The sequence below is a fragment of the Panthera uncia genome (assembly GCF_023721935.1).
Source record: "Panthera uncia isolate 11264 chromosome C1 unlocalized genomic scaffold, Puncia_PCG_1.0 HiC_scaffold_3, whole genome shotgun sequence".
Classification (NCBI taxonomy): domain Eukaryota; kingdom Metazoa; phylum Chordata; class Mammalia; order Carnivora; family Felidae; genus Panthera; species Panthera uncia.
Window position 1 is genome coordinate 50401593 of NW_026057584.1, and position 72089 is coordinate 50473681.

Below are 72089 nucleotides of genomic sequence, written 5' to 3' on the forward strand. Positions count from 1 at the left end.
CATGTAAGAATAAACTAAAACAAATTCCTAGATATCAAAATATCCTTTAAAAATAATTGGGAAGTAAAGTATAAATTAATAAAAAACATAAAGATTAAGTGTTCTGACAATACTCACTGATATAAGGGAATTATTCTGGTTGGAAAATGTATTTTGCTAAACACAAACTATTTCAAAAATAGCTTACAGCTTTTGCTAAGTCTGCAATATGCTAGAATTTACTGAACCTTAATTATTGTTACATTTTCAAGTAATAACCTCTGGTATTTAATAGCATCTTCACAAAATATCTGTGTGTAAATGGATCTTGGTATGTAAGCTGTGTAACACCAATGTTGCACACTTCAGGATAGATTTGCTCCAGAAGTTACTGCAAAAATAGAATAATCTGCATTGGATTGATGTACTCTATCAACAAAAACATGTAAGAATGCATTATGGAAAGAAAGCACTTAATGACAGAGGTAGGCATCGTCTGGGCAGAAATAGACATCCTATGAGTCTACTGACTATGAGTGGTGCCTGCCATTTTGCATACACACTTGCCTGCATTCATTTTGTTGTCTTTCATGCTCATCTCTGCATTTCTTCTTTTACTTCCTCTTTTCTTAAAATTTTTTATTTATTTAATGTTTTTAATTACTTTGAGAGAGAGATAGAGCACAAGCAGGGGAGGGCAGAAAGAGAGGGAGACAGAATCGGAAGCAGGCTCCAGGCTCTGAGCCGTCAGCACAGAGCCCCATGTGGAGCTTGACCTCATGAGCCGCGAGATCATGACCTGAGCCGAAGTCGGACGCTCAACCGACTGAGCCACCCAGGTGCCCCTGTTTCCTCTTTTCTATATATTTCAATTTTTTCTTGTCTTTTTATCCTCTCCCGTAATTTATTTTAGGTTCATGGAGGTTTCCATAGCCTTGTTCAAATGGAGGAGAACGAGAGAATCTGGTTCTAATTGTAATTCCTTATATTGACTCACTTTATCTCCAGTGAAACATTGATATGTTTCTCTGATACTAAAGAGGTAAACATACAATGGAAGGGAACCTTAGTACCATTAGCCTGCAGTGTTATCTTTTAGCCGTATGTAGGTGGTAAAAGGAGAATACTGCCCTTGGAGTTGATGATATTAAATGGATTGGGTCAGGAGTCTGAAAGCCCTGGGTTCAAATCTAACTCTATTACTAATCAGCTCTTTGCTATTGGGCTGACCTAAAACTTACTGTGTTTTAATGAGAATTAAATAAGATAATGTATTTCAAGTACTTAGCATTGAGCTTAGCATACAGGAAAAAAAAAAAACTTTTTAGCTTGACATGCAGAAAAAAAAATGTTTTAGGATGTGGAATACACAATTGTTTGGGACTCCATTAATTAAGTTGACTCCACCAAGTGTTACTGGGGGTTACTTTGCCTCCATAAGATTAAAATACCTTTCCAGTTAGTGTGAAAAATCCAGTGCTTTCCCACCAATGACCATGAATACCTGAGAAGCATTTGGTCATGGCTGCCTATGGCTCCAGTCTCCTGCTTCTGCCAAATTATTTGTTAAGGGATTCCCTCACTTTCCCATGAATTTGTCCATGTTCCGTGCCACTTCGATTCTGATATGTCACTCAGAGATTTTCTTCAACTTCCATGTACACTCAAAAATTACTCATAAAAGATATATGTGTCTGCGTAGAAAACCTGAGTTTCAGGGAGAGGGATTTACATTACAGACACATTAACTTACAAATTAAATGTTGAATATTTCTGATTTTGAAAATGCCTTGGCCATTTATGAAAAGTGGGCTTTAGTTAAAATGATGGTGAATAATAATACCTAAACCACCAGGTTGTTATGAGGGTTAAATGAGATAAACCGTAACAGAACACTTAAAACAATGCCTGGCAAGAAGTGGTGAGCTGCTTTTACTCTCTCTCTCACTATTACTGTTATCTGGCCTGCCATCATGTGACTTGGTCCTCCTCTGTCTTTGTCCCTTCTCTTTCTCCTGTCAACCACATTCTTGTTTGTTGTGTTGGCAGCTGCTGCCCTTGAGCTCTGGCATTCATCCAAGGTATTTATGAAAACATTTCCCAAACAGAGACAGTTCCCTTTCTAAGAAGAATTCTGCTGCCAGCTGTTAAGATAAAACTTTTTTTTTTGTGTTTGTTTCTTTACTCTACTACTTACATATTTCAAGCTTATAAATTTATTTAAGAAGGCAAGTTCCAGGGGTGCCTGGTTGGCTCAGTATGCTGAGCATCTGATTCTTGACTTCAGCTCAGGTCATGATCCTAGGGTCATTGTTTCAAGTCCCTAGTGGAGCCTGCTTAAGATTCTCTCCCTCTCATAGCACCTGGGTAGCTCAGTCTGTTGGGCGTCTGACTTCAGCTCAGGTCATGATCTCGAGGTTGGTGGGTTCGAGCCCTGCGTTGGGCTCTGTGCTGAAAGCTCAGAGCCTGGAGCCTGCTTCAGATTCTGTGTCTCCCTCTCTCTCCCCCTCCTCGACTTGCGCTCTGTCTTGCTCTGTCTCTCAAAAATAAATGTTAAAAAGAAAAAAAAGATTCTCTCCCTCTCTCTGTCTCCCTCTGCCCATCTCCCCTCACATGTTCTCTCTCTCTCTTCCTGTCAAAAAAAAAAAAAAGGCAAGTTCCAGTTATATCCCAGATTTAGATCACATTCATCTTCCTGTCCTAAATGATCTATACCTACTAACTACACAGTTTACTTGTTGACCAGAGTGTGTTTCTTATCTTTTTTACAGGAACATATACTCCTTGATGGCAAGGCTGTGTCTAACACATTTTGGTTTGACACAGAGACTTGTATGCAGATGGATGTAATAAATAATAACTGAGTGACTTTCTCCCTTTGCCCACCATCATGGTATGTGCGGTTGACAGCTTTCCTTGTCTTGTCTCCTGTATGACCCTCAGGATCAGGTGATTTCTGGCCAAGAAACAAAAGCAGAGTCATTTTCATTCCTCAGTGAATTCACAGGAAAACTCATGATAAACCATGTACAGCTCCAAGAGGAGACATTGGAGAAAAACCAAGCCATGTCCATCAAGAGTCACACATCTGATGGCTCACATTGATGCTGTTATCAAGGTCACTAGTATTCTCCCCTATCAAGCTGAAAAACTGCCACTATTGGGACTATTGGGCACATTTTATTGGGAAAATAATTTTTTCCTTATACTTCTGCACTAAGAGATTGGTTCAGTAATAAATATGGAAGAATTTTCGTTTGAAAAAAAATAGCTGATTAAATAAATAGACTGTACAATACATATATTTAGTGCCAAAGAAGCAAAGTATTTTTTTTTTTTTTAAAGAATTTTAAAGAGCCAGCAATCTTGTTAAGGTAGTGTGGAAAGTTGTAATGCATTCGCTCCCTCACAGAGGGATGGAAGAGGTGATAATGGTTACACGAGAGACAACCTGTCTGCCCCAGCTGAGCCCACCGGGCAGAGGGGCATTCTGGGAACGCCTCACCACAGCTCGCTGCGTGGCTCCCAGCAACGCAAGTGCTGAAGACACCTGCTGTGGGAGCAGGTGGTGTGGAAGGTTTGCCAGTGGGGGGTGGGGGGGTGGGGGGGGGGGGGGAGGGTGTGTGTGTGTGCGTGCGTGCACGAGTCCGCCTGTGTGGGTGTGCGTGTGGGTGTGCTTATCTGTACAGGATATGCACTGCGCAGCCACAGGGGGCTGGACGTGTGTTGAGGAGGCGGGGTGGGGGGCGGGGCTTCTCATCCTTGTGTCTAGCTGGGCCATTGTCGACAGCTTTGGATGCATTTGGCTTCCTAAATGATCTTAGAGGTATTCCACTAGCCTCGGGCATAATACGGTTTAGGACATTTTGTATGAAAGAGGATGTTTATGTAAGTCTCAGAACTCAAAAATCAATTTTCACCATCTGCAGAACCCACGGTTTGACATCTGTTCTGCCTTTCCTGATGTGGCCTGATAACTGAGCTGGTCCTGTGTTTCACCTCTCTTGGAAGGAAGGAGGAAAATGAACGATATTTATTAGCTTAATAAGCTATAACTTGTTAGTGGCTGTGGAAGACCAACATCTCTGGGCTACGGCAAGGACAGCTTCACTCCCTGAGCCCTTAGCCCTGCCTCTGCTGAGGTCATCGGCTCCGTTATTTACACGAGAGCTAAGACAACTGTTCCCTTTAGAACTGGCTAGAAAAAACTGTGCGAATGAGGGGCAAGTGATTGGTGTGGTGATTAGTCAGACAGAAGTAGAGTTATAAACAGTGCTAATGAAGAGGACAGTCAAAGAAAGAACAAGGAAGGAAGGTAGGGAGAGAGGGAAGAAAAGGAAGAACAGGAAGGAAAGAAGAGAAAGCAGTGGGTTGTGTGGGAGATTCTAGCCTACTAGGGATTTATTCACTGTTCACCACAGAGGGAGTAGGGCCTGGGAATGAAGAGGGTCACTTTCTTCTTATGGCATTGATTCTCCAAGGGAAGTTGTGGAATATTATTTTCTGAAGGTCTTTAGATTTTGGAAACTTTCAGGCTTTATTTCTGAGATCCATGTTTTATCTCTGACAAGACAGTGTGGTTTCTAGTCTCCTGGCTACAGCACACGAAAGATTTTCTCCCAACCCCCCTAACCACTCCCTGCTCAGGTGGTTTGGCCTAATAGAGGCAGCTGTTTGCCCTACTTGCTTCTGAAGCATTGCTAAGAGTGCTTGGATAGCTGTGGAAACAAACCTTTTAGATTTTATTTGAAAAACAACAGGAATACAATAACATAAAAATCATTTATCCAATCTTTTTAATGTCATGGCATAAAGTGGCTAAATTCCCCCTCCCTCTGCTTGCACACATGCACACGCACATGTGCGCACACACACACACACACATACATTTAATCCCATCCTCCTGGGAAAATTTTACCCTCTGTTACGTTTCTGGCTTATCCTTTCCAACTTGTTCCTAAGGAGACACAGTGATATATGCAGATATATGCAAGTATTTCTTGCCACAAAATGGAGTAGCTCTAGGTATATTTTTTTGCAGTTTTTTTCACTTCATACATTTCATACATCATGGATTTGTTTTCAAGTCGCAGTGTGCAAGTCTGCTTCTTTCTTTTCAGTGCTACACAGAGTCCCTTTCACATAGGTACCATCATTTATTGAAGCAGGCCCCTATTAATAGCATTTATATTGTTTCCAACTTTCTGTTATAAGCTATCCAGCAACAAATGTCTTTTTAAAAGCAAGTTTTAATTTTAGAGCATTTATCTATATTTCTGTATTTTATGAATGAGTTTAGTTGTGCAAAGCTATCATTCCTGAAAGCTGATCGAGACAAGAATCATGAAGACCAAAATTCTGCATTTTCTCCTGAAAAATGTGGGATGGAGTAGACAGAGTGAGATAGTGATACCAATAAGTCTGGTATATGTAATTAACTTGCTGTAGCCATATGTCTTGGTCTGCTTAGGGCTATAGAAAAGTAAGGATCTTTTATTATACTCTTATCAGTCTTAAGATCATTTGAACACAGTCCTGCTTCAAGGTAGGATAAAGAAGGAGATAATATGTAAGATTACAATCAGTGTGATATTCTATTCTATTCTAATTTGTTGAATAATTGGAATAATCTAATATAATTATGTAGTAGTATTCTCTAATAATGATATATTGCTTTGTACCTCAAGTCTAAGTCAGTTGAACTTGACTTCTGTAAGCCAGTGTTTCTGAGCCACTTCCCCCAGAGCTTGCCCTGTTTAGAAATCTATTTAAGTTTACTTAATAAAAATTTATCCATCCACTGTGTACTAAGAACCTATTTATAAAAGAAATATACAAAATATATATTTCACAAAATTTCTGCCCTTCAGAATCTTACTGTTGTAAGCAATCAGAAAATTTTCATATTAATGGACACATATGAAAGGTTGAATGAATAAATATAAATGACCATTCTAGAAATTTCATACAACACCATGTGATAAAATGCTAAGTCAAGCAGTGCGTTTAATGAAGAAATGAAGAAATTGAGCCAACTTATCCTTGAAATTTCATTATTAAAATGATTTGTTTAACATTGTCAAAACTACAACTTACAAATTTATACTGTTTTTATGGACATTGTCTTATTTCACCCTCAAAATTGATGTAGAGTGAGAAAGGACTGCTAGGCTCATTTTATGGATGAGGACACTGAGGGTCAGAGAAGTTCATCAACTTACACAAGGTCAAGGTATTAGTATGAGATGGAACCAGGACTAAAACTTAATAAGCCTTGCTAGAGTTTATATTCAGTGGGGTTGTTATAATGAATAACTTCTCAATGTTGCTATTCTTTTCTAGAACAATCAGTAAAGATTCTTCTTCACAGTCACTCATTCATCTACTAGGTGCCTGGTTGTGTTGTAGGCACTAGAACAAAATGGTCAAATTACCATCTTCATTGAGCTTACATTCTAGACAATAAAACAAATACATGTATAATATTGTTTATTACAGGGTGCTAAGAGCTATGGAGAAAAATAAAGCAGTAGAAGAGGAAGGATAAAGAGGGCCACAGGGTTGAGCATTTGCTTTTTTATTTATTTTATTTATTTATTTTTTGAGCATCTGCTTTTTTAAATAGGGTTGTCAGGGAAGTCTTCATTAAGAAGTTAACATTTCAGCTTAGAGAGCTTCAGACAGAGAAATCCACAAATCAGGAGCATTTCCATTCCCAGCATGTTCAAGAACAGCAAGGACATATATGTGGTAGAGTGGAGTGACTATGGTAAGAGTAGTAGGAGATTAAGTCAGAAAAGAAAGGGAAAGGCAGATCCTATAGAGTCAGTTTGGCCACTATCAAGACTTTGATGTCTGCTCTAAGTGAAAATGCAGGCCATGAAAGAGTAGCATGATCTGACTTCTATTTTGAAAGTATCATTCTGACTGTGGGTGTTGAACTTAGACAGTAAGGAGCTGAGAGTGGAAGCAGGGAGATGAGTCATGAGGCTCTGTGAATAATCTAGGCCTGTATGACTGTGCTAACAGTTGAGGTGATGAAAGGTGGTCAGATTCCTTATATATTTTGAAGGTAGAGCCAAAAGAAAGAATGGCCCCAAGGGTTTTGGCCCGAATTAATTGGAAGAATGGAACTGCCATTAACTGAGATTAGAAAGATTGCAAGTGGGACAAGTTTTTAATTTCTTATTATTTTATTTTTTGTGAGCAGTGGAGGTGGCGAAAGACCAGAAGCACGGTTTGGGACGTGATAAATTTGGAATGTGTATTAGCTATCCAAGTGGAAATGTTGAGTAGGAAGTTGAGTAGAGTTCAGGGCCAAACCTGGGCTAAGAGTCATCATTTTCTAGATAGAACAGAAAAAGCTATGAGATTGGATGAGATCACCAAGGGAGTGAATACAGGGAAAAGAAGAGGATCAGAGACTGAGGACTGAGCGCTGAGGCTCTCCAACATTAAGAAATGAGGGAGAGGAGTATTTCAAAGATCATCTTTTAGGTGGACAATATGCCAGGACTCTCCTACACGTCCAAATAGTCTGCCACCACTACCACCACCACCATCATTGTTACTTCCATGACCACATGGCTGTTATATAATGCTGGTTATGTCACTAGACCTGCCATAATAGTGCTTTGCGGAGCAAGTTTCCATGTGACCTCTTTGCATAGCCATGAAAGTGGTGAATTTGCTGAGTGGAGAAATTCCTTAGCTGACTTTTATATGACAAGGGGTACCTCTTATTCTACTACTATAGAATATTGGTCCCAAAAGTGTTTTGCTCTGGATTAACATGCCTTGATCAAAGAAGCTATGTAAGGTAATTCCAGAGAAAAAAAAGAATCTGTTCTCATTTAGGTTACAAATACTAACCACGTACTATGGGAATAGCACACCGCAAAGTATGGTGGAACGTACAAAAGTGTTATGATGTGGTGCTCAACTTTGAGGCGTCACAAATTGTTACATGCCTCTATCACAAGGGGTAGTCTGATTAAGTGATGTGGTTGTGAATAAGTCATGCATGCTTCCAGGGTTTGGGAAGAGTTCATGAAGGCCATGCTTATACAACAGCCTTCCTGGAGCAGAGAGTATATATTGAAAGACAACTCTGTGTTGATTTGGAAAGAGGAGTGGGTAAGGTCTATGTAAGGGGCATGAAAGACCAGGACCAAGGGAGCTGTGGGGTGGTGGTGGTTGGGGAGGGGAGCATGCCCCAAGCAGTGGGAGAATGTCAGGGTCTGGCCACTGTGGGCCAAGTCTCTAAAGGGTTTTGACTAAAACTTCAAAGGGTAAGTCTCAGCTCTCACCATTTACACTGGTTTAAAGAGGCATGGGCTTGGGGAAGCCTGGACATCAGAGTTCTGGGTACCTTCCCATACTGGAGATGGAGGTTGAGCAGCCCCTCTGAACTTCTAGTCCTTCCTAAATCTCAGGACATGAAGGGCACAGGGGTGACTTCCAAGGAATGCTTTCTTTGTTCCCTTCGCCTCCCACAAGTGTTAGATTTAACTTCACTAGGAAAATGTGAAAAAATTTTAAAACATGATCTTTTTGTATCAAAACATTTTTTTTTCAACATTTTTTAATTTATTTTTGGGACAGAGAGAGACAGAGCATGAACGGGGGAGGGGCAGAGAGAGAGGGAGACACAGAATCGGAAACAGGCTCCAGGCTCCGAGCCATCGGCCCGGAGCCTGATGCGGGGCTCGAACTCACGGCCCGCGAGATCGTGACCTGGCTGAAGTCGGACGCTCAACCGACTGCGCCACCCAGGCGCCCCTGTATCAAAACATTTTTAAACAACATAGTAAAGTTGCTATACTAAATGAAAATGACATGTATTCTTTTGTTCATTTTTTCATTCACTCTCTGCTCCCACAATCCACATTCATTGAACATATATAGAAGACATTGTGCTGAGAACAGAAAATGGGTGGAAAGTAATTTTGGCCTTCTGTGGCAGTTCCTGACTATGCTCACAGCATACTATGTTATAGTTGGAATATTTTTGGTAGAAAACAATCATTAGGGTATGTACCCCATCACATGCACTCTTCATAACCTCAAACAGTGGGTTCAGTTTAATTTTGCACCTGTGTGCCTCAAAGGAGAAAGTAATGACCAAGCATTTTGTTAAAAAAGCCAAACTGTTCTTTTTCTTTCAATCACCATGTGCTCACCATGAAGGTTAACAGCCTACAGAAAAACCTAGTGCTAAAGTTATTGAGTTTTATAATTTTATTCCAATAACAAGTGATGGTTTTCACTAAGCAGGAAGGAGGCATGTGGCATTTGGTAGGATAGGTCATTTCAAGACTTCTAGTCAAAGGATTTTTATTTCATTATTAACAACATCAGATTTTCTCTGAATGCATTCTTTTGGAAAGACCATGTTGAACCTCAGAATGTATTTTAAGTGCCTTAATTGCCATAATAAAAAAAGATAAACACTGTGCCTGTTTTCATAAATTTCAATGTTCATTTTATGTTTTTGCTGCCCAACCAAGTCTAAAGGGAAAAAATGAGCACTAGAACGTTTGGTATAGTTCATCTAAAATTTGTTTTGGTGTTTTGCTTTCTTAACAGGGCTATAGTTACCATTTAGGACTGGGCAAATGCAGCAACACTGACCTTGGCAAAAACTTTTTTTTAAGAAATTGGGAACTTTGGAACATTTTCAAAACATTACACTAAGGAATCTTTAATTGGTAGCAGTAAGGTTTTGTTTAAGCTTAGCCATTTGATATTTTATGTTTGTCTGAAAAAACTGCCTAGTGTGTGGCTGCCAAAGAGCATTAAATGCACACAATAAGTTAAATTTGTGATTCAGTATGCCATCTTGAAACAAAATGGCAACCTGGGAGAATTTTCAAGTCAATGTAACATTTTATGGGTTTCTGAAAATATTTAATGTGAGTTATTATAGAGTCTATTTTATTTTTATTGTTTATTTTAAAATGTTTTATCTTTTTTTTTTTTGAGGTTGAGAGAGAGAGGGCCAAGTGAACAAGAGGCAGAGAGAGAGAAGCAGGGCTCACCCAAAGCAGGGCTCACATTTTACCTGAAGCAGGGCATGAGCTCATCTCAGGTGGGCCTCTAGCTCACGAACCATGAGATCATGACCTGAGCCGAAGTTAGATGCTTAATGACTGAGCCACCCATATGCCCCTAGAGTCTTCTGTTTTAGACTGGTGTACTAATCAAACTGTAATGGAAAGTCTAAGTCTAAAGCTTTTCTACTTAGTTTATTTTAAATCAAATGGATTTAAAATTTGTTGGTGGATATTCATAAATTGGAAGAGCTTAAATTGAACATTAAAAATCCTCTTTAGAATAGAATGGAACGCCTTTCTAAAGAGTTGTGTTTTGCTCATGTTTAATCCAATTTCAAAGCCTCCTGTCTTCTTATCAAGCTGTGCTGCACAGATACAGGCCATAGGCAGATCTTGGCTATAGTTGATGGCATTATCACAAGTGTAGACTATCATGGCTTTCCTAGAGGCCCTAATAATGAGACACTGAATCTAATCCTAACCTTATGGTACCTCATTTGTCAAATCAGGGCAATCTAATCAGAGTTGGAAAGAGAGAAAGATGTGTTGATAAATCTCTGATGAAACTCGCTCAGAAGGTTCTTCCCTCTCCCTGCTCCTGCAAGCTGGTTCTGAACCTTAAATGGTTTCTCTGCATGTCTTAATGATCTGTTTTTTCTCTTTCCTCTTTCTTCCCTAAATTATTGTTATCAATAAAACAATTAATATGCACTTCTGATCCAGTAGAGTGATTTAAGTTACATAAATATAATTGAGTTTTCTTATAATTAAAAATAGGGTTAAAAAGCCCCAACAACCAGTAAGTCAAAATTCTATTGTATTCAATCTGGTTTTTTGTTTTTATTTAGTCAAATTTGTTTGTTAATATATAGATTCAAACGTAAGGATGGGTAAATAGTTTCTGTTTTCTAAGTGCTTAAAATAACATTGATCTAAAAATACAATTAAGTATGTAGATATAAGTATATGTGTGTATGTATAGTGACAGAAGGAGATAGAGGAGGGGAGAAGGAGAGGAAGGAAGGGAGAGAAAGGGGAGAGAAAGGGAGAGGGATGAAGAGGTAGAGAGACAGAGAGAGAGAGAGAGACTGAACCTTTGGTTTGGTGAGGAAGTAGCGTTTGAAGGTCACAGGTGAAGTTATGCATCATTCTATGGAATATTTGCAAATGTAAATAATTTCTAGGCCATGTCTGCTCTTGAGTACACAGATACATTTTGAAGTTTTTAATTTCATTTTTCTTTTTTTTTTTTAATATTTATTTATTTTTGAGACAGAGCATGAACGGGGGAGGGTCAGAGAGAGGGAGACACAGAATCTGAAACAGGCTCAGGCTCTGAGCTGTCAGCACAGAGTCCAACGCGGGGCTCGAACTCACGGACCGCAAGATCATGACCTGAGCCGAAGTCGGCTGCTTAACCGACTGAGCCACCCAGGCGCCCCTAATGTCATTTTTCTTCTCTGTTCCTCTGTATTTTCCTCTTTATTAGTTTGAAAGTTACACTTGTAGTGGTTACCTTAGATACTTTGAAGGACAAATTTAACCTAATACAATCTAATGTTAATAATTAGGCAATCAAATAATCCTTCCAAACAATAAAGGATTTTAAAATGCCTTAGCATTGATCGCCACACCTTTCGGAATAACATACTATTGTTATCCAGTAAATAGATACCTATGTGTGGAAATTCTTTAAAAAAAAAAAAAAAAAGAAAATAAATTGGTACAGATCGGTTGAGGTTCAACAGATGTAAATTTTTATGAACAATTTATAAACTAGTTAATAATGGAAGTGTACAAGAATTTTTAGCCCTAAGGCATCCATATTTTGTAACCATTCCATCATGTGAGAACATATTTATGCCCTGACTCGAGTCTTGGCTCACAGGCTCCTGTGAACATACTCAGAATTCATTACTTTTATCAGTGAAGAGTTGCAAATAAAACAAACAGGAGAATCTTGGTGACAGCACATGATAAACCTGGTAGGCTACATGGTAGATGATAAGCAGATTCACACAGAAGCTTCATGGTTTTCATAGATGTTGCCTCAGAAACATATATTAAATGTTTTTTTTTTTTTTTTAACGTTTATTTTTGAGACAGAGAGAGACAGAGCATGAACGGGGGAGGGGCAGAGAGAGAGGGAGACACAGAATCGGAAGCAGGCTCCAGGCTCCGAGCCATCAGCCCAGAGCCCAACGCGGGGCTCGAACTCACGGACCTCGAGATCGTGACCTGAGCCGAAGTCGGACGCTTAACCGACTGAGCCACCCAGGCGCCCCAAGAAACGTATATTATTTAATGGCTTTAGCTACAGTACATATCAGGTTACTGAATAGCACTCATACCTTAAAAAGGTACAACACAATTTTAGCCTTATGGAAACATACAATATGCTAAAAGCACCTTCAGTCCTAGGTTTTCGGGGGGGGGGGGTGGCGTGGTGGGTGGTTATTTAGCACACCATCTGTTCCATCTTATATTTATGTAATGCTTAATCTCCAGGGCATTTTTGTTTATAGATAGGCAAAGAACAGGCAATATGAGAGAAAAATTGGTGGGACGGTCATGGCAAACAAGAGAAAAATGAAAATGGTAAGAATTGAAAGACTGGTAAACAGTATATCATCTGTGACTTATTTATTCTTTGTAATCCTATTTATAAATCAATTATAATATTATTTAAAAAACACTAATATTAATAAAAGTACTACTTTGGCATCAAAACATCTCTTCGGAGTTGTGTCCTTTTTGGTGGTATATCACTGAGGCACCACACACAGGTCCCATTACTGTCCATATTATAGGGGAACTAGATTCCAGTGGCATAAAGTTGTCCCTGAGGCCAATGGAGTGAAATTAGACTTCAAGTAAATCTTGAAGGAGTCCAATAAACGAACCCCTCCCTTATCACTTCAAATTAGGAATCCAGTTGGAAAATAAGTTACAGCAGAGAAACTAATGAATGTTATTACTAACACAGTTGATAGGGGAATGTGGCTTTAGGTGTATGGCTAACAGGGCTTGCTAATTTTTGACTCCAGGATTAATAAGAATTAAATACCCAGTCACAGGAATGCTGGACCCCCTCAGGCTTTCCCTCCAGTGGCTGAGCCCCCTGGGGCCACCTGGAGAAGAGTGGAAGAGCTTCCCAGGAGAAGGGAAAAGCCTGAAGCACCCTTTGCTCAAATTCATAGGTCAGGAGAATGGCTCCTCTGCTCAGGTTCCTCCCATGATTTTCCATCCTGGGGAGACAAGTGGACATCTCCTCCTCTCTGACAAAATATCTTCTTGTTTCCCTACTAGCATTAAGTTTGTCCCCAGCATCCTACCAACCTGTTCCTTTGCTCTTTCCTTTGCTCTCTTTCCCTTCCTGGGATGAAGGGGGTAGTTTCACACTGTATTGATCATGGTTAGCCAACAAACATTTTTTTCTGCATTTTATCCTCATAACTTAGTTCAATTATGTATCACAGTCTTGGAGATATAACATTAACAGTATACCCATTTAAGATGTGAAAATGGGAACATGCATTTTACCTATTTTGAGATCTATATATGAAATGACACAAATCGTAATGATCTATATTCAAGAAAGAAAAATTCTCTTTGTACATTGGTTGAAAACATGGAATGTGTGAATGCTTAAGGAACATTACATTTGCTAAAACTATAGAATGAGTTTATTTATATACAGAACCTAGAAATTTGTTTTCCTAGTAGCAATAACTAGATAGAAGCAATTGATTGGCTATTTGGGTAATTTTTTCTTTTCTAAATCTGCTTGAATTCTGTTTGATGTACAATAGTTTCTTGGTTGCCTTGGTTCCTTTGTTATAATCTAACTATGAATTGAATGTTACAATTTTACAGTTTTCTGTTTGATTCTTCTTAAATACTTCAGGGAAAACCATAGCCGGTTGTTGACCACATTCTTCAAAGAAAAACAAGTTCTAAGCCAAAATACATAGCAGATGTAAAGCGCTGCTAAGTTCCCCACCTAATCCTTCACTAGAAATGATATTTGTAACACTAGGCAGCACACTGAGTTATTGATGCAGTGCTGAGTGACAGAGAGTTCCTTGTGGCCTGTGCAAACCTGGCAATTAGGGTCTTACAGATACTTCTGTTAACATTTTTTTACATCTGGATGAGAAAATGCAATTTCCTGCAAAGAAAAACATGTCCATGGATGATGTGGGGAAAGAAAAAGAAATAGAAAATATGGACCTATAATTTGGTAAAATGAAGCATTAAATGTCACCTGCAGGACAAATAATGTACACACTTAGAGTATTATTATATGCAAAGTGACTAAATAAACACAAACACCAACATGAAAATATGTGTCAGTGAAATGTAAGCAGTTTTTCAAAAGCTGTTTGTATGCATTATCAAAAATGACAAATTGATCATTTTCTATCTGCCCAGTCTTTCTAAACCTTACCTCCCAGGGCCTTTGTCTTCCACGTGAAGTGTAGGACCTGTCTGAAGAAAAGAATGAAATTTGTGGCTTGGTTTGCAAGGTGGAGTCATCTAAACTCTTGGAGGAGAAAGGTATTCTTTCAACAGTAACTTAATTTTTAAGAGAACAATTTCAGGACTTTACCAACTTCTACCCAAAACATTCTTTAGATCTAGTATAACTCTCTTGCCATAACATACTGTTGTAACTTAGTCTTCCCTCAGTTAAGATACAGGGCTGACCATTTATAGTTCTTTCCATTTTGTAGAGAAAAATTTTATCAGAATGCGAGTTTTATTACGGTCCTGACTTTGCTTTGTTTATTGTGCTATTTATTCCACCTAAAACTATCTGGAACTTAGAAGGCCAACAACAAGTGTTCAATAAATGAATGGATGAATTATCTCCTCCAGGATAGCAATATTCTTTAAGGTTTTTCCAGAGATTATATTCCATCACTTCCCCCCTCCCCCCGCCTCAAAAAAAAGAAACATTTCATGTTTCTTCTGAATCCTGTCCAGTTTGGTTCAACTGGGCACAGATTTTTAGACCTTAATAGCTATGTTGTCATTGTGTTAATCACCATCATCATTACTGTAATAAAAAAACATGAAAACATTTATATTGTTTATAACAGTATAAATGGATGTCAATGGACACTTGCCTCCAAGGCCCTCTTGAAGAACTATAAACTGTTTTCATTCAAAGCAGATTATATTATGCTCACAAGTTAAAAACACTTTAGTTTCGAATTTGGTGAGAAAGGAAATCTAAGAAAAGGGATGCTATTTTTTACTGTTGCAAAATATTAAAAAAATTCAAAATGTTTTTGTTTGGCAGTTACTAGTGAAAAGTCAAAATCTGAGCTTCCATCAGAAAAGGAGGTAGATTTACAGAAATTCTGTACTTAGGAAATACCTGGATGGCCTTAACTGATCTTCATGTGTGTTGTTGTTTTCGTAACTTTGCCAGGCTTTTATTTTTGGCAGGACCAAGAGATGGCTAATTTTTTGTCCCTATCTCCCTTTTCACCTCAGATGGAATAATTGAGTGATGTTAACTCTATGTAAGATCTTTCCCTGATTCTCTCTCTGGGAAACTTTCCCAAGTACCACGTTGCCTGTTATAGAACACGTACCTAGGGGGAAGGGAGTGGTTTCCCAGAAGACCTGTGTGCAAAATCCTATCAAATCCTAAACCTCATCAGGTCAAGCAAGGAATTGGAGAGCCTCTCACTTCTCTGTCACTTTAACAATGTACATGATCAGATTGATAGCAAATACTGAGAATCAAAATAACACATTACTTATTATTAACTATAGTTCTTAAATATTTTCTATATAGCCTTAGAATCTTATTTCTTATAAGGATATAAGTAAAAACAAGTTTTTATTTAGAGATAGAAGGTATAATTCTCTCCTAGAATTATTCCAGAGACTATCCTACATCATAATGTTATAATAAGTAGTGGGTATAACCAGATGCTTTTCCTTTGGGCTCAAAACATTATTTGCCATTGTGTTCAATTAATAACATATCAGTCATACACTCAGGGTGGGATTTGAAAATTATAATCTTCCTGTCTTGCCTTATTATTTCTGAGAGATTGCTCAAAGAAGACAGGCTTTACACAACGTTTCCTAAATAAAACCAATCTTGGTGTTAAGGTCTTCACTAATTATCATCAGAATGAACCAGGATATCAAGAGAATCAGTAGAATAGAATTGAGAATCCAGAATGATCCTTTACATTTATGTTCACTTGATTTTTGATAGAGATGTCAAGACAATGAAATGGGGAAGGAATAATCTTTTCTGCAAATTGTGCTGAGACAACTAGATAGGCACATGCAAAAGAATGGAGTTGGACCTCTTCCTCACACTGCACAAAAACTAGCTCAAAATGGATCATAGCTCTAAGCACAACAGCAAAAACTATAAAATTTTTAGAAGAAAGCAGAAGATTAAATCTTTGTGATTTTGGGTTACTCAAAGCCTTCTTAGATATATATAACAATAGAAAGCACAAGGGGGAAAAGAAAAAAAATTGAACTTCATCAATATTGAAACTTTTGTGCTTCAAAGAGAACTGTTAAGCAAATGAAAAGACAAACCATAGAATGAGAAAAGATATTTGTAAATCATCTATCTGATAAGGGACTTGTGTCTAGACTATATAAAGAACTCCTACAACTCAAAACAAAACAAAACAAGCAAAATCATCAAGGACAAACAACCCAGTTAAAAAATGCAAAGAATCTGAATTGAGATTTCCCCAGAGATGATATATAAATAGCAAATAAGCACTTGAAAAGATGCTTACTATGAATAGTCGTTAAGAAAATACACATCGAAATCACAATGAGATGTCATTTCACACTCATGAGGATTGTGATAATAAAAAAGACAGACATTTATAGTAAGTGTTGACAAAGATGTGGGGAAATTGGAACCTTTTACATTGCTGGTAGGAATGCAAAATGGTATAGTGACTTAGAAAAGAGTTTGGCGGTTCCTCAAAAAGTTAAACATAAAGTTATTTATGATCCAGCAATTTAGTTCACTCCTGAGTATATACCCAATAGAAATGAAAACATAGATCCACACAAAAATGTGTACACAAATATTACAGCAGCATTATTCATAATAGCTCAAAAGTGTAAAAAAAAAAAAACAAAACAGATGCCCATCAGCTGATGGATATTTGGATTTTTTTCCCCCTTTTGGCTACAACATAGATGAACCTAAGAACATTATAGGAGGTGGAAGAAGCCAGTCCCAAAGAACTCATATTGCATGATTCCATTTCTATGGACGTGCATATATATGTCTAAAATAGGCAAATCTATAAATACAGAATGTAGATTAGTTGTTATCTAGGGCTGAAGGGATTAAGGGGAAATGAGAAGTGACTGCTAATGGGTATGGTTCCTTTTATGGATTCATGGTGTTACATAACTCTGTGAATGAGCTAAGAACCACTGGATTGTAGGCTTTAAAAGAGTAAAGCTTTTATATTTTATATAAATTATATCTTAACACAACTGTTATTAAAAATAGATACCTGAGGAATGTCATGCAGTTTAGTAGGTAGAGTATTTATATGAAATAAAAGCATACCAAACCGCTCCTCGTGGGTGCTGCCTCTAGGGAAGGAGCAACTTCTCACGTAGAGTGATGCAGTGCTAAGTGGAAATGTTCAGGCTTTGCAGCTGGATTGTCTGAATCGGAATCCTGCTATGACCTCTGATGAAGTCGTAAGTTCTTGGGGAAATGATTCCCTCTGTGGCTCAGCTTCCTCATTCATAAAATGGGAGTAACAATGGTCCTGTGTTATAGAGCTGTTATGATGATTGAATGAGTTAGATGCTTTAATTGTGCCTGGCATATCGTGAATCATAACAGATGCTGTATAAGTGTTTGTTATTATGATATAGTCTACAAGATTCAAACCTCTGGTCTGATGAAATTCCAGCTTTTTCTGCTTCCAACTTAGTGAATAAATACATGAAAAAAGGAGCCCAAGTTTGAGTGAGGAAAATAGATTTCCCAGGGACAAATTTCAGGCAGATAATAACAAAACAAGATACAGAGGAAGAATAAAATAACATCTGCATTTGCCTCCTCATGATCCAGTTCTTTATGAAGGAAAAATGGAAAGGGTGAAAGAGTGTTAGAGGTAGAGTTATTAGCCAGTGATGGGAAGAGTAAAGTAGATGAGGGGCATCTTGAGGGTCAGGGCATCAATTAGAAAGGATCATGGGGGTGCGCCTGGGTGGCTCAGTCGATTGAGTGTCCGACTCTTGATTCTCACTCAGGTCATGATCTCATGGTACATGGGATTGAGCCCCGTGTCAGGCTCTGTGCTGACGGCATGGAGTCTGCTTGGGATTCTCTCTCTCCCTTTCTCTCTGCCCTTCCCCTGCTCATGCTCTCTCTCTCTCTCAAAATAAATAAATAAGCAATAAAAAAAAAAAAAAAAAAAGAGGAAGGATCATGGGGGAAAGACTGAACAAGATGATTAATGTTCTTGGGTTAGCAAGGTCAGTGGGCCAGGATTCTCACATGGGGTAAATTAGTTGATTGGTGATATAGAGATAATAAGTGTAGTCTCAAGAAAGGTTTTGTTAATACTAGGAGGATCCATGTCAAGATTTAGGCCTTTTCCAATGGCTAAATTATTTTGAAATATCTCATTTTGACCCTAGAAATCTTTCAATAGCAATTTCTGATATTCTGATGGACATTTATCCTTCAAACCTGAAGAAACAATTTTAGACTTTAAAAAAATTCATTGGGTCTAGTAATTGATATATTTGCTAATTTGGCAGATTCATGTTCTCATTATTTATATATGCATGGAGGAGAGTGATTCATCTTCCAGGTTAAACATGAGGTATATGACTCACATTTAACAAATCTCAGATGACTGTGAACTGGCCAGGTTATTGTTTCTTACTGTTTTGCAGGATTTCTAATATTGTGGGGATTATTTTAAGGCCATTTTCTAACTTGGCCTTGATGGTCACAGTCAGTTGCTCAGTTATTCAGTCATAACTCAAGCCAAAAGCCCATGTTGGAATGACCTCTGTGCCACTTGACTTCCCTTCTATCACCATCAGAGGGGGAACTGAGGAGTAAATAAAGATTTTAAGTATATACGATGAAAGACGTAGCAAAACATGCAGGTCTATTCTAGAGTAAGATGGTAAAAGGGTATTCTAGAAATCATCTGTAATTAAATCTTGTCAAAGGGAGATTTGAAAGAAATTCAGGTTCATCTGGGTTTCAACTGACATTAGACAGGGGAAGCACTACAGTCTGAGGTCCTCTTGGATGTGTCCCTTACCTCCCCTTCTGGACCCCAAGTCCATTTGGGTTGTTTGGGAGGTTTGGATGATTTTAAGGGATTGTGAAAGCTGAATACCATTATGTTTAGTTGTCATACATATTGTATATAGGCGTTGGTGTTTCCAAATGTAAGGAAAACACACTTCCAACAGAGAAGGATGGTGTAATTGGAAAGAATATTGAACTGAGCCCGTTAACTGCCATTAAGTGACTTCATGGCTTTACCTAAGTTATTTTTCTGAGGTTTGTTTTTTTTTTCTCCCCAAAATAAGATAGGGAAGCCTAGGAGGTTAGGGGGGGAGGAACAGGTGGGTAGGCTAAATTGCTGAGGTTCATTCCATTACTAAGATACTATGGTTGCTTCTGGAACTTCTTTGAAGTGGATCTATTGTTCTTTTGTAGCAGTGGGGGTGGAGTGTTGCTATTTTCCTTTAGGAAAGTTCATTAGGGTCTGAGAGTAGCTGATAGTATTGTCAACTCTCACTGGGGCTCTGAGGTTGACCTTTGAGTAACTAGTAGACAAATCTAGTCCTGTCTTCCTCCCTGGCCTCCCTTCAGAGTATAATTTAGATATTAGGCTGCTTTATTGAAATCATGTTTCTAAGTTCCTTGTAAGAAAAGATAGGCAGGAGATTAAAAAATGAAAGCTTTTTTTTTTTCAATATATGAAGTTTATTGTCAAATTGGTTTCCATAAAAATGAAAGCTTTATGGCATGCAAAGTTTACTAAGGCAAATCAAGGCTTCATATCTAGTTCAAAAGAGTGATTCTCAAAGTGTTGTCCCTGTACAGCAGTATCAGCATTACATGGGAACATATGAGAAATGCAAATTCTCAGGCCCTACCCCCAGAGGACCCACCATACCAGAAATTCTGGATGAGGCCCACACAATCTGTGTTTTCAATAGTCCTGCAGGGGATTTTGCTACAGGTCACAGTTTGAGAGTCACTGCCTTAATGTTGATGTACCTAACAGGTGGGAAGCTTTTCTGGATTGTTTGGAGACTGGACAGGTAATATCTTCTTAAAGTGGAACTTGAGGAATTTCTAGGTGCACAGAACAGCTTGAATGAGGCCATGAAGCAGGAAGGTCTCCCCATTCGAAGCACAAGGATTTGCGTTCTATTCCTGGGTGGCGGGCACAGTCAGTGTCTGATAAGCAGTGTGGACAGGGTTCAGGCTAAGACCTAGGTCCACAGAAAGCCGTGGTCTTTCCCATTCCCAAATCCTTTCTGCTTAGGAAAAAGTGTGATTGTTGGAGTTGGGGAAGGAGCATGGATTCAAGTCCCATCTCTGACTGGCCCTTATCTAGCTGTGAGAACTTTGGGTAAGTCCTTCTTTCCTCTGAGCCTCAGTTTCTTCATCTTTGGAATTAATACCTCTTGTAAGTATCGTATGGTTTATATGCCTCACAGATAGTAGGCACTCAATAAACACTAGTTCTCTTGCTCCCTGGGTACCTAGGGCTGATCCCCAGTTGGTACAGAATGGGACTGGCCTCAGTCATTCTGACTGATGGATGCCCATGCTGTACTAGTTGTTAATTATTGCACACATCAGCCCTGCTTGAAGAAACGTAAGCACGTTTTTTTGGGTGCCTGGGTGGCTGAGTCAGTTGAGTGGTTGACTCTTGATTTCAGCTCAGGTCATGATCCCAGGGTTGTGGGATTGAGCCCACGTTGAGCGTGGAGCCTGCTTAAGATTCTCTCTGTCTGTCTCTCCCTCTTCCCCTCTCCCCTGCTTGTGTGTGATGTCAAAAACACAAAACAAAACAAACAATGTAACCACATTTTCTTAAAGGACAGATGTAGATTGTCTTACAAGCACAAACCTGGAGTAAGTTTAAAGTGTATTTACCAGATGAAAAAGCATATTAATACTTAAATTGTTGACAAAATACATCACAAATTCTTTTTTTTTTTTTTTGAAATTGGTCAAATTTAAATTTTGGAAAGAAGGCTATTTCACAGTGAAAGATCTTTTATTTCTTTTTTTTTCCTGTCCATATTTATTTTTATTTAAAACAATTTTAATGCCAGTATAGTTAACATACAATGTTATATCAGTTTCAGGTGTACAATATAATGATTCAACAATTCTATACAGGAAGATCTTTCCTTGAAATCACCACTGGAACCCTTGTCAGGAAGTTAGATGAAATGCCAATGCCATCATGCATTCTAAGAAGACTGGCCATGCCTAGGTCTGGGGGTACTTCCAAGCAGCTGTTGAGCCCAGAATTGACTCACAGTCCCAAATAGGTGCTGGAGATGGGTGCTATGCTGCCTCTCAGAGAGTCACATGCCACATGGTTACTCTGAACTGCCCTCACCCCCTTAAAAGGCCTGAGATGTGTGTTGGGGAGCCTTTCAAGGTCCTGAAATCTAGGGTTCATAAGATATTTTTCAGTAGGGTATTGGTACACTAATAGTTTGCATTTGCCACCTTCATAACTTTCTCAAACATAAAACCCACTGTAAAAATCTGTGATTTTCATCCTTAGTTCTAGAGAGTGAGTTTTAAAAGATCCCTGTTGCTCTGCCCATCAAAATTTCCTTTAAAAGCTTCAATTCTACAGCCACTTATGTGTTCCCTGCAGATTATTTACCTTAATGCCTTTTCAACAGATGTGGAGAGATATCTAAAACAGGCGGCTATCACACAGCCCTGGTGCACTTTTACATTAGGATCAGGGTCCTAATGGATCAGGGTCAGTACAATGCTTGTTAAATAAAACCTTAAAATAACATAAGAGAAACAAATTACCTATGACCCATTTCCTCTGAGGAATCAGGTTTCAACCTTCCCTTAATTTTCTGTAAATGTGGGCCTTTTGGAAGGCACTCACTTTTAGGGGCATGGCTCATCTACTAGTGGAGACTGTATTCCTTATCTAATTTGTGTTTCCTTCATGATCACATAGCTTGGTTTTCAGACTTCACTCTATTTATTCAAACTGTATTTTATTTCTCTTTTCTTAATTTTTTTTTACATTTTGTTTATTTTTGAGAGATAGACAGAGACAGAGCATGGGTGGGGAGGGGCAGGGAGAGGGAGACGCAGAATCTGAAGCAGGCTCCAGGCTCTGAACCGTCAGCAGAGAGCCCCACGTGGGGCTCAGACTCACGAACCCCTGAGATCATGACCTAAGCCAAAGTTGGACGCTTAACCAACTGAGCCACCCAGGCGCCCCTGTATTTTATTTCTCTTTAAGGCATTTATTTATTATATGTTTTTAGACATTTATGTTTTAATATTTAAAATATTGCATCCCAAATTCCATCAGCTCACATTTCTCAAATGCTTATTTCAAAAGACATAGAGGATGAATTCTCTTCTTGAAGAAAATCATACATACTATTTAGGAAGGCAGGGCACACCCAGATGAAATAACAAAAGAAAACTATTTTAAAGCAATAAATTGACAGGTGCTAAAGAATAATTTGCACAAATGAACAAAGTTCAAGAGGAACTAACTAGAAAAATGAACAAAACCAGGCAGTGTATTCAAAAAGACATGTGGGAGGCAGTGAAATTTATTTTGGGTGTTGATAAAGACAAGTTTGGATTAGAGACTAAAATTGTGAGGGGACATGTTAGACAAAGTGGATAATTAACTTCTGTGAAGGGGAAGGAATGTAAGCTTTTATTTCAGACAGTTGTGGAACCATAAAAACAATTAGCTTGTTTCCTCTTATACTGAAAGACTTATGGCAAACAGGGAAACACATATAGCAAACAATCTGTTGCATCTATGGTTCACTTCCTTGTTCTAATTTATTGAAAATCCCACCTACATTTCAAAATATGGATTCCCCCAAATGTTCTAATATTGACTCTTTCAAATTTGTTTTTTCCCCCCAAATTTTACTTGTTATATCATCTTTCATCTAATTCATTTATACAATTTTGGCTTTGTTTTCTTACATTACATGAAATAATTGTAGACCAGGCAAAGTTTGTACTAAATGACTCCCTATCTACCATCTGTTGTGTTTTCTCCTAAGTGGAACAAACTTGCTTCTGAAGAAATTTACTATAGTCACAAACTGCTCTTTATGGTCATTTTAGAGATAAAATTTCATAAACTCAAGTGAGCACTGATGTTTTGTAAGTGCCATCAGGTCAATGATGGGGAATGGACACCCACAACTCCCTGTGTGCTCTAAAGCGGGGGCATCATTTTTCTGCTTCTTGTTGACTCTGAGAAATGGCTGGATTAAAGCAGTGAAATATTTCAATGATGCAGGGCAAAGGTGACTTCCTGTTTTGTTTTAAGGTTTCTTTCTCTTCTCAATGAAAGCTGTGTTTTCTGACATTCTACAATCCTTTTGCTGGGTTAAAGGGCAGGGTGCAGGGCCTCAATAGGTCATTCCATTTACAATATGCCCTGAGAAGGCAGAGGGGGAGAGGAAGGAAAAGATGTGGCTCATTAGTGACAGAGAAGACCAGGAGGGGATCTGGTTTCTATTTTCTTCTCTAGATTGAGCTAATTTGGATGGGAAGGGTTTTATTGTTATCATCATCATGATTATTATTACCTGTGTGGTATAATTTTCCTGCACATTTCTTTCAAGTGTTAGGTGAAATCCTTGGTGACAAGAGTTGAATAATAAATGCCATTTTATTTTAGTGAGTAAAATCAGAAAACAAAACAAAACAAAAACCAGATACTTCAAAGCAGGTAGTTTTTCACTCTTCACCTTAAGAAGCAAAACTCCAAAGTTCTAATTCTGCAGGGCAAAGAAAAAAATGCTTTTTTAAAAACCCGTTTCTTGCTTCTGGTGGCCTACTTGTATTACGTACAGATTTCTTTCCTTTTTATGAAAGGCTGCCCCCCCCCTCCCCCGCCCACCACTTTGTTATTCATAATGCAGACTTCTGTAGTCCTGAACTCTGGGTTGATAAACCTTCACCACTGCACGCAGGGGTCTGTGTTTTCTGTGACTCGGACATTTAAAGTGACACTGCTGAAGTCCTTCCTCCTGAAGTCTGACTTTGCGCAGAGCTGGTGATGCGCAGAGGTAAAGCGGTAGTTTGCCTGAAGAGCTATCTCCAGGGAGTGAGGGTGCTTGGGTGGGCTCCCAAGTGGGGAACTTGGTACTCCTCCGTCAGGGATTGGGGTGGGCTTTCAGCGAGGGTCTGGGGGTTTTTCTTTGGAGCCAGCGTGGAGATGGGAAAGAGGTGCACGTCTCAAGTCAGCGCTGTGTTGCGTTACGGCATCCTGGCTGCTTCTCGAGGCTTCCCTCCCCTCTGTCTCCAACCCGCAGACCTTGTCTTTCCCCCCACCCCCACCCCCGCTCCCATCCCAGGAAGAGGAGCTGGCATTGGAGGGCTGGGACTGCACCGAGGGGTTGGCGGTGGGGGGTGGGGGCGGGGCTGCCTCTCTGGCCCGGAGGTGGGAAAGTGGAGCGCAGCGGGTCCGAGGCACAGATCTCTCGCGCCGAGGCTCCTCCGGCTGGTCCTTCCTGCCTGCGGCGGTCGCTGCTGCAGCAGCGTCAACTCCCACCAAGACCTGGATCTTTTTGCTCAGCCTACAAGAACTGAAACTCTTACAGCACCCTCCTCCCCCATTAGGAGTCTTTTCCCTCTGGTTTCCCCTCCCCCGCCCCAGCCCCTCCTTCCCTCGTTGGAGAATTTCATGCTTCTGTTAGCACCTTTTCATAATCCAGGGGACGTGACAGTCCAGAGCTCCAACTGCCTCAGCTGAATTCTACTTTTGATTTTATTTCTCCCTCGCTTCCTCTTGTTTTCCTCTAATCTGATTCATCTGCGAATCTGACGCTTCTGCCAGAGGGAGCGAGGAATAAATAGATGCTGCTGCCCCAGAAGGCTTAGACGTCGGGAAAGAACAGCCAGAGAGGCAGGGGCGGCGGCGGCCGGAGGCCGGCGGAGCTCGTGGGACCCCATTGGGGGAATTTGATCCAAGGAAAGAAACTGAGATCGTCGGGGGAGGAGAAGCTCCCAGATCATTGTGTCCACTTCCAGGGGGGAAGAGGGGACCGCGAAGCGGGCCTGTCGGCGTCCTCGGCACTGCTGAACCCTGCCCCGTCCTGCCGGGATCATGGTCTGCGGCGGTCCAGGAGGGATGCTGCTGCTGCGGGCCGGGCTGCTCGCCCTGGCTGCGCTCTGTCTGCTCTGGGTGCCCGGAGCACGAGCTGCAGCCTGCGAGCCCGTGCGCATCCCCCTGTGCAAGTCCCTGCCCTGGAACATGACCAAGATGCCCAACCACCTGCACCACAGCACCCAGGCTAACGCCATCCTGGCCATTGAGCAGTTCGAAGGTCTGCTGGGCACCCAGTGCAGCCCGGATCTGCTCTTCTTCCTCTGTGCCATGTATGCGCCCATCTGCACCATTGACTTCCAGCACGAGCCCATCAAGCCCTGCAAGTCTGTGTGCGAGAGGGCCCGGCAGGGCTGCGAGCCCATCCTCATCAAGTACCGCCACTCGTGGCCCGAGAGTCTGGCCTGCGAGGAGCTGCCTGTTTATGACCGTGGCGTGTGCATCTCTCCCGAGGCCATCGTTACCGCGGACGGAGCGGGTGAGTCCGGCTCTGGCCCAGCCTCCGTCCCGACCTTTAGCTACCCCACTTCTCGGAGTTTTTGTTACTCGCCTTTTACTCTCTAATTCTGCACCCCCCCCCCCCTTTTTTTTTCCTTGGGGTCGCTTCTCTTCATCACTCCTCTCTGGAGCACCACTTCTTTCTTCTCTCTTCCAGACTGATGCACTCCATTCCGATAGGCTATCCGTCTTTCTAAAACTTGCAGTTCATTCCACTCCCCGTCACACTCGTGCTCAACAGTGACCCTGCGCTTTCCATGCTTTCCATGTCTAAGTAACCACATCTTGCATAGTGATGCTCTTTTTTTACTTTCTTAATTTGTTTACAGTCACTGAACTTTCTTGCCGGATTCTCTTGCGTTCTCAATCACGCATTTTCCGTATTTTTCCTGTTGTAGCTGCTTGTCAAGATTGTATGGTGAAAACAGAAAAACTGAAGCACCATTTTCTTCTAATCATTAAAAATGCCTAGATAATTTCAGTAATCTTACTCCAACCCACAGATGTTAGTGATATGTGTTTGCTCAAAGTCCAATTTGAGCAATTACCTTCACCTTAAATTTCTTCGTCCTTTCAATGAGATAAATTGTTCTTCCATTCCAGACTGAAACAGCTGTGAAACATTGCTATGCACTGCTAATTAGCTTCTGTGACTTGCTCCCAGCCACAGAGCTGGCGAAGTGAATTGCTGGGCTCTTTTCACATTCCCACATGCCTTCAAGTCCTTTTGTAAATGACATATGGATGAAAGGAGTTATATTTAAGGTGTGCTATCATCATATGCTCACGTAATGTTACTTTTAATCTCACCCCTTGCCCTACTGTTTGTTATGCCCTGCAAATATGTCTTTAATACCTTATTTCATGCCTTTTGTGCTGTGTGTGCACCAACCACACATTCATTTTCATCTTTCCCTACTGTAAAGCTTGACTGTAGTTCTGCATTTAATGGAATCAACCACAAGTTGTTTTCTCACTAGTATTTGGTCTAATTAGGACAGTCATAACTCTGAAGACCCCAGCTAAACCTGGTTCATTATGGTTCATTTAATTCTCACTTAATAGCACTCCTACCAATTACCCCTCAACTCAAATTTCACCCTTCATAGAATTTCATATTTGTTATGGTCTGTTCTCTTTCATACCTTCCCCAGATGAACTCTGTTATTAAATGTGCTGACTCGATTGCCTCCTCTGTTCACTTCCTGGGTGTCAAATTTTTCCTCCTGCCACTTGACCTGCTCAGCTTAAGCTCAGGCCCATAGTCCATCTCTAGGTAACAGTTCTTGGCTGTCAGAGAATTGATTTGGAAAAATTGTTTTCTGTGCACATTGACATGCTTACCATAAAATGAGTGGAGAGGCAGAGAGTACAAATAGCTGTAAAACCAAAACTGAACAGAAAGATGCCAGAAGCTTTTCCATGGTCCCCTCACTTAATCACTCTTTGAATACACCTATTAAGTCGTCTTGGTTTTAATCAAGAACGAATAACTGGCTGTATAATGTAAGCAGAAAGAAATGTATTTCTTCTTAATCTTTGGGCTCAAAGAACACTCTTGAGTCACAGTCTGCGCAGCTTCTGGAAGAGCTTGGTCAGTTGCTGCCCTGGTTTGCCAGACACTTAGAATCTGTTAAATACTGGTGCTTTGCTCAGGCCAATGACCTGGAATGAGGTGGCTATGGTTCACTCTGAAATGCTTTCCTCCCGTTAAAGGAAAAGACTTGCTCTGAAACCTCTCTTCGAGATGGACCTCAAATGAGAGAGGTTTGGCAAGATGAACAGCTTTCAAACGCTGTGGTCAATATGGATGGGAAGCAGCTTCCTTAAGTGTCCCTGAATTACCTGTCGTTGGGGACCAAATGCAGAACAACTGCCTCATTGAAGCTCTCAAATAGGACATGCATGGAAACAATTTGTCACTAAGTGGGACATGATTTCTGAGCTGCTTTCAAAGGCCATAATAGCTGCTTTGTTGACAGCATCCTTGCTGGAAAAATAGGTAGGGGTAGGCGGCAGTAGGAACCATATTTTTGTGATGGTCTCCCTTTTCCCTCCCTTTACCACAACCTTCAGTGTGAGTCCTTGGCCCTGGCGGCAGGTGGGAGCTTAAGGGGAGGTGGGGATGGGGAATGGAGAGGTGGATTCTAACCCGAAGGGTCCCCTGGCTTCCAAGGCCAGCTTGCTGAAAATTTCATTCCCTATCCTGGGTCAAACTGTTGGACACCTGGAGTTACTTAGTAACTACCATATGTGGCCAGTTTAATTTATGATGCAATATACTGCTTGGTTCAGTGGGATAGGATAGTCCGTGAAGCAGCTTTTTTTCTTCCTCTAGGTATAAACAGAATCACTTATGTTTTATGACTAGAATCCAGCCGAATACAAAAATGAGGTCTCCCTGAATAAAAGAGGCCACCCTTCACATTCCTTCAATGCCAAGAGGATTTGCAAGTCCTACCATTTTCACATGGGTCTCTTCCCTCCTGGCACAGTAGGATTCCACAAGCAAGTTTAGGCCCATTTACGTGTTGAAATGGGGCAGTGCTTCAAACTACTTTTTGCTTTCGAAATACTAGGGGCCAGCATATGTTAAAAAAAAAAAAAAAAGATCCTATCCTGACCCTTACCAACAAATTCACATTAAATGTATTCTTTTTCCACATTGTATATTTACTATGGAGTTGTGGCTTCATGCACAACTGCTTTATCGGAGGATTCATTTCTGCCAGTTAAGACCTCTAGTCCTGTCTTCAGTATTGTATGGCGAGTAAAGAGTGTGGGTAGGAGCCCAGCAGGCCAGGTGTTGAATCTGGACTCTGCTTCCTATCAAGTGTTATTGCAGGGAAATTATATAACCTCTCTGGTTTAAAGTTTTCTGGTCTGTATCATGGCAACAGCACTGCCTACATCCCACAGGCATGGTGAAGATGAAGTTAAAGATCATGGTACCTGGGACATCGTCCCTAACAGATTGGTGCTGCTGCTATTGCTTTTTCGCCATGGGTATCATTGTGGTATCAAAATGATGTTTTCTTTTTTGAAACGGTAGGCTGGTCAATGCAGATACAGCCTAGATCACTTCAGCTCTGGAAAACAAGCTCCATACGGGGACCCACCTGGACAAGCAGATCTTACTTCTGAACACACAAGCTTAATATTTCATTTTACACAAATTAACCTGGACCTCGGGATCAAGAACAAATCCCTTTGGGAGCAACAGGAAGAGAGAATGAGTCTGATGGATGTCTGTTAATTATAAATAGTTGATCTTGGATGTGTAGAGATCAAGAATTTAAGAAAACTTATGTATGATATTTCCCAGCTATTTATTCAGTACCCATGGTTCACCATGCCAAGGGTTTTATAATCAATCCTCAGTCATTGCTGGTTTCTGCGGTAGTGTTAGCTCGTCACCTCAGTTCTGGCTCAACACATTTCGCCAGGCCCTCTCTTGCTGCCTGGACCATGCCAGCTTTCACATGCATGTACTGCTGTTTAGTCATATCTCTGCTCTCTGAGAAACAGGCAGCCTTTTCTTCAGCCCTGCTCTACAAATATTTGAGGGGCCAAATACCGAGAAGGAAAAATTATTTAGTGTGATAGGAGGAAAATGGAATGGAAAGAAGAAATGGAAATTTTAGATTAAGACTGGAGAGAACACAGTTTTAAAGATTTTTAAAAATTTTTTTATTTAGAGAGAGCATGAGCAGGGAAGGGGCAGAGAGAGAGAAAGAGAGAAAGAGTCCCAGGCAGGCTCCATGCTGCCAGCTGCGAGCCTGACATGGGGCTTGAACTCACGAACTGTGAGATTGTGACCTGAGATGAAACCAAGATTCAGACGCTTAACCGCCTGAGCCACCCAGGCACCCCTAAAGATGCTTCATTACATAAAATACTGAAAGGCATTCTGGGTGGGGTAGGGAAGAGACTATCTCAGAGAGTTACGGTATTTCATCACAGCTGACCTAATTATTTGTGGTAATAAAATCTTATGTAGCCCCCAAATCTTAATGATTCATTTTTTAAAATTTCATTCCTACCAGACTTCCAAATAGTTGTTGCTATAAATAGCAAAACTGACTTAAGTTCTATTTGGCCTTTCTCTCTCTGCTAGGTGTATAGAAAGAAGAGACATACAGTTTTGAATAATTAAGAATTGGTTATATTTCTGCAATTGCACAGTTTTAGAGCTCTAGACCCTTAGTTGGTATTCCACCTTTGCCATTAATGTTAGACCTTGAGCAAGTCATTCAAGATTGACATTGTGAATAGAGAAGAATAAGAGAACTATTCATGTGAAGTGATCGATGAATGGCAAAGCACAATGTAAGTGTTTAATAACAATGTGATTGAGGAAAGGATATGTCCTCTCATGGATTGTTAGCAACCAGAATAAGAACTAATAACACTAGCATGTTTCATCTGCTGTTTTAAGTGTGTTATGCATTTCAATTTACTGTAATAACTACCTGGTGGGTACTATTATTCCCATTTTGAAGAAAAGGAAGCTGAGGCATATAAGTGACTTGTGCAAGGTCATAAAGCTATTAAGAGAGAGAAGATTCAAACCAGAAATCATTCTCCAATACACTTGCTGTCTTAAGAAGAAAGAGGTGATTCATAACTTTTGAGAGAATCTGTGTCTTTTGACTGTCAGATTGCAGTTAATGGATCAAGTTTTGTCCATTGTATTTCGAAAGCTCACTTATATATAGCTTAAGAGAATAAAAGACAGCTCTGGACAGGGATTCCAAAAGATAAGAGATAACTACTTCACTACACTTTTGAGATAAGAGTACATTCCAGATTCTCACATCTAATCCCGAGCCCTTCAATCTCATCATGCCACAAAGTGAACTCCTCCTTTCCTTCTCCTCATTTGCCTATTCTTTTTGAGTATTTTTTTATATGGTTACGAGGCACCAGCATACCCATGCTCCAGGCCTGGGAGTCATCCTTGATTCTACCCTATTCTTTACCGCCCCCCGCCCCCCCCCCCCCCACCATTAATGGGTATTAAGTGCTATGGATCTACTCTGAATCCAGTTTCCTTCCCTCCTTCTCTGATGCTGCTCTCTAAGTTTGGGTCTCCACATATGTCACATGGATTATGGCCATGGGGTAATAATCGGCTTGCTTACTTCCGGTATTGTCCCTCCATATTCCAACAGGGTGATCTTTCTGAAATGTCAATCTGTTGCTTAAAATCCTTTGGTGTCTGTCTCTAGCCTTTGTGACTTCATCCCTTCCTACCTCTCTAGCTTCATTTCTCTCTGCTCACAACTTTCTCTATTTTAGCCACACTGGAAGACTTGCAGGTCCCTTGGTGAGTACTGCAATTTCTTTCCATATTTCTTACACATGTGATTTTCTATGTGGAACGCACCCCCCACCCAACCCTCCCCAGCTCCTTTAGGACTCTTCTTCTGGAAACTTCTATGACCCCTACTAGAAATTCTTGGGGCATACAACCTAATAATGCCTGCTATTTTAACTTAGGATGATACTGTTGGAATTCCTAAGTTTAACTTTATGAAAACATTTTTTTTTGGATTATTTATGACCAGACAACTTTTTTCTCTTATAATTCTACCAATTGACTTCTAAGCACTTTTAAAAATGAAGAAACATTTTTCTGTAAGAATGAGAGTAGTAAAACCACTTTCCTAGATTCAACTATATCAAAGGGTTGTTTTTTTTCCAAGAGATTTTTTTTCATTTTTATTTCAACATTTCGACACTAAACAATTATTTTACATGTGGTTTAATATAATTTCTTCATTTACAAAAAGATCATTTTGGTATAGGTCATATATGTATTATTATTGGAATTATTCAGAAATAAAACCATTGATTGGCATGTTACTTTAACACTTGGATACATTTATCATGAATAAAGTCTTTGCATAGAATAAAAGTCATTAAATTAATAGTATATGACTAAGTCAAACCTAATGTTTTAGAATCAAGTATTTGTTGCCTGCCTATTTGATGGTTACTGTCTTTCCTTGTACAGAGCTTTTTAAATACCAGATGATGATTACTAAGCCTGAGAATGTAATTGATTAATAGTAATTTTGAGTACTATTGTCCTAACATGGTATTAACCACTCCTTTTAAAATTTATTCATGATGTATCCTATGAAGAAAAAGGACAGAAGAAGAATGTTATTTTCTGTTAGGATAAACAGAACAAACTTCAATAAGTTATTTAACATAACGTATTAATACAAATCTAAAACTTATATAAAAGTACTGAGTTGAAGTAGCAATAGGAATGGATAGCTAAGTTCAGCAAGTCTCACAGGGTGTTTTGCTGAGGCACTCTTATTCACTAGAGGCAGCTTTTTTATTTTTCCTTTTTTAAAAATATTTATTTATTTTTGAGAGGTGGGTTGGGAGGGACAGAGAGAGACAGAGAGAGAATCCCAAGCAGGCTCTGCACTGTCAGTGCAAAGCCTGACACAGGGCTCAAACTCACAAACTGAGATCATGACCTGAGCCTAAATCAAGAGTCAGACCTTAACTGACTGAGCCACCCAGGCTCCCCTAGAGGCTGCTTTCCTAACCAGAACACTGAAGAACTTTATATAATTACTATTTATCATTCATCGTTACCATTTTCTTGGATTATGGGATCATGAAAAGAGTCCTTGACAATTTCCAATTATTACCACATCTATTAATTGCACTGGTCCCTGCATGGTATGCTTTCTTTCTGCTGAACAACTGTTTACAGGTAACAAAGGGCATGAGAATGTTTTCTGAATGTTTTCTTCAGGCACCAAGAATTTAAATATATGCTAGTAATGTGTGATACATCTATTTATTGAAGAGATGTGTTGGCTTCTTTTAGTCATCAAGACCCAAGTGTTGGGTGAATGCCTAATATGTGCATGGACTTCATGGTGTCAGAAATTGCGTGAGACTCAAAAACTTACCAAATCCTGAAATTTTATGCACAATTGAGGAGAACTCAAAAGAGCATATCCTCTTTCAGTCACACAAAATAGATCTTGTCCTTATTTGACCTATAAGTAATAGCGTGCCAAGCTCATGGCACTAATAAGAATCCACTTCCTTGAGACATGACTGAATTAGATTTAATTAAATTGATGACTGAATTAGATTTTTATATGGGAATTCTCAAAATAATAATGAATAAATTATGATTCTTTATTTTATCACTTTCAGATTTTCCTATGGATTCTAGTAATGGAAACTGTAGAGGAGCCAGTGGTGAGTACATCACTATCTTCCTAGTTTTCATTTGTAGTCAAATTAGTCTTTGTAACCTAGATACTCAAGTCTTATCTGGGGACTTCAGTACACTATGTTTTTGTTTTTAATATTTATTATTTTTGAGAGGGAGGAAAAGAGTGGGGGAGGGAAAGAGAGAGAGGGAGAGAGGGGGATAGAAGATCTGAAGCGGGCTCTGTGCTGACAGCAGAGAGCCCGATGTGGGGCTTGAACTCATGAATTGTGAGATCATGACCTCAGCTGAAGTTGGACACTTAACCGACTGAACCACCCAGGCACCACCCTGTACCCTAAGTTTTAACAGTAAATGTGGGGACCTGGTTGGCTCAGTTGGTTAAACGTCTATCCAGCTCTTGATTTCAGCTCACAGTTTGTGAGATTGAGCCCCACATTGGGCTCTGCACTTACAGCGTGGAGCCTACTTGGAATTTTCTCCCTTCCTCTCTCTGCTCCTCCCCACTTGCCCATGAGTGCTCTCACTCTCTCTCTTTCAAAAATAAATAAATAAAAATAAAACATTTAAAAAGTAAACTTAATTATTTATATCTTATTTTAAAAATGAACATATAATAAAATTGACCTTTTGGCCACTAAAAATTGTGTGGATTTTATGAGTTCTATGAATTTTAATGCATATATAGACTTGTGTAAACACTACCACAGTCGAGACACAGGATAGTTGTATCACCTCAAAAGAAACTTCCTCATACTATCTCTTTCTAATTACAAGCTTCTCCCACCCTTAACCACTGGTGATCACTGATCTATTCTCCACTATAGCTTTGTAGTTTTGAGATGATCATATGAATGGAATGGTAGGGGCGCCTGGGTGGCTCAGTCGGTTAAGTGTCCTACTTCAACTCAGGTCACGATCTTGCGGTCCGTGAGTTCGAGCCCCGCGTGGGGCTCTGGGCTGATGGCTCGGAGCCTGGAACCTGCTTCTGATTCTGTGTCTCCCTCTCTCTCTGCCCCTCCCCCGTTCATGCTCTGTCTCTCTCTGTCTCAAAAATAAATAAATGTTAAAAAAAAAGAAAAAAAAAATAAATGGAATGGTAGAGTATGTAACCTTTTGAGATTGGCTTATTTCACTTATAATGCCTTTGAGATTCATCCAAGTTGTTACTGCATGTAGCAATCGTTGATTCATTTTAATTCCCAAATATTTTATTACTTGAGTCTATTACCATTTGTTTATCCATTCGTGCCTTGAAGGATAATTGAGCTGTTTCAAGCTTTTGTAAGTCATGGGTAGATCTACTATAAACATTTGTGTATAAGTTTTTGTATAAACATAAGTTTTCATTTCTCTAGGGTAAATATCTGGGAATAAACTTACTGGGGTTAGATAGTAAGGGTATGTTTAACTTTGTAAAAAAAAGCTGCCGAACTGTTTCCAAAAATGGCTGTTCGATTTTGCACTAGTGGTGTGTAAGTGTTCCCCTTGCTGTGCATCCTCTCTGGGATGTGGTTTTTTCAGTTTTTTATTTTTTAAATCTTAGCCGTTTTAATAGCTGTGTAGTGATAGCACATACCTATTACAGAAGTGATATATTCTGAATATAAAGAACCATCTTTTGGTTTCATTGATTTTTCTCTATTTATTTGCAACTTTATTGATTTCTGCTCCTCAGTATTTCCTTCCTTTGCTTAAGATTTACTTTGCTGTCTGTTTTTCCCGTAAGGTAGAAGCTTAGGTTATGAGTTGAGACCTTTATTCTTGTCTAGTATAGTAATTTGATGCTAAGAATGGCTTTATTTGCATCTCACAAAGTTTGATAGGTTTTATTTTAATATTCTTTACTTTAAAATAGTTTATAATTTCCCTTGAGACTACATATTTGACTTATGAATTATTTAGGATTGTGCTGTTAAATTTGCTGCTGTTTGGAGATTTTTCTCTTTGCTTTATGTTATTCTAATTCTACTATAGAGAATACACTTTGTATAATTTTGATTCTTTTAAATTTGTTAGGGTTTATTCTATGACCCAGGATATGATTTGGTGAATGCTTTGTTTACACTTGGGGGAAAAAATATATATATATATTCTGCAATTGTTGGGAGGAATGTTCTTTAAATGTCAATTAGATTAGTTAATACTGTTGTTTAGTACTTTTATAGTCTTGCCTGTTTTCTGTCTACTAGATCTATTGATCATTGTGAGATGAATAAATCTCCAAATATCGTAGATGTTTCTATTTCTCTTTCAGTTCTGTTTTTTTCATGTACAGGTATTCTGAAACTGTTATTTGGTGCATTCACAGTATTTTTGTAATTTTTGTTTACTTTGAGAGAGAACAAGAGAGAGAGAGCAGGCGAAGGACAGAGAGAAAGGGAGAGAGATATTCCCAAGCAGGCTCTGCACTGACAATGCAGACATGGAGCTCGAACTCATGAACCAGGAGGTCATGACTTGTGCTGAAATCAAGAGTTGGACACTTGGGGCTCCTGGGTGGCTCAGTTGGTTGGGCGTCTGACTTTGGCTCAGGTCATGATCTCGCGGTCCGTGAGTTCGAGCCCCACATCAGGCTCTGTGCTGAGAGCTCAGAGCCTGGAGCCTGTTTCATATTTTGTGTCTCCCTCTCTCTCTGACCTTCCCCCATTCATGCTCTGTCTCTCTCTGTCTCAAAAATGAATAAACGTTAAAAAAAATTTTTTTTAAAGAGTTGGACACTCAATTGACTTAGCCACCCAACCGCCCCCACAATTAGTGTTTTTATGTCTTATTGGAGAATTGACCCTTCATAATGTAATGTCGCTCTTTATCTCTGGTAGTTTTCTCTGCTTTAAAATCTATTTTCTTTGACATTAATATAGCTACTTCAATTTTTCTTTTTATCAGTATTTACAAGGTGTATCTTTACCCTTTTACTTTTAACATACCTACATTATTATGTTCTAAACAAATTTCTTGTAGACCTAGTATAATTGGGTCATTTTTTGGTTGGAATTGGTTTTTTTGTTCTTTTAACCAATCTTTGTCTTTTGATTGGTGCATTGAGATATTTACATCTAATGTGGTTATTGTTATGTTTTTATTTAGATCTACCATTTTATTATTTGTTTGTTTGTTCCCGCTCTTTTTCATTCCTGTGTTCTATATCCTGATTCATGTTGGATTATTTGAATCTCTCTTCCTCATGCACACATGTGTATGTATCTCTCTGTGTTATACGTTTATCTTGTGAATATATATATATAATGACAGTATATGTAGTTGTATTTTTTCTTTAAGCCATTAAAAATGTTTTAAACAACTCAGGGGGAGAATAGGGGTGCCTAGGTGGCTCAGTTGGTTGAGCGTCCAGCTCTGGATTTCGGCTCAGGTCATGATTGATCCCAGTGTCATGGGATCAAGCCCTGTGTTGAGCTCCACACTGGGTGTGGAGCCTGCTTAAGATTCTCATTCTCTCTCTCTCTCTCTCTCTCTCTCTCTCCCTCCCTCCCTCCCCCTCTGCCCCCCACTCATGTCCTTGTTCTCTCTCTCTCTCAAAATAAAAAAAAAAAAAGAGAGAATAGTCTACTGTGTTTACATAGATGTTTCTATTTCTATTGTTTTTTCCTGATTTCCAGTATTCCTTCTACCTGAAGAACTTCCTTCAACATTTCTTTTAAAGCAGTTCTGGTGGCAATAAATTCTCTCAGTTTTGCTTTATCTGAAAATGTCTAGATTTCACCTTCATTCCTGAAGGGTATTTTCATTGGATATAGAATTCCGGGTTGGCAGTTCATTCAGTGTTTAAAAAAGTTATTCCACTTACTTCTGTGTTTCTCAAGGGAAATTGGTAGTCATTCAAATCATTGTTACCCTGTATATAATGTGTCAGTTTTCTCTGGTTGCTTTCAAGGCTTTTTTCTTGGTGTTTAGTTTTTAGCAGTTGGATTGTGCTATGCCTGGACATTGATTTCTTTGGTTTTAACCTGTTTAGGGTTAATGGAGTTTCTTGAGTCTATAAATTTTTGCCTTGTGTCAAATTTGGGAAGGTTTCAGCAACTATTTCTTCCAAGATTTATTTTTACAGCACATTCTCTTCTATTTCCAAATCTATGATGATGTGAATCTTAGAGCATTTGTTATTGTCCCACAGGTCCCCAAAGATCTGCTCATTTCCCTCTCAATCTTTATAATTTCTCCTGGTCTGTCTTCAAGTTCGGTGACTTGATCATCACTATTCTTCTACTGAGCCCATCTAGTGAATTTTTTATTCCAGTTCCTGCAATTTTCAAAGTTCAAAATTTCCACTTGGTTCTTCATTATATCTTGTATTTCTTTGTTGAGACTTTCTATCCTTCCATTCATTTCAAGGGTGTTCACTATTACTTTTTGGAGAATTTTTGTAAGAACTGCCTTGAGATTATTGTTGGATAATTTTAACATTTGTGTCACCTGATTGTTTTTCCATACAAATTGAGATTTTTCTGGTTCTTCATACGCAGAGTAATTTTTTAATTGCATCCTGGTCATTTTGATTATTTCTGTTCTAAGACTTTGGTTCTCATTTAAAGTTCTATAGAGAATGTTGATATATATTTTTTTAATGTTTGTTTATTTTTTGAGAGAACAGTCAGTGGAGGGGCAGGGAGAATCTTAGGCTCTACACTGTCAGCGCAGAGCCCAAAGTGGGCCTGATCCCACAAACTGTGAGATCATGACCTGAGTTGAAATGAGAATTGGACACAGCCGACTGAGCCACCCAGGTGCCCCGAGAAAGTTGATGTTTTTATTTTAGCACACTGGGTTTAAGCAGCAAATTCTGACTTGTCTTCTGTAGGTTGTGATTTCAGTATCTGTTCCACTGTCAGTCTTTGAAGTGCCTTTCAGATCTATCCCATGTGCATCCTACCCAGGGGCCAGTGTGAGATCAGGGCAATGATCTATCCCACAGTTTAGTTTTCAAAGTCTACAGTATACTGGTCAGTGTCAGATTCATACATACCCAGAGGTGAATCTACCAGCTCATAAACAATTTCATGGAATTTTTTCTAAGTTCCTTTCTGTCTGTGGTCTTCTCAGCACTTTTTAGTTCCTTTGGGGCTCCTCTTTGGTCCTTTGGCCAGAAATCTGGAGCTTTATTTATCCCACTCTGTGATGTACTTCCTGTGACTGACTCCACACCTGAGGCCAGATGGTGGAGGACAAAGCGATGGGGCTTTGCCCCAATCTCTTGACATTACACGTCCAATGAGAAAGGAAGGTTCTCCAACGTCACCAGTTTAGACTCCTGAGGGCCTCCCTTGGTGCAGCTGTGTCAGCACTGCCCCAGGATTGCTTGAATGATGGGATACCAGAGAATGGAGTAGTAGAAGACCCTTTTCTCCCTTCTTGAGTCAGAAGTAGAGGGATTCTCCTAAAGAACTCCATCTGTATCATGCCCACTTATAGGCTATGGGCTGTGTTGCAACTAGGCTGGAGGATACTAGAGCGGGGGAAGTTGATGAACAGTTTGAGAATATCAGTCTTCTTCCCCAATCTTTCTATTATTTACTTTTCAGAATCCTTAAGTAGTTGCTTCATGCATTCTGTAGCTGTGTTCAGTGGGAAAGACATGATAAAATCTAGTTACTTCATCTCATCATAAAATAAGCTTTCAAATGAAGTATGCTATATGTTCAAAAACACAAATCATAAGCATGCAGCTCAGTGACTTGTAACAAAGTAAACACTGTTGTGAAACCATCACACAGATCAAGATTTATACTATTAGCAGCATTCCAGAAGTCTCCTTTTGCCTCTTCCAAATTATTACTTCCACCTTTCTTTCCCAAGGTAACTGCTAGCAGAAATTCCAATACCATACATTAATTTTGTCTAATTTTGATCTTATATACACACACATATATATACATATATATATGTGTGTGTGTGTGTGTATATAGTGTATGGCTTTCTTTGCTACTTATTATGCTGTGCATACCAGTACTTCTGAATTTTCATTGCTGTGTAGAATTCTATCATATGAATATACCACACTTTATCCTAATGTTCCTGGATATTTGGGTTGTTTCTAGTTTTTGTTTCTGTGACTAATGCTACATTTGCTCTTACAAGAACATTTTAACTGCAATTAGTTATAAATACCTTTTCGATTTCACTTTCCTCTAGTAGTTTGCACTGATTTGGGTCTGTGTGTCCTGCTTTGTAAGGTGTCTTATATGTGGAAGTGGAGCATTTATTTTACTGAGTCGTAAATAACTTTGAAACATCAGTTTTCATTAGATTGCAATAGTTTTCACTGTTGATTTCCATTGAATCTTGTCAAAGTGACAAGTGTCTGACCAGAGGCAATGTCTGCCAAATGTGCCCAACAAACAACTTTTAAAAAACGTAAGTGAATGAAAATGATTTATTTAGAATTATTTCATTACCTTCTTGATACAATTGAGAATGTTTTGCAGTGTCATAAAATCAGCTGGAAATTATTGATGTCCAGCAATGTTTCTGTTTTAATGATCACGTCTACTGTTGAATTTGATCAAAACAAACCACAAAGCTCATTTGTATAGTACAACAGGTAAGTCAAAAGTTTTAGTCAAGTGCATACATGTGCTATCAGTCTGTGCAGAAGTTATGGTTATAATAATATAGCACTTAGTGTGTAAATGAAAGATATGACATCAACAACACTATAAATAATATACAAAAATAGGTCAATGTGTAAAAAAAAAAAAAAATGACCTAGAATGAATGTAGTATTCCTGGGCTTCGTGTGTACTGTTCCTCTTTTATAAATGTTTTCCTGTTTCCTGGTATAATGGGAATGATGAAAATAAACAAGCAAAACCAAGCTTATTCTGCTTGTGGAAAGATGCACTGACCTATTCACATGTTCTATAAGGAAAATCAAATTATTCATGGTCAAAATTTTATGCTTTGGAAAAATGTAGCTGCTGAGGTTGGTAAAGGAGAATATAGAGAAGATACAAAAACATTGTAACCCACATAACCCAGCTTTCAAAAGTGTCAAGCTGTTTCTGCCTGGAATTTAGAAAAGAAATTCTTTCACTCTAGTTAATTTATCCTTTGCCTGGAAGCTTAACAATTTTTTTTTTTTTACTTGAGATAATGACTTTGTCTGAACCGCTTCCAGTGTGTGAGTGTGCTCTACTATTGTAAACCCACTGTCCTAATAAGGAGAACATCATGTCTATTTCCCATAACATGGCATATGGGGAAAAACAATTTTAGTTTTATTCCACCGAGTCATTTGGTCTGTCAAATCAACCAGAAAATTGAGTCAGGTATTCAAATGATACAATGAAAAGATCTTTTTTTATTATTAAAATGATTCTGAAAAAGAATTCTCCCAGTTTTCTACTTTGTGGTGGTGACCAATTTGTGAGTTTTTTTTTTGAAGTGTTTTTTTTTTTTTTTTTTTTTTTTAGAGAGAGTGAGCTCGCATGTGAGCAGGGGGGGGGCAGAGGAAGAGGGAGGGAGAGAATCCCAAGGAGGCTTCATGCTCAGTGTGGAGCCCGAAGCTGGGCTGGCTGTCATGACTGTGAGATCATGACCTGAGCCGAAATCAAGAGTCAGATGCTTAAGTGACTGAGCCACCCAGGTGGCGCCACCCAGGCGCACCTTATGAGTTTTTATTTTTGAAAAACAAAAATTTTTCCAGAGAGCAGATATATTTGGTAAATTCTGACACTAATGAATTACATGAGCATAACCCAGTTACTTCTCTGGTTTGTTTCTGATTATAAAGTCAGACTGTATTGACCTTGGAGTTCCCGTGTGACATATTTTTGAATTAGGGAAACATTAGCGGTATCCCCTATTGTAAGCTGGGTACCCTACACAGGTTGACTAATGTCTCTCTGCCCCTATTTCTGAGGTGCTTCAGAGAAACTCTTAAGTTTGAGTGGCTGCTGCTGAGTAACTAGAGATTTCTGACTGCCTGCACCTGCCAGGCCTGCCCCAGAGGGGGCGCCCTCTTTGTGGGATGGCCTGTGCCTGACTGGGGTGGTAGAGATTCATTCTCTCTCTTTCTCCAAACTTCTTTCCTCCCCTTGACTTCCTCCTAATTTGGGGAATTTAGTTTTTTGCTTTGGTGCAAATGTTTGCTGACTATAGCAGCTGAATTAACTTGGGGCAACTTCTGCCATTTATTGAAAAAAAAATTAGGATAGATAAAAAGAATATTTGCAATTCTATAGTTCCTTATAAGTATATGCCTTTTTTTTGTTGTTATTTCGTGGTATTTGACACTTTGACCCATTTTTATTCCTAAGCATTTTCCTCCTTGAACTGTTACCCAAGTCATGCTAGTTCTTCCCCTGTCCCCTAGCCATGGGCATTCCCTGAGACTTTGTGCTTGGCCTCTACTGCTCTCTCCTTATAACGGTTTCTTCCCTTTGGAGTATATCCAGCAACTAGGCTTAATTATCACTCTTGTGACTCCAGTTCTCATCCCTGTCACAGGTACAGCACCATATTTCTCCTTCAATAAACACTTCTACCTAGGTCGCCTATTTGTACTTCAAGTACAACCTAGTTAATAATTAAAGCTATCTTTTTATTACAGATTTCCTTCTTGTAAGTTTTTTAGTATGTGGCACCATTGTTTTCCCAGGTCCCCAGCATTGAAACTTCATAGTCAGTTTATTGGTTCATCCACCCCACCGTTCATTAGAAATGTAATGGCCAGGGGCGCCTGGGTGGCTCAGTCGGTTAAGAGTCTGACTCTTGATTTTGGCTCAGGTCATGATCTCTTGGTTTGTGAGACTGAGCTCCACGTCGGGCTCTGTGCTCTCTCTCTCTCCACTCTTTCAAAATAAACAAATACACTTAAAAAAAAAAAAAAAAAAGAAATGTAATGGCCACCTCCTTGTACCAGGCATACTGCTTGCCCAGGACATGGGGTGAGGGGGGTGAGCAGGGACTGCACCTCCCTTTTCTGTCACCTCTTTTCTATGTGCTTGGGAGGGGTAAATGATGTTCTAAAAGACTATGGAGCCCACTTTATGTTTTTGTTAATTGACCTCTTTATAGTACTTCACTGAACATAACACTTCAGATCTCATGGGAGAAAATGGGCAAATTGCATGGACTGTATTTTGTATATCCTGAATGACTCTTGGATCCATAAATGTTGTGAAGGAAAGTTAATTTAAAAATTTCCAAAGACATAAATCCTAAAGGAATAAACTAAATTTCCTTTTCTTATTAATACAGTGTTAGCCCTCTCAATCTTAAACAGTTCCCTTTTATAAAGCACAAATTACTATGAATAGGGACCTTTATTACAACTTTGAGGTTTGTTTTTTTAAGCTAAACCGAGCAAATGTTATTTTTGCTTTTTAAAGCCTTATTATATTACCTAGGTTCACCAATCAACTGCATTGCATTTTCCACATACTGCTCTTATCCAAAATAAAACCTAATATATTCTTTGCCTTATGCATATGATTGGGAAATAAATATTATTTTAAACATGTAATGAACAGCTGCTAAGTCATGGCACACTTCAGTTTATAGAAATATGAAAGGAAGGTCTCATGAATTTTTATGTTAATGGTACTTCATTGGTGTATAATTTACTTACGGTAAAATGCATAATTAAGTGTATGCCACACTGAATTTTGACAAATGTATATACCTATGTAGCTATCCCCCAGCTCAAAATAAAGAATATTTCCATCATCTCTAAGAATTCCCTTGTGCCCAGTCACCCACCTCACTGTGAGGCAAGCACAGGTGTTATTTTTATTACCATAGATGAGTGTCTGTTCTTCACATCCATGTAAATGGAATCATATAGTACCTACTCTTTTGTGACTGGCTACTTTTGTTTTTGCATAATGTTTTTGATATTTATCCATTTCTGTGCATCATTTCATTCTTTTTTTTGTGGAATAGTGTATCCTTGTGTGAGCATAATACCAATGTGATTTCTAAATTCTATTTTTTTTAAACCCGCCCAACCAAATGTAATAGATATAAAAGTTTCTATCTTTAGGGAAAAATTTAGCACATTTTCATCTTTAAGCTTAAACTTTTAAGTATAAACTTTAAACTTTATCTTTAAATCAACTTGCAGATGATTTTTTGTTAGAAAATTGTCTCTTATTTTATCAGCTGCTCTTGAATTTGCATAAAATATCTTAAGATCTTTTTGGTGTGTTTATATATTACTATTGCTAAGAGCTAACAGTAGGTGAATGATTACTAAGTAATAGTCTCTGTGTCAAATTCCTTAAGTGAATTATTCTTTAAATTCTTAACAATAACCCTGTGAGGTAGGCAGTATTAATTTAGAAATAGGTTTTGCCCGAGGTAACTTTCTCAAGGTCATACCACTAGGAAGAAATGGAGCTGGGATTCAAATCCATATGCCCTTAATCGTGTTGTCATATTCTCTTGCATTCTAATACTTATTAGAATGGTCACATATGTGACCATTTGATGTGTCAAATGTGTATTTGATGTGTATTATCTCATTTAATTCTCCTGGTAACTCTAAAAGATATGTTTAAAAATCACCTTAGGGCATACTTATGGACACATCTTAAAAATATAGATCTGGATCTCTGTAAAGAAGTTATAGTTAATAATATAGATTTTGAAATAGTAAAAATTTATTTTTTATGCTTGTTTTAAAATTTGTGGTTTGCTCCTATGTTTCTTAAAATGGAGAGAAGGGGACAAGTGGGCTTCAAGGGTCAGATGCCAAGATCTAAAACATATAATACATTTGGTACAAATTAAAATCATTTAAATTCTAAACTGATTAGAATGAGCCAATCTTGAAAGAATTACAATGGAAAATGCAATGCAAATAGAATTATATTTTCTTTCATCCCCATGTACTTTTTGACAATAAATCCTGCACACAGACCTAAGACGTCTTTTCCTAGAAAAAGCAGAAAGATACTAATTCCTAGATAGTGGTATTCCAAAGTCATTGGACATGAAAGGTTATAGTGGTTTTGGAATCTGGCAAGAGAAGTTAGTTACAGTCTTATGGCTCTGGATGAGACCCAACGGTAGTCAATTTCAAATAAAGGTCACGGTTAGAGAGTTGTATAACACTTAAGCATTAACTTGAACAGATTGCATTAACTAGGGAAGGTCCACTGAGAATCACATTTCACAATTGTATCAGGTACTTTATAAAACCATTTGACTCTTTAAAAATACTATCATAATTATGTGTTTTCAGTGAGCCTATTTTTATGAATAAAAATTGGAATAAAGAAGGATGTGATTACTTTCCTCCCTGAACTATGTTAATAAGATGCCTTCTTGTTGAGACCACGAGGCTGTTTGTGGCTCGGGCACTGCAGTGCCCTGGGAGACATCTCTGAATTGCAAACCAGATTCTGTGGAGCTTAGGGATGTTAATTTTGCAAACTAATATTTGTATGAGAGTGATAAACTCATGTTTGTACTAGTATAATAAACAGTCGTCAGTTTCATTAGCAGAGAAGTAGGAAATCGTTGATGCTAGGAGAGAGTGCCTGAGAGAACCAAGCAAGAACTTGAGGGAGAGCTGCCAAAGATAGTTTCCTAATGGAGGCCCGTAGATGCTTGTGAGATGTAGGATGATGTGCTGTTCTGCAATTCATGATGTTACATTCAGTTCTAGACATTGAGGAAAGTGAATTGTTAATATAAAAACTTACCCACATTTGAAGAATTCTTTGTCACTTACTTTGTTGCAGCCAGCTCCTTTAACTTTTTCATATATTCCCCCCCCCCCCAGATAAAAACACCAAGGCAGTTCCTTTACAACCTTTTCTTCTCAGTGGTGGAATGTAAGCTAATCAATATCTAACGGTTTTTGTGCAAAGCTCAGTAAATAATAGATTTTATTTTACCACCGTAGAAACCAAAATTTAAAAACCTTATGCAGTTGGAAGCTGAGAGAGGAAGACTCCTAGCAAAATTATTAGCAAATTAAAGTAAAGAAATGATAATGGTATTACTGCCTCTGTAAAAGTCTGAGAAATCAACTGTTGATAGTTAAAAAAAAAAAAAAAAAAGCTGTTGCTAGCTTACTTCGGGTGGCAGGTGCAAAAACATAATAATGCAAGCAGTATATCCCTCTATGGTTTCTTTGTAATTTCCCAGTTCTTGGGGCTTTGGGGGATATATATGTAGATGTGAGTAACTGAACTTGAGAAGAAGAATAATTCTCCAAATTTTTTGATCTAAGATATATTTTTCATGAATACACTTAGGTATGAATATGTTTGGTTTGAGCTAGCATAAATAGGTGAAAGGAAGTTCTTCCATATTTGAGCCTTGTAGATATAAATTTCCATGTCTCTTTATTATTTTTTTGAGCTACTAGTTACTTCAACTAGGCAGATAATTGTTTATAGTGAAAGGGATTGGAAGCATGGCAAGGGTCACATATATGGTATGGTATCGCCACCTCTGAGGCCAGCAGATATAAGTGCACTGTAGATGAATCAAATATATTCCCACCAAGAATGTAACTGCTTCGCTATTAGCTATTAGGAAATGGTCTACCTATGTGCATGTAGTTGTGTATATATAGTTATGTAAATACCTACTTGAAATCTTCCTAAATCACTTTATAATAAAATTTTTAAAAAAATCTCTGGGAATGTTATGGAATCCATTTGTCTATGCTTCAAGCAAAATTATATGGTAACAACATCATTGAATCATATTAGATTCAATGCAGTGATATTTGGTATAGTTTTGCCAAGAATTTTTATTAGAGTATGAGCATATTTCTAAAGAATTCCAAATATGTAGATAATTTATCTACATGCATTACGTTTGAAAAATACCTAGTTTTAAATGATAGAAAAAGTACAAATCCCTTTCTGTATATGGGTGAGGATAGTTTGTAAATCAAAGACTATATCAGTTACTTCTTCAGACATAGTCTCAGCTTAAGAATCTCTCCCTCATGAACTCTTCATAGGAATGTAAATTGGTACAGCCACTGTGAAAAATAGTATGGGGGCTTCTCAAAAAATTAAAAATAAAAGGGTGCCTGTCTGGCTCAGTCAGGATAGCATGCAACTCCTGATCTCAGGAGTGAGATCTCAATGTGAGTTCAAGCCTCACATTGGATGTAGCACTTACTTGAAAAAAGTTAAAAATAGAAACACCAGATGACCCAACATTTCCATTACTGGGTATTTACCCAAAGAAAACAAATACACTAATTTTTATAGATATATACACCCCTTTGTTTGTTGCAGATTTGAAAAGTATGGAACTTCTCATTTCAAATTATGTACTTAGTAAATTTCTTCCAGTGAGTATAAAAATATCATTGAGTTAAATACCAGTTATTCTGCCTATAGATGGGGCTCATGGCCTCTCTTAAGAACTTCACTAAGTTCACTGGGTTGTAATAATACATGCTTATCTCATTGAGTTGCTTTTAGATGCAGGAAATAGTATTTGGAAAAGTGCTATGTAATGTGTAAAGCATATATGAATGCAGGTGGTACCCCACAGGGGTAAACCAGTTGCCTGAGCATAAGCAAGAAATTGCCTTTCAGTAGGCATTGGTTCTGCTTCCATAGGCACTAAATGCCTTTTTTGGGGGATTCAGGGGTCATGATCTCTTCTTGCATGGTAGTGAACAGGGTTTCCTTAGGATTCGGGTGGTTTGTTGAAGAGTAGGAGCTTATGAGCATACTCACATTAAATAAGAGGCTAGGTAAACAGAATAAACATGAATGTAGTTCCAGGAGAAAGAGATCAAACACATAGAATTACTAAGAGCCTCCTCGCCACCAAATTTGGATCTACCTTACCAAAAATGTGAATGAACAAAAGAAAGCTCATGTTGAATTTTTGCTGACAGCTAAAATGTTGTATTTTTCAGAACGCTGCAAGTGTAAGCCTATTAGAGCTACACAGAAGACCTATTTCCGAAACAATTACAACTATGGTAAGGATAACTGCTGTGCTAAGAAAGTAGTGTGTGTGTGTGGGGTGGGGGGAGAGAGAGAGAATTAGAGCAGTTTAAGAATAAGGCTTAAAACCAAACAAAGACAACTTTTAAGCATATAGTCCCCTGTCCCAAACAATTAAAATGTCTGATGGGCAAAATTCTTAACCAATGCTTGATTTTGAATCATATCGGGCAGCATTGCTGGCATCTAGAACCATGTAATTAAGTAAGTACACAGAGCTGCATTTCAAACTAGATTGCTCTCTGAGACGCTGAGGAGGATTTGAGCTTGAATGTTTGGGGCTGCATGGGTTTTCAGTTTTGCTTCCAAGTCAGCTTCACTGGGGTGAACAGAGGAGCACTTTGATGCATAAGGGATGGATGGTTAACAGAGGACAACTTGGTGTCTCCAATCAGTCTGTCTCATGGAACATACTGACAGAGTTGGAAAGTAACACAGAAGTTGTTAGTATTCAATTAAGGAAATGTTTTGTTGTCTAGCTTGACCTAGAAATGTGACATTTTGATAAAATATTAATCTAAGAGCCACCCATCTAAATGTAGCCAACAGACTTAAATGGAGGAAAAAGCCTCCTGTCTTTGTACCAGGTACTGTGCAAAGTGACTTCTATACACTATCTTTTATAGTTTCCTCAACTGCCCCATGAGATGTATTATTATCCTAATTTTATCAGTGATTATTGAATGTAAGTTGTCCTTTCTTAAATTATTTAGAATGTACTTTTGGGTACTGGCATGCTTCAGAGTCACAAATATCAATTACTCTTATATTTAGACAACTCGGAGTTTTCCAGTTGATACAACAAGGGACAAAAAACATTTGCTGTAATCCATAGGCATTTTATTGTGATTTTTTTCCTGGGCATCTATAAGATTAATAAAGGTCATGTGACTATATCTCTGAAGATGATTGTTGATGTGGAGTCAATGAATAAACATGACAATTAAATACATTTTTAGGGGCACCTGGGTGGCTCAGTTGGTTGAGCGTCGACTTTGGCTCAGGTCATGGTCTCACAGCTCATGGATTCGAGCCCTGTGTTGGGCTCTGTGCTGACAGCTCGGAGCCTGGAGCCTGCTTTGGATTCTGTGTCTCCCTCTCTCTCTGCCCCTAACCCACTCACATTCTGTCTCTGTCTCTCTCAAAAATAAACATTAAAATGTTTTTTAAATACATTTTTAAAGGAAACTTTATTAAAATGAGAATTTTATTATCAAATTTACAGGCCTTATTTTAGAGGACATAGAACATATATGGCAAATTTATTTCTGTACTGTTGGGAGTAGGAAGGAGAGAAATTGGTAAGACTCTGTAAGAGTAATCTTTGATATCTATGAAAATATCATGTATTAGAAAGTATAAAATAGAAAATTCTCAGGTAAATAAATCTCTTTGAAATAAATGTACTAATTTTATAAGTTTTCTTCAATGGAATAAATTTTTATTTTTTGCTTACTACTCACCTTAAGAGGAATCTAATTTCTCTTAGCCAATGGTGGCTTGCAAGGTTGAAAGGTTGTTTTTCTGAGAAGTCAAATGCCTGGCTGCTAATTGGAGGATCCATTCTTCTAAAACCCAATGTGAAAAATCACAGGGAAATGGAGGTCTTGATTTTTAGGAGATTAGGTTTTCAAGATTGAAAAATGTTTTATGGACTTTTAAGTATAGTTATAGTAAAAAAATCATAATAAAAATGTTATTTCAAGGGAATTTAGCTTACTTGGTATTTATTTTACTTTTCTTATTATTGACTTTTACTTTATCTTACTTTCTTAGTGCTTCAATGGTTGATGCTGCTGTTTTGATTAAAAGTTAAAAAACTAGTGGTTACAAGTCATGGAAAGAGAAGATTTTTGACACAGTAGCTGAGGGAATAGTATAACGTAAAATGGAATACAGATCACATTTAATGGGAGAGAGATCATTTCTTTTTCATGGCCAAACAATAACCAGGTTGCCCAAAGTTGAAGGATTTCATGTGTCTGCAGCTTAATGTGGAACATCTTTGGGGGAAGGCAGGCACTCAAATGATTAAATAGAAGGAAGAATGCTGAAAAGAAAATGCAATTTAATTTCTGAAATCTGTTGATTTTTGTCATAAGTATCTGCCTGTGTCTAATGAGAAAACAAAGTTGGGGCGGGAGTAAATGATAATTCAGATGACCTGTGCTTCATTCAGATTAATTCAGTAAAAGCTCTTGAGCTTTAACAAAATTACTTGAATAATAAAGTAAGTCTTGTAGAGAGATATTTGTTTTGGAGTGGGTACATGTGCTAAAAATTTCTAATGAAAATAGTAGACACACTGGGTAAATAAATCATTAGTTTGAGAACATTTGCACAGTTTGCTAATCTCTAAGAGTTGATGGATGCTATGAAGCACATTTACATAAACCAGGACACAAAAAAATGCCTGCTAGCTGGGCTTGTCAATTTATCATCTGATTCCCCCAAATGACATTTCAAAAAAGGGCAATCTTACTTTTTGTTAAAATACAGACTAGAGAGAACACTAATAAGGGATTTCTTAACTCACAAGTTTCACCAAGCAGGGACAGCTGGGTAGTTATGTTTGTTTGCTGTAAGTTCTCATACTTTTCTCCAGAAACTGAAATACCTGAGAGGCAAAAATGAGATTTTGTCCTGAAGTTTTTAGAATTTGCAATTTAATTTCTATCATACATATATTGTACTGGTGGAATGTTATTGAATGTTTCCATATAGACTTGGGGCATTGATGAGGGGAATGGTTTATTAGCTAGCTTTATGTTTTCATGGATTACTTTTTTCCATTCCTGTGTAGTCCAAAAGACCCTAAAATACATGGGAAGGAACTCAGATGAAAGTGGTTTGCAGATCTGTTCCTAAGAGGCTTTCAAAAACTGGATTAATTTGGATATATTGTGTCTTCTTCCGTATAACATCCCTAGATATTAAACTAGAGCAGCCGGGGAGCCTGGTCAAAAGCCATTGGCTTCTTACTAATTGATGTTTTTACTTCTTTGTAGGCTTTTCAAACTCCTCTTTCAAAAAAAAAAAAAAAAGGATAACTCATTTATCAGAAGGAGGAATCTAAAAAATTTGGCTCTTCCAAAGGACAGAATACCCAGATTAGACACAGAACTGTGCTTTCTAGATTCTGAGACAAATACTTTGACTTTGCAGCGAAATTGGTTATTTTTAAGGCAGTTCATCTTTATGTTGAGGAGTGAAGCTGGCTCTTGTGAGATAAAGTGGGTGCCAGCATTTCCACTGAGAGAGGTAGATTAATGCGATTGACACATTAGACCATTGTCCATACCACATGAGAGGAAGACATGTTGGAGTGTCTGACTTCAAAGCAGATGGAGGAAAACAAAGTCAAGTGGTAGCAGTTTTTATTCAAAAAGAAAGTGTGGTATACTCACAGGAAAATATAAAAGATAATCTGCTCTGAAATGAAGAAAGGAGCTGATGTCTAAAGAGTCACTGGGGCGCCTGGGTGGCTTGGTCGGTTAAGCGTCCGACTTCAGGCTCAGGTCACGATCTCGCGGTCCGTGAGTTCGAGCCCCGTGTCGGGCTCTGTGCCGACAGCTCAGAGCCTGGAGCCTGTTTCAGATTCTGTGTCTCCCTCTCTCTGTGACACTCCCCCGTTCATGCTCTGTCTCTCTCTGTCTCAAAAATAAATAAACGTTAAAAAAATTTTTTTTAAAGAGTCACTAAGGTAAGGAGGTGGAAAGATGGTGGAAACAGTTGGGGGACACTGTAGAACAGGACTTGAAAGCACTGAAGACCCCAACTCTTTAGAAAATCTATGAATCTGATAGAATACTGACAAGTAAACAAAGCATATTCAAGTACTAGGTCTTTACATATAGTGAAATTAATATAAACTTCTGTTGGTAGCAATCAAAACTACATGCATGCACACATTCCAAATAAAATTTTGGAGGAAAATCACATCAGATTCACTCAACCTTTGATTATCTAAATGGATTTTTCACTATGAAGTACATGCACACATGTACACACACATATACATGTGTATATATGTATACACAAATATATATGTACATACAAATTGGAAGGGGATCAGGGCTGAACATTAAAGGGGGCAGGTGTGTTGTGTAGTGTGTCATTCACTAATGTCTAAGGCAAACATCTGATTGACTTTTCTTCTCCATTCGTTGAGCAGGAAGTGGATATGAATTGACTAGAAAGAAGTCTACCTGTCTTTTTTGAATGGGGCATCTATCATGTATCATATTACCATATTGACTTTATTTTCTTTTATCCAGTCATTCGGGCTAAAGTTAAGGAAGTAAAGACCAAGTGCCATGATGTGACTGTAGTAGTTGAGGTGAAGGAGATTCTAAAAGCTTCTCTGGTAAACATTCCAAGAGAAAACGTTAACCTTTACACCAGCTCTGGCTGCCTGTGTCCTCCACTTAATGTTAATGAGGAGTATATCATCATGGGCTATGAAGATGAGGAACGCTCCAGGTAATTCTTTCCCTAAAGGTTCAGAATAATTGCTATACCTATCATCTCTTTATTTCATTTCTCTAGACGTCTTACTCTGGAGTTCTTACCTGGGGATCTAACTCCTAGGGGATTACCGATAGGTTGTATTTGGGTCCCTCAGTATCATTTACTGGATAGAAAAGTATATGTGTGCAATTTGTGGGTGTGCATTTTTCTGGGGAGAAGGATCATAACATCATTTCTTCTTAAAGGAGTCTATGACTCACAAATTATTAAGAATTTCTATTCTAAAATCTGGCTGTCCTATTGTAGAATAAACAGTAAATCTTTCTTGGCAACGATTCCTTGTATTTTTCAGTAATATCTTTTAATTTTTCAAAAATGGTTGCTTCTTTAAAAAATACAGATTACTGTTGGTGGAAGGTTCTATTGCTGAGAAATGGAAGGATCGACTTGGTAAAAAAGTTAAGGTAAGCCTATATTTTATGTTCAAAGTGATACATAAAGTAGAAAACCAGACATTTGTCATTTAAACAAAATAGCTGCCCTTAACAGCATGAGAATTATTAAAACCTGAGCTGTGTGTGCGTGTGTGTGTGTGTGTGTGTGTGTGTGTGTGTATCTCAAATTCTAACGACTGAGTTTGTCTTTAATGTCAATTTCATTTAAGGAGTGAATTCTCTATAAGTGTATCAGAGATTTAACTACAGTTGCCTAACTTCTCACAATGAGAAGTCTGGCTATAGTCAGTCCAGTCCTGGTTGGGTAGCTCCACATTATCATTAGGGCTCCAGCTCCTTCTTGCTTGCTGTTCTGCCATTTTTAAGGGCATTGCTTCCATGCTCATGTTCACCAGGAGGTCGCAAGATGGCTTCCCACCTCCAGTATCACACCTACATTTCAGGGAGAAAAAAAAAAGAGATAAAAAGAAGTTTCCAAGTGCCCCATCTAGCAATTTTTACTTAGGTCTTAGTCTCATATCCATCTCTAGCTGCAAGAGAGGATGGCAAATGCAGTTTTTTAGCTGGGCATAAATTGCAGTTCTGGGAGTTAAGAGGGGAGAACAAAGGATGGGTAGGAAACTACCAATGTTGTCCCAATTCGTAGACACCAGTTCTTCTGTACAAAATGCAGCCATGTTCATCTGTGTATAAGACATCTGAGCAAATTAGGTCCTTAGAGCAGTAATGTAGCTTTGTTTTTAAACCACTGATTCTTAGATTCTGTAAGTGATACATTTAAAAAAATCACAATAGGGGCACCTGGGTGGCTCAGTCAGTTGAGTGTCTGACTCTGGATTTCGGCTCAGGTCATGATCTCATGGTTCATGAGGTTAAGCCCCACATTGGGCTTTGTGCTTACAGCACAGAGCCTGCTTGGGATTCTTTCTCTCTGTGCCCATCCCCAGCTCATGCTGTCTCTCTCCAAATAAATAAACAAAAAAATTTTAAAAATCACGGTATATAACCTTATTATAGAAGGTTAGAAGGTTTCATTTCTTTTCTTCTTACTATATACTAAGCTAATCTGTTCCAAAGAAAGGAATGTATGCGCAGATTGGCAAAGAATTGAAAAGGGTGTGTGTGTTGTGGGCAGGGAGGGAAAAGAAAGAGTGGGAATTGTACCAAACATAATACATCCTCTAACTTCTGTGAGTTTGAAGGCTTGGGAAACATTTACAGGGTAAGTTAAACACCCCTGAGCAGTTTATCTTATACATCTGGCACTTGACACAGCAGACACATTTGAGTTGAAGTGACCTACAAAAATGTAAAGGGCATTATTTTGCAGGGAGAAACTACCCTTCAGTAAGTTCTTTTTTTCCCTGGTATATTTGTCAAAAGTGAGATGTATTTCAAGTTCAGACTTGTGGGAATTCTCCATTTGTATCTATTTTCAGTTACTTTGGTGTTTATTAAAAAGTGGCTCTTCTTCAGTAAGTTGGAATCTCTTACTGTTCTTTTAATTTGGTTTTCTGCTTGCTAATTCAGAACAGGAATTTGTCCTAAATTCCTGTACCAGTTGGAAGAGCTTTCAACATCCCTGCTGCAAAGCATGTAACGAGGCTTGCTTGCTGCTTCTCTTTTGGTACCAAAACAATTACCATCATGTAAAGACCCAGGACACATGGCTTGTTTATCCTATTTCTTAGGCAAACATTTTCCATTGCTTTCTACGGGGGACTCATAGAATTGTTGTGAAATTCTTTATATCTCAGTCTGGATGTAAACATGCTAAAGGGAAGAATTAAATCAATAATGTGAACATTTTTTTAAAATTAATTTATTTATTTTGAGAGAGCGAGCGCAAGCAGGGGGAGTCTGGGACAGAAGATCTGAAGCAGGCTCTGTGCAGACAGCAGTGGGCCTGATGTGGGGCTCAAACTCATGAACCGTGAGATCATGACCTGAGCTGAAGTCAGACATTTAACTGACTGACCCACCCAGGCATCCCAACAATTTTTAATTGATATTGCAGATACTCATGGCTAAATATCTTGGGTAGGAAAATCTCTTTTGGCTAGAATTATTGAGATCCTTAGTTTAGTTTTCCTGTCAATTTGAGGATGTAAAAAAGAGTTTTATGGATTTTCCCTTTTCAGCTGATTTTTTTTCCTTCTTTTTGCTCAGTGAATAGAATAAGAATGAGATAAAGACCTTCTTTTGGTTTTGCCATACAGATGGTTGTCTACCTAAGTCTCTGTTAGAGCAGGTTGTTCAAATCAAAATATTTGGTCTGCCTTGGGCAGTTGAGAATCAGACTGTTTTTTAATATGAAAAACAATAAGATTGTAAAGTATGCTAAAATGAAGAATTACTTTCAGTAATTGAAAAATGATAATTATATGCTAAGCCCTTCATATATTTTTCATTTGTTAATCTTCAGAACAGTCTTATAAGTATATTCTATTATTAATTCCAATGTGCTAATGATTAAAATGAGGTTTAGTAAGTTCAAGAAACTTTGCACGGTAACTGATAGAGTTAGAATTTGGGCTTGGGCCATCTGACATTAGCTCCTTGCTGCTCAAAGTGTGGTCTTGGGGCCAGCAACATTGGCATCACCTGGGAGCTTGCTACATATGAAGATCTTGGGCCCCAGCCCAGACCTATCGAATGAGAATCTGCAATATTAATATCTCCAGGTGATTTCTGTATTCATCGAAATTTGAGAAGTAGTGCTGTGGTCCTTATTCACTACGTTTAACACCAATAATATAACTTCCTTTTATTATATTACATGTAAATACTATTGGTAGTGTTACTATGAAATATTAGTGAACTTGACTGTGGTCATTAGAAATATTGGTAATGTCGGCTTTGTAAAACAGAATGAGTGCAGGACCTTATCTGTTGTGATTGTCGCACTTGGTAGATATTACTTGGAAATATGTTTTTAAGAGATCTTTTTTGCCCCCAAAATTTCTATTTTTTTCGCTGCTTAAATCACATATGTTTTAAAAGGCTATGTTCTGATGTATTGTAGAAGAAGAAGATGAAGAATAGCCCTTCAAATTCTCTGTGTAAATCTTCCATTGGTGATCCCCTGTGTAGTGCCAGACTTGTGTATGTTAGTTCCGGAAATACCTGCAGATTTTGATAGATAGTTTTGTCACCATTTGATGTGGAAATTTTAAGTTTAAGGTCTGATATGAAAACATAACTGATATATTATAGGTGGCCAATTTGGTGCTTTTCATGATCAGAGAATTATGTTCACGTAGCATCAATTTTGTTATCCTGGGATATGAATTTTATACTTTTGGAAAAGGGTTTTGAGTTCTGACTTTGAGGTCTTACTTAGTTGTTAGAATAATAGAAATGATGACCCTGGTGATACATGCACGTGAGCATTTTCTGTTTTGAATTTCACAGCGCTGGGATATGAAGCTCCGCCATCTTGGACTCAATAAAAGCGATTCAAGCCATAGTGATTCCACTCAGAGTCAGAAGCCTGGCAAGAGCTCCAACCCCCGTCAAGCACGCAACTAAATCTTGAAGTGCAGAAAGAACACCAGTGGACTTCCTATTAAGACTTGCATTGCTGGACTAGCAAAGGAAAATTGCACTATTGCACGTCATATTCTATTTTTTACCACAAAAATCATGTGGTAACTGATATTACTTCTATTTTCTCTTTCATTTTCTGTTTTTCTCTTCCCTCTTTCTTTTTTCTTTATTGTGTTCTGAGTGCAGCTCCTTAAATATATGTATTCTGTTTCACTAATCCTGGGAAAACTATTCTCTGCAATAATAATAAATTAAACATGTTGATACCAGGGCCTTTTTGCTGGAGTAAATGTTAATATGCTGTTCTGCACCCAGATTGGGAATGCAATATTGGATGCAAAGAGAGATTTCTGGTATACACAGAGAGCTAGATATGCTGTGAAACCTAGTCTGCTCATCTAATTACAGCCTCATTTTCACATGCCTTTTGGGCATTCTCCTCACGCTTAAAAGTTCTGAATGTTTATAAAGGTAAAATGGCAGTTTGAAATCAAATGCCACACAGGCAAAGCAATCAAGCACCAGGAACCATTTATGAGGAAACGACACACAAGATAAAATATTTGCAAGATTGGCAGGAAGCAAAATAAATAGTGCTAGGAGCTGGGGAAAGAACATTTTGCCTGATTGAGAAGCACAACTGAAACCAGTAGCCGTTGGGGTGTTAACGGTAGCATTTTTCTTTTGACAATACATTTGGTTTGTTTGTGAATATATTAATCAGCATTAGGGAAGTGAATTGTAACTAGACATCTGTTGTTATCAGCGTACCTCTGTTAAGTTTGCTTCCCTTTAAATAAGCCCATTGGTGTAAGTTTTTTTTTTTTTTTTTTTTTTTTTTTTTTTTTTTTTTTTTTTTTTTTGCATCTTTTAAAATAAATCTTGATGTGTTGACCAGGAAAAGAAAGTATGTATGCATGTGCACCAGGGTATTATTTTTGAAAGGTACATAGCTCTATAAAATGCTGTAGTTTGCAGCATGGTAAAATGTGCAAGGTTGTGCCTGTGTGTGTGTGTGTGTGAGCGTGTGTATGTGTTTGTGCACTCACACCCAAGCTGGACTGAATTACAGGCCTGTACTTGATCATTTGGATTTGTGCTGTTTAATGCTCAGTAAAATATGCCTAATAAAAGGAATTACGGTTGTCAGGAGAGAGATTATTCTTTTTTCTTTTAATATTTTTATTTATTTTTGAAAGAGCACGCAGGCAAGGGAGGGACAGAGAGGAAGGCAGAGCATCCAAAGCAGGCTCTGTCCTGACAGCAGAGAGCCCAACACAGGGCTCAAACTCATGAACCGTGAGGTCACGACCTGAGCTGAAGTCCAATGCTTTGCTTAATTGACTGAGCCACCCAGGCGCCTCAGGAGAGAGGTTATGCCGACTTTTGAACCAAATGCACAATCTTGCTACCCAAGCTGCAGTGTCCCCAGGGACCTTGGGGAATAACTGATGCCTTTCCTTCCTTCCTCTAGCAAGTTCTTCATAGCTTGTGCCAATCACTTGGATGTCTCATTTCCTTCAATTTATGTGTTCGATATTAGTAGAACAGATTTCCAAGATATGGTACACTGAAAATAAAACATTTATGAAGCAAAATGGTGCTGTGCTTCCTTCTACACGGACAATCGTGTGGGAATGAAATTCAGTCTAGAACAAACATTTCCACAAATGGTAAATAATAATTCCTCTAAATTCTCTCTTTTGAAAGTAAGTGACCATCTCAACCTTCTGGCTGATGTCCAAGCCCCTACAGTTTCTGGAATCCCACAAGAAAGAGTTCCAACCTTGCCTCCATGAAGACCGCATGCTGTTTTGAGCTGCTGTGTGGTTGCTATCGATAATTTGGCCACCCGCTTTATTCTCAGATGGCTGGGGCAGGTGCATATCGTTCTAGATGCTACTGTTACAGCCTTAAAGAGGTAAGTTTGGGTGTCACAGGGCAGGAGTGAAGTGCCGCAAGGGAAGAACTACACCTTGGGATCTCTTGTCCTGATGTTGATGCCCCAACTGAGCTTCAAGGATTGAAGAGTGGAAAGTAGAATTCTGCCTTGTCCCGTGTTTCTCAGGCATCTTTCATGTTCACTGTGGGAAGAAGGGCAAGAATGGACTGCGGGAGATTTAAAAGAATTGATTTCTCAAATCCACACAATGTCATCGCTTATTCCAAAGCACAGTAAGAGGAATTTTAAGTGATGAAATATTTTGATGTACAACCGAAGCCACAGATGTATCCAAGCCCCTGAAGTATTTTTTTCGGGGCGGGGGGCAGTGGTGACCATAAGTTAGCTCCTGCGTAGAATGACACAATTTATGCACAGTACATATACAACTATAAACAAAAGAGGACTAGATTTTGGGATTCAGCTGTGTTCTTTACCACCTTCCCTTTAGTGATCTGCACTGGCAATGGTTGATTTTGTTTGTGTGAGGCTCTGTCAGTTAAAGTTTCTAATGGTATGAGGTCCATGAATAAAGTACTTTTGGCATTCAGTTTGATAGTTGCAATGTCTTCATTAATTATGTGCAAGCCTCTTTTGGGAGATAACATGATTTTTATGGTGGTCATGTTTCTAATCAGACTGCAAAATCATTTCTACTCTGCAATTGCCATAATACAAATGCATCTTATTAGTGTCTCTCTACAGGCTTTTCTGACAGGTACTCACTTTGAAAGCCACTAAAATTTTAATCTATATGCATCCTTGTCAGTGACCTTGAGATCTATAAAATTCACTTAAAATTTCTTTGAAAACTTTTGTTCACCTTCAGGATTTTAATTTCCCCAGCCAAGTAACAGGAACAAAATGTTAGGTGCGTGCTGAATAGCAAAAATTAAAATAACAGCAAACTTGGAGTCTCTTTGCAGATATGTGAGTATTTTACTGTGTCACATACAGAGTGTAATCTGACTCGGTGCCATATGTTGCACTGAGCATTGGGGGTGGGGTGGGACAGATCCATGGGTCTCCACATCTGTTATGTATTAAGAAGGCAAATACAAAAATTACAATCACTGTGAGTAAATAGCACTACTTATTGCCTTCTGCAAGAAATTACTTGCTATTATTTTTTCAGCAAGCAAAATGACAAATAAGTATTTCAAGATTGGTATTTATTTAGACTGAATTTTATTACTTAGTATGAGCATTCAAGAAGATGGTAAAAATGAGATAAAGCAGAGATTTCTAATACTGTTAGTGAAATCTGATAGAATTTTTGAATATGGTTCCCAGCTGTATTAATAAAAAATGGTATAGTTGTACCTTTTGATAGTTATCTCTCTGGGTAATAATATCTAACAGTGGCTAGAGGTCTATACAAAATACGTGCATGTGTATAACCTCATATAACCCTTGGAAGTCTGTGAAGTAGGTATTTCTATATTATGGATGAAAAAATCAAGTTATGTAAGGAGCGGAGCTGGGCCTCAGACTCTCTTATTTTTATTTCCTAAGTTATATGTATTCAACCATTGCAAATACTGAGAAAGATCAACGCATCCTGACATTATGAAAAAGCATAGTGTCAGGCACGGAGTGGACTACTAAAATTTTTTCTTAAACTGAGGTCTACCGACTGAATGCCAGAAAGCATATGTAATATAATTCCAATCTGATCCCAAGTACTGTCATTTTTGCTCTTCAGTTTTCCTTGCCTATAAAATTAAAATTTCATGGAATGATTCTTGTAGAGGATGAGCAGGTAAGTGAATTTTGGCATTAATAGTTTCTTTTGGCATTACTAAAGTTACATGATTCTCAGGAGGGAAAAAAAAGGTATTTTCCCTCTAAGTGTCCGTTTTCCCTTGAATTTGGAGGGAAGTATGGCGTTGAAAGTACTTAACAAGGTCAGGAAGAAAGTTGAAATTGAAGGTTGATGGTTACTACAAATAAAACCAGGCTGGCTGCTTTCCACTGAGAACTCTCTTTTCTCATTCTTAGATCTTCCCTTAATCCCTCCTGCCACCAGCATCCTCCACAGCTGTGAAAGAAAATGATTCTACATGACCTAATTCCTCTTGCTTTTCTTTCATTAAATATTTTTATTATGACGGGGATTCAACACGTTGAAAGACACCTAAAGCTGGGGTTTCTTTGGGTAAAGTGTAACCATTATTTGTTGTTTCTACTTTGAATGGCGGGTGTTGAGAAGTCAAGGAACTACGAAGAAGGGAAGGGCATGCTCAAGGAAGTGTGCCCGTCCAGAAAGGGAAGGATGTGTGGGCTGAGGAGGCTAAATCAGAAGTGAAAGGAAATGCAGAACAGAACTGCCCACTAATCTCCAGGCTGTGAAGGGGAACAGCATGTCTTAGTAGCATGGTAGTGCTGGGGCTGCCCTTCCAAACAGCCAGCACTCCCTCCACACACACTTAACATCATGAAATGGGATTGAGTGGGATTGCAGGGTCGGGTCTTAGGAAAACTTGAGGCAACAGCAAGGGTAGGCCAAGGTGATACTTGAAGCTTAGGATAGCTTGGGATGGTAAACAGTCTGTGAAACAGAGAACCAAGTATTTCTTGTCTATACTGGATGGCAAATAACGCTAATCAAGTTGATCTCGTTCCCTCTAATTTTATCTCTACATTATTTTGGTGACTCTGGGGGAATCAGGGCTTCTCAGAGATAGGATCCCTGCACTAGTATTAAGAACAGAATTTGAGGTAAATAGTTATGACTTAACTGGACAAAAGAATAGATGAATATAAACAAAATGCCTACTGAAAAACTCTTTCCCTGGGGCTTATAACTCCAAGTGAGGTATCAAAGCTTTAAAAAGAACCACGAAGCTCAGAAATATACCCACAAAGGCTGCGTTGTCCTGTCTGTGCACATTTATCTCTTTGCCTCTTGTTCCTTCTCACCTATTCTGCTTCTTTTCATATTGTTCTGCTCATTAAATCAAATACAGTCCTGTAGGAACTATTCAGAATTGCTAGAAAATCAAGCATGGAGCAAATGGAAGAGAGTGACATTCTTTAAAGCCTCTGGTCAATATCCATGAAGCTCATCTGAATTTCTTTCAAATCACTAGTTCAGGCAGTCTTGTCTTTAGCTTCTCCTGTGTACCCAATACCAACAGCCCGAAACCACAGCTTCCACACTCCCTCCGTAGAAACATTCAATCATCAAAATGGTCCCCTTATCACACCTTGAAAGGATCTTTGGAGTTAGGGCACCTGGGTTCAGATTCTTTCTTTGAAACTTTCTGACTGTTTAGCCTGCTCTCCAAGTTTTAAGATCAGGTGAGTTGAGCTGGGCAGAGCCTGTTGAGCACTGCCTGGAGCATGGTAGGGGCTTAATAAATATCAGAATTATTTGACCTTTTACTTTGGAATTTTCTCTGTAAGGTGCACAGTTCTCAAATAGGGCTCTAGTGAGTGCTTACCCAGTCAAAAGAAGAAAAGGCCGCTTCCAAGAGATCCTACATCCTGCTCTGTTCTCCCTCTGTCATCTTTAAGATGACAAACCCAACAAAAATCTCCTTCCTGCATTCTCAGGTTGAAGACTGAAATCTTTTTTCTTTTCTTCCTCTTCCTTAGCAAATGTGCTTAGACAGTAGCATGGTCAGGAGACCAGATGAATACTCATTCCATAAAAAAAAAATAATATTCTGAAAAAACTACATAATAATTCTACAAATACTATTATCACTGGTAAAATTTTGTTTTTTTCTTGGGTGCCTGGGTGTCTCAGTCAGTTAAGCGTATGACTTTGCCTCAGGTCATGATCTTGCTGTTTGTGGGTTCGAGCCCCGAGTCGGGCTCTGTGCTGACAGCTCAGAACGCGGGGCCTGCTTCAGATTCTGTCTCTGCCTCTCCCACACTCATGCGATCTCTCTCTCTCTCTCAAAAATAAATAAACATTAGAAAAAAATTTTTAAGTATTTGTTTTCTTCCAAATATGATTTGTTTTGAAAATCAAAAAACCCAAGTGCTTCTCCAACCACTTTATTTTTTTATTTTTTTATTTTTTAATATATGAAATTTACTGTCAAATTGGTTTCCATACAACACCCAGTGCTCATCCCAAAAGGTGCCCTCCTCAATACCCATCACCCACCCTGCCCTCCCTCCCACCCCCCATCAACCCTCAGTTTGTTCTCAGTTTTTAACAGTCTCTTATGCTTTGGCTCTCTCCCACTCTAACCTCTTTTTTTTTTTTTTTTTCCCTTCCCCTCCCCCATGGGTTTCTGTTATGTTTCTCAGGATCCACATAAGAGTGAAACCATATGGTATCTGTCTTTCTCTGTATGGCTTATTTCACTTAGCATAACACTCTCCAGTTCCATCCACGTTGCTACAAAAGGCCATATTTCATTTTTTCTCATTGCCACGTAGTATTCCATTGTGTATATAAACCACAATTTCTTTATCCATTCATCAGTTGATGGACATTTAGGCTCTTTCCATAATTTAGCTATTGTTGAGAGTGCTGCTATAAACATTGGAGTACAAGTGCCCCTATGTATCAGTACTCCTGTATCCCTTGGATAAATTCCTAGCAGTGCTATTGCTGGGTCATAGGGTAGGTCTATTTTTAATTTTCTGAGGAACCTCCACACCGCTTTCCAGAGCAGCTGCACCAATTTGCATTCCCACCAACAGTGCAAGAGGGTTCCTGTTTCTCCACATCCTCTCCAGCATCTATAGTCCCCTGATTTCTTCATTTTGGCCACTCTGACTGGCGTGAGGTGGTATCTGAGTGTGGTTTTGATTTGTATTTCCCTGATAAGGAGCGACGTTGAACATCTTTTCATGTGCCTGTTGGCCATCCGGATGTCTTCTTTAGAGAAGTGTCTATTCATGTTTTTTGCCCATTTCTTCACTGGGTTATTTGTTTTTCGGGTGTGGAGTTTGATGAGCTCTTTATAGATTTTGGATACTAGCCCTTTGTCCGATGTGTCATTTGCAAATATCTTTTCCCATTCCGTTGGTTGCCTTTTAGTTTTGTTGGTTGTTTCCTTTGCTGTGCAGAAGCTTTTTATCTTCATAAGGTCCCAGTAATTCACTTTTGCTTTTAATTCCCTTGCCTTTGGGGATGTGCCGAGTAAGAGATTGCTACGGCTGAGGTCAGAGAGGTCTTTTCCTGCTTTCTCCTCTAAGGTTTTGATGTCCAACCACTTTTTAATATGAAGGATGGTAAACTTATAAAAAGCATAACATCTTTACGCTGGTTATTTCTATGCAGATGTCAACTTCCAAATTGATTCACTTATTCTTCCAACTTTGGAACTGGGTTTTTATACTTTACTGTTATTCATGGTAACTAAGAGGTAATTTCACGTAAAGGAGCAAAACAAGTAAGCCAACAGTTTTCTTAATGGTATTGGTAAAATTCTGGTCCCCCAGAAAGGTTATTGTTCATTGTTTAGGTGAGCAAGAAGGGACCTCTTGCAAAGTTATGTGTTCTCAATATGAGCAGAATTTTGTCAGAGGAGCTTCTTGGTGTTTTTCATTTCCTAGGGAGTTCCAGAAGTACTAAAATTATATCGAGACAAAGTGTTTATATTTGAAAAGTGCAGGCTCTGCATTCCAGGCTGCACACTGAGGGCTCTCTAAACAGAGGCAGCTTTTACTGAAACTTGGGAAATAAGGATAACTCATAAAGGTTTGGACTAGCACATACTGGAAAAATAGAAGATAACCTGTGAGCTAGCCGCAAAAGGGAACAACCTAATCCAGGAGTTGGCACATCTTTCTGTAAAGGCTTGCATAGTAAATATTTAAGGCTTTGTGGGCCATACAGCCTCTGTTGCAAGCTCTGCCCTTGAGGCTTAAAAGCAGGCACCGATAATAATACATATATGAACGAGCATGGTGGTGTTCCAATAAAACTTTATTTGCAAAAAACAGGAGGTAGGCTAGATTTAGCCTTTGGGCTGTAGTTTGCCTACCTTTGTGGGTCTAATCAAATTCTCACTAACTAGTTTCAATTATCTTATAGTTTTTTGGACTTATGGAAATAGGTAATTTTGGTGGCAAAGAGACTTAACTACTGAGAGTTGAGGCTTGTGCTTAAATAGGACTTTGCCTTAAAATTTTACCATTAGAGAGTAATCTATTGGGTAGAATATTGTTCTCTTCAGGAATAAAATGCAAGGGCTTGGGAAAGATATCAAATTACCATTTCCTAGTATCAATCTAGAACTGAAAGAGGCCCTAGAAGTTGCCTAGAGAATAGGGGATTGAAGTAAGCCAGAAAAGGGAGACATTAGTTGCCCCATTTAAGAAGTTATTCATAGGGCCCATTCGACCACCCAGTAATATTTCGTTGTTGTTGTTTGCCTGCAAAGGCACATTCTTTAGGATGATCCAGCAGGGAAAATCCATGTATAATACAAGATGGTAGAATCTACAAAAGAAATAAGAACAAAGAGTAATTCTTTTAAAAGTCCCTCAAACTGCTGGTCTCATTCCTCTCTTACCTCCCCTCCCATTCATTCTAGTTTAGTGTATTGAAATGTGTTCCTACTGCTAATTAGCCTCTATTTTTAAAGCTGGCATGCTTGTAATAATGAAAAACTATAAATATGGTTGGCAGTTGCTATTTTAAAAATATTATTTAAAAAAAAAAAGGATACTAGGAAGAGTCGCGCATGTACTAAAACCCTCTTGTGTGCTTAACCCATTCACCAGAAGCTTGATTTACAACTGCGTTCCCTGCCTGATGAATCCCACATGCCCCATAACTTAAACATCTTAATGTGCCTCTCACTGGAGTCCCTTTTTATTTGAATGTAAATTGATACTGAAACTGCTCCCAGCCAGAAGTTTGTGTTTGAAATACTGTAGCTTAGAGGCGAATATAGTTATACTAGGTTCAATCTGCAAGGCATAGGAATGAGGTTCAATTGCCAGCATAATTAACCTAGCTCAGGTTAATTTAACCATGAAATAGCCAGCTGACTGCTGAACCTGTCATAAATTAATGGCATAGATCCTGAGCCATTCAACAAATGGAATGTATCGTATAAATATAAAAGAACCTTGAGTTCATTTCTGGGTTTGTGCAGTTTATTCTTTTTTGAGGACTTTTAGGGGTTTTCAGTGGAAGGCAGACAAGATTTTCAGCCATTCTAGACCTAAGAGCAACCTCACTAATTCTTTTTTTTTTTTTAATTTTTTTTTAACATTTATTTTTGAGACAGGGAGAGACAGAGCATGAACAGGGGAGGGTCAGAGAGAGGGAGACACGGAATCTGAAACAGGCTCCAGGCTCTGAGCTGTCAGCACAGAGCCCGACGTGGGGCTCGAACTCACGGACCGCGAGATCATGACCTGAGCCGAAGTCGGCCGCTTAACTGACTGAGCCACCCACGCGCCCCCTCAACCTCACTAATTCTTATCTTGTCCAGGTAAAACCTAATATAATCTGTGTAAGATAGTGGTTTATCTATCATCTATCTATCCCATTAAAAAAGAGTATTCTGGAAGACATTAAATCATCTCTTTGTAAGATAATTCTAGAATTTAATAATAATTTCTGCTATTGGCAATTTCCACTGCAGGTTTTAGCACAATAAAATGTCAAATTACATGAAATATTTAGCTACAATTATAAAGGTTATACTTTTTTAAAAGTACTTGTTCAACACCTCACACTTAAATAGGCAGATCTGTAAGTATTTTAGACTTAGATTGGATATTATCTTAATAATAAGTCTTGGTATCTTTAGAAGTCCTACTCTTCTCCTTTCCACTCAGGAAGGAATGTGATAGCTTCAAATATGCCTGGGTTCAGGTGTTAGCCCTCCTTGGAGACAAACCACAGGCCCCTGACTTGATCCTTTTCTCAGAGCCACAGCCTGGACAGTGGGAAAATGTCTTGTGTGATGAGGCCAGGCTGACTAAAAAAACCTCATGAATAAATGAGACAATGGCACGCAACTGTATGCAAAGATAGGCTTGAGCCTAGAAAAAGTCCAGAGCTCCATGGAGAATGCTAATACCCTGGCCCCTGTTTAGTGTCAAATAGTCAGAAGCCATGTTGAAGGAGAGATCTTCCTCCAAAACACAGAGGATGGTGATTTTGACCCAGGTAACCAAACCTCTTGGAAAACTGCCTTTTTTTTTTTTTTTGTCTCTGGAAATTAGGTTGTGGTCTTGAAAATTCCTGAGGATTTCTACAAAGTTGGAATCATCACGACAGTATGGTATTGGCACAAAAACAGACACAAAGACCAATGGAATAGAATAGAGAATCCAGAATTGGACCCACATATATATGGCCAACTAACCTTTGACAAGGTAAGAAAGAGCATCCAATGGAAAAAAGTCTCTTTAACAAATGGTGCTGGGAGAACTGGACAGCAACATGCAGAAAGATGAAATTAGACCACCTTCTTATACCCTACACAAAAATAAACTCAAAATGGATAAAAGACCTAAATGTAAGATAGGAAACCATTAAAACCCTAGAGGAGAAAGCAGACGACAGTCTCTTTGACCGCAGCCACAGTAATTTCTTACTTGACACGTCCCCAAAGGCAAGGGAATTGAAAGCAAAAATGAACTATTGGGACCTCATCAAGATAAAAAGCTTATGCACTGCAAAGGTAACAATCAACAAAACTAAAAGGCAACCGAAGGAATGGGAAAAGATATTTGCAAATGGCATATCAGATAAAGGGCTAGTATCCAAAGTCTATAAATAACTTGCCAGACTCCACATTTGAAAAACAAATAATCTAGTTAAGAAATGGGAAGAAGACATGAATAGACACTTTTCCAAAGAAGACATCCAGATGGCCAACAGACAGATGATGCTCAACGTCATTCATCATCGGGGAAATACAAATCAAAGCCACACTGAGATACCACCTCACACCGGTCAGAGTGGCTAAAATGAACAAATCAGGAAACTATAGATGCTGGTGAGGATGTGGAGAAACGGGAACCCTCTTGCACTGTTGGTGGGAATGCAAACTGGTGTAGCCTCTCTGAAAAACAGTGTGGAGTTTCCTCAAAAAATCAAAAATGATCCAGCAATAGCAATACTAGGAATTTACCCAAGGGATACAGGAGTGCCAATGCATAGGGGCACGTGTACCCCAATGTTTATAGCAGTGCTTTCAACAATAGCCAAATTATTGAAAGAGTCTAAATGACCATCAACTGATAAATGGATAATGAAGATGTGGTTTATATATTCAATGGAATACTACTTGGCAATGAGAAAGAATGAAATCATGCCATTTTCAGCAATGTGGATGGAACTGGAAGGTATTATGCTGAGTGAAATAAGCCAGTCAGAGAAGGACAGATGTTATATGTTTTCATCCATATGTGGGTCTTGAGAAAATGAACAGAAGACCATGAGGCAAGGGAAGGGGAAAAAATAGATACAGAGAGGGAGGGAGGCAAACCACAAGAGACTATTGAATACGGTGAACAAACTAAGGGTGGATGGGGTATGGGGGAGAGTGAAAAATGGGTGATGAGCACTGAGGAGAGCACTTGCTGGGATGATCACTGGGTGTTGTATGTGTAAACCAATTTGACAATATATTCAATTATATTCATAAAAAAATTCCCGAGGCTTGTTGCAGATAAAAAGGCCATAACAATTGTTTCCTCTGCACCAGGAATTTTGCAATGCTGTAAACAAGTTCTTATAAGGGAAGAAAGAGAAGGAAAACAAGCCTTCTTTAATAACATGCAAATTTAAATTTATCTAGTACTTTACATTGATCTAGCACTGTTAATCTTAAAGGACACTTTGTCATTTATTCATTTAAAGGCAAATTTTTACTGAGTGCTATTGTGCCAGATGTTGTTTGGTGGTGGGCATTCTGGCACGGTCTCTGTCCTGTTGTACCATCGGATACAGGAAGCAGATAAGGCAAGTGACATATCGTGAGAAGTGCTAAAAGGAAAAATAAGATGCAATAATATTAGGGGTGCAGGTGGAGGTGGAGAGGGAGGTGGCAGGGAGCAGGTGACTTTCTGCTGAACAAGGGTAGTCATAAAGGTAGAATCAGTGTGAAGCTAACAAGACTAAGCTTCAGCATCCTTCACATGTCCTGGCCTCTCCCAAGGTCCTGAGGCATCCCATGATCATGTGTTTTTGTAAAGTTTGCAAATTTAAGATTAAAAAAAAATTACTTTCCATAAATAGATTCTTCCAAACTGCATAAGTTTTAGGGCTCAAAAAATATGAATTAGTGGTTGGTGGTTAGGGAAATGTTCTCTGTGGAAGAAATATTTGAATTGATTCCAACAGGATAAGAAGGAACCTGCTCTGCTTGACTTGGGGCTAGCGGTCCAGTGGGGTTGCAGGGTCATTCAAAAATTCTCAAGCTGGAAATTACCTTGCCCGTTGGAGGACCTGTGGAGGTAGTAGAATGGGGAATGGAGAGAGAGGTGGGCAATAGGTTGAAGAAGTTAGCAGGGCATGTATGGAGAGTCGTGGTGGCCATATAATGCAGTTGGGTTTATGCAATGTGATATGCAAAACCATTAGCATGTTCAAAGCAGGAGAATAACACGATCAGATTTGTTTTTAAAAGATGACTGATTCTATAAGAACGATTGGTATGAGGTTGGGAGCATGAATAGAGAAAGGAGCCTGTTGCAATATTCCAGGTGAAAGATGATGGTGGTTTGGATTAGGGTGGTTATGGAGGGAAGTGGACAGACTTAAGATGCATATTAGATTTTGGAACCATAGGACTAGCTGATGGGTTGGATGTATGGAGCTGGAAAGAGACAAGAGTCAAAGGTAACAAGTAATTTTCTGACTTGAGCCACATTGATAGGTTTACTAGGACGAGGAGGGCCTAGGAAAAGGGGAAAATTGGGTGGATGGTTGTGGGGAAATAAAAGTTCTGATTTGGCTGTATTGAGTTTGAAATACTTATTACTCAACAGGAAGATGTTGAATAGGTGGTAAGCTACATAGTCCAGAATTTAGGAGAAAGCTATATACCAAATTTAAGTAACAAATACAGGAGTACAACAAACAAATAACAAGTAAATAATAAATTAAAATAACAAATTTAGGAGTCACCAACACATATTTGATAAATAACATATTTCCAAACTATATAAGATTCCTATTTCTGTTCCTTTTAGTGGTTCTTCATCCCATAACTTACTTAAATGAGACAGGACAAAGCATCTAAACAAGATTAAGTAGAAATGCTCAGTTGAAAAGTTACTATATGTGGAAATACAGGATTCTTGTTGAAAGATGTTGGAGTCTGGGCCAAAGTACTGCCAGAAGGTTGCAATAATCACAAAAGTTGTATTAGGAGTATCTAGAAAGGCATTTATTAGTATTATAATGGATATGGTTTCATATGTGTAAATATGTCAATGTTGACATCTCTTTGAAGGTGATATCAAAGCAGGATTACAGAGTTAAAGGTGATTCTGCATTATTTAATCCCATTTGAGTGTGCAGGAATGAGTTAGGTATGTGAAATATGTATGCCGTCTTAATAAATCAGACTTTAACTTTGTTACCAGAGTTAGTTTACATTTCTTAGTGGCCTGTGAGAAACAATTATATGACTACCACTGAATCATTCCAATCAATGAACAGACCAGGCTTCTAAAACATACATGAAATGTGGCCAAACATGGTGTTTGCCTGTGGATTAAGACCTTGACTTTAGGTTTCAGCTGGGAGATGTTTTCCCAGAGTTAAATTCACATTTTTGCAAATAAGCAAGGAACAGAAGTGCTGGCTAATCTGGCTGAAAAGTTCTAAGTGTCAACTATAATTAGACACAATCTGAGGGTTTAGGATCCTGACAAGACCATATTTGTGCATGGTGTCAGCCACATTAGAGACAATTTCAACAAGGTGTGAGAAGCAGATACTGTACTGTGAGGGGAAAGTAATTTGTTATGCTGGCCTTCCAAAATTTTTTACCTGTTCCTTATGGAATATAGATCAGTATACATAATCAGTACTTGCAAATGCAGTGAAAGTTGTATTATTCTTAAACAATTTCATTCATTCATTCAGCTTTTAAAAAATACACAGGCATTGAAATAACTTTGGAATTCAGGAAGGAGATTATTAGGCTACAAGGTAAGATTTGTAGGAAATGACATCTGTAACTACGCAATGTGAAGAATGCCAGAGTCAACTCAGCAGTCGACGCTATAAGAAATTTTCCATGAGCAGATTTTGTATGAATGAGTTTCCATCTTATTTCAGACCGCTTTCTTCAGATTCTTCTGTTTTTAACAAGGGTCGGTGACCTAGAAGTTTTTGTATCTTATCTTTATGGGATTTCTGACCTCTACTACCCTCATACATACAATTCCTGAAATACTTCTTTTGAAGCTTGGTAGTATTTGAGTAAAAATCTAATCCAGGGAAAAAAAGATAGGCATGAAGAAGGTAGCAGAAAATGATAAGCAAAACAGATGAGCCAACATAAGCACTTTAAGGGTTGAAAAGAATACTTTTCAGTTGCTTGACATTAGAGTGTTAAGCCCTAAAGGCCTACATTAATGATAAAACAAAAACATTTTAGAGAAAAAGAGGCAAAGACTAGATTAGGATGATAATGGGATGATTCAAGAGACCTTGCTGATAGCGCCGGAAGAAAATGTCATGGCAAATTCTTCTCCTTGTAAAATTTTTGGTAGGTAAATGAAATAGGGCAGGTGGAACAGTCGGCAGAACAGCTGTTCACTTATGAAGTCTGCTTTCTGCAGTCCTCGGCCAACAGTGATGTCCACAGTCAAATCTAAGTCATTAAGAAGTGTTATCATGCGGGAGGTCCACAGTGCCAAGCCTGAACTCTGCAAAGTGACCCATCCCTTCCTCCTTCTGGCTGGGACATGCCAAGCGGCTGCCGTACAGACCCATCCCTCCTGCCGTGGCTCATCTCATGGCCCAATTCCTGGAGATGCCACAGTGAGCTCTGAGCTGTCACAGGCACTGGTGCCAAAGGGCTCCAGGGAAAAGACTGTGCCAGCAGGACAGGGAGCCTGTGCCTGGGAATTGCCTCAGAACTGCCTCTTACAGAGCCAGAGTCCACCCCAAGACCTTCTTGCACTCTGCCCTCCAGGTCCCATCAGTTTACCTGTGTGTCGCTATTCACACGTTTGGGGTTGTCTCTCACCAGTTGCATTTGAACTACGATGAGCAGCTAAGCAATTGAGTATGCTGTGGCTGCCCAAATACCGTTGTTGACTATGTCACCCACAAAATACCCTTGTTTGATACTTAGCTTTGTTTGCCTGCCTTTGGTTAAAAAAAAAAAAAAAAAAAGATGACCTTTAAATAAGAAAACCTTGAATGAATATGAGGTGGAAGAAAGTCTTTATTTTACTGTTGCCAACCAAGTATTGTTTTGTGAAAGCTTGCTGAGTTGAGAAAATGGATAACTTTTCATCAGCCACTAATGGAAAACAAAATAGCTTAAATGTGTGACTTTCCACAAGATTTAACTCAACTTCGGGAAAACTGGCTAGACTTTCCCATCCCTCGTGTTCTGCTGTAAGTACACAAGGCAAATACATCACAACTAATTTCGCCCTTCTGTTGCGTATACCGATAAAAGTAGTTGTGCGTGCAGTTTGGTTGACCCTGCCTTCTATGGCCCGAAGCTGCTTTGGCATGCTCATGGAATTGTCAACAGTAAACACAGGAAAGGGGGCACATTCGGCTTACCATTTCCACAAAATCTTCACTTAAAGGCTGCCTGCCATTTCTTCCAACTATGCATAAAAAGCAATTAAGAAAAATCTTGTATAACTGTCATCTGCTAAATTAAGTATAAGCTGTATGTTGGAATGCATGAAAGACACACAAAAATCTTACAAATCTTCTCAGAACCAAACTGTGTGCAGTGGTGCTTGTAAGAATGTGTGGCCCAATTAATGGAAAACCACTTAACTAAAAGTTAAATTGCCCTGTTGCCTTTTGCCCTATAAACTGGTGTCTAGCCTTGAGGATGAGAATCCTAGCTGCATGCTTATTTTACTAAGGCGGTAACACAATGAACCAGATATGAACCAGTCTAATAACTTTAGCAGTCCTGGGCCAACTATTAATGCTAAGAATTTATAAACTGAGTGAATACATACCTCTTTGTTATTTCTAATTGTGGCGGTGGAAAGGTTACTAAATTCCCATACCTGATGGTACAAAAGACACTGTACCAACACAACAACTCCATTTGACACCCGTGGAGGGAAGGGACTGCGGGTGTGCAAGCTGAGTTTAAAAAAAGTAACATAAAATAAAGGTTGCATTTGGAGGCAAGTAGATGTGCCGTGGTAACACGAACCTAAGTTACCAGATTTTAAAGTTGTGTGAAGTTATTCTCTTGTTACTAAGAGCTTACAGTTTTGACATCTATTTTACCTCTTAAAATTATTCACACATTTTTTTAAGCCCCAAATGACATCGCAGTTTGAAGTGTTATTAAAACAATCTCTGGGATAAAATACCTACAGATTCTTTTGCCCCTAAAGCCCTTGCCCTTCCCTGGCGGTACAGTGTGTGCAGAAGTGACATCCACCTTAATCCAGGAGGGGCCACAAAAAATGGGCCCATGGA

At 38.8% G+C, this 72089-nt stretch overlaps 1 protein-coding gene across 2 annotated transcripts; it reads left to right on the plus strand.

Annotated features, from left to right (window-relative positions):
• Positions 1–24271: 24271 nt before the first annotated feature.
• FRZB (frizzled related protein) lies at positions 24272–56705 on the plus strand. Of its 2 annotated transcripts, XM_049615387.1 has the most exons (7): positions 24272–24377; positions 25148–25895; positions 33113–33157; positions 46996–47061; positions 51364–51568; positions 51957–52020; positions 55426–56705. In XM_049615387.1, the coding sequence occupies exons 2-7, from the start codon at positions 25418–25420 to the stop codon at positions 55540–55542; spliced, it is 975 nt and encodes a 324-aa protein (XP_049471344.1). In that variant the 5' UTR covers positions 24272–24377; positions 25148–25417; the 3' UTR covers positions 55543–56705. The 2 variants fall into 2 exon arrangements, with proteins under 2 accessions (XP_049471344.1, XP_049471343.1); XM_049615386.1 differs by lacking the exon at positions 24272–24377 and having other exon boundaries at positions 24758–25895.
• Positions 56706–72089: the final 15384 nt, after the last annotated feature.

What these genes read in the sequence shown, in the direction of transcription:
- FRZB (XM_049615387.1), top strand. Translation starts at nt 25,418, where the DNA reads ATGGTCTGCGGCGGTCCAGGAGGGATGCTGCTGCTGCGGGCCGGGCTG. An exon ending in AAACTGTAGAGGAGCCAGTG is followed by an intron (nt 33,158 to 46,995) that starts GTGAGTACATCA and finishes TGTATTTTTCAG; the next exon opens with AACGCTGCAAGTGTAAGCCT. An exon ending in GACTTGGTAAAAAAGTTAAG is followed by an intron (nt 52,021 to 55,425) that starts GTAAGCCTATAT and finishes TGAATTTCACAG; the next exon opens with CGCTGGGATATGAAGCTCCG.